The 72089-nt window shown below is 44.2% G+C and overlaps 2 protein-coding genes and 5 non-coding genes across 7 annotated transcripts in view; 6 read left to right on the top strand and 1 right to left on the bottom strand.

Moving 5' to 3' along the window:
- The first annotated feature begins 5646 nt into the window (after nucleotides 1–5646).
- On the top strand, nucleotides 5647–9135 carry LOC131258434 (ras-associated and pleckstrin homology domains-containing protein 1). Its single transcript, XM_058259755.1, has 3 exons — nucleotides 5647–6512; nucleotides 6588–6960; nucleotides 7034–9135. The coding sequence occupies exons 1-3, from the start codon at nucleotides 5662–5664 to the stop codon at nucleotides 9035–9037; spliced, it is 3228 nt and encodes a 1075-aa protein (XP_058115738.1). The 5' UTR covers nucleotides 5647–5661; the 3' UTR covers nucleotides 9038–9135.
- Nucleotides 9136–13097: 3962 nt separating this feature from the next.
- On the top strand, nucleotides 13098–13180 carry Trnal-cag (transfer RNA leucine (anticodon CAG)). Its single transcript has one exon. It is a non-coding gene; the product is annotated as a tRNA-Leu (tRNA).
- A 793-nt stretch (nucleotides 13181–13973) lies between these two features.
- On the top strand, nucleotides 13974–14056 carry Trnal-cag (transfer RNA leucine (anticodon CAG)). The gene has a single exon. It is a non-coding gene; the product is annotated as a tRNA-Leu (tRNA).
- Nucleotides 14057–14950: 894 nt separating this feature from the next.
- Trnal-cag (transfer RNA leucine (anticodon CAG)) lies at nucleotides 14951–15033 on the top strand. The gene has a single exon. It is a non-coding gene; the product is annotated as a tRNA-Leu (tRNA).
- A 708-nt stretch (nucleotides 15034–15741) lies between these two features.
- On the top strand, nucleotides 15742–15824 carry Trnal-cag (transfer RNA leucine (anticodon CAG)). Its single transcript has one exon. It is a non-coding gene; the product is annotated as a tRNA-Leu (tRNA).
- Nucleotides 15825–20720: 4896 nt separating this feature from the next.
- Trnal-cag (transfer RNA leucine (anticodon CAG)) lies at nucleotides 20721–20803 on the bottom strand. Its single transcript has one exon. It is a non-coding gene; the product is annotated as a tRNA-Leu (tRNA).
- A 47757-nt stretch (nucleotides 20804–68560) lies between these two features.
- The window catches only part of LOC131262746 (trithorax group protein osa), a 4047-nt gene continuing 518 nt past the window's right edge, over nucleotides 68561–72089 (top strand). Inside the window, exon 1 of the mRNA XM_058264816.1 lies at nucleotides 68561–72089. This exon is cut by the window's right edge and continues 518 nt beyond it. Within this exon, the coding sequence (XP_058120799.1) occupies nucleotides 68561–72089 (3529 nt within the window).

The raw sequence follows: 72089 nt of genomic DNA on the forward strand, positions 1-72089 counted from the left end.
CATCAACTCGGTGGCACTAAGAGAAGTGGTCAACAACGTTTGTTGAATAGAGTAACAACGTAGACCTCTCCACGTTCGCACCGACCGGATAGATCTTCCCGGGCGGTGTTAACGGGTGTGATGGCATCGTAAAAAGCGATTCGGTAGTTCGACCGACCCGAAAAGGAGCTCCCAAATGTTTCAAACCAACTACTAGCGATCGTTTACGATCTTTTCCAGCCAGCATAAACTGTGAAATGTTTCTGCTGGAGCCTACCGTTGCCTACGCTTTGATTTATGGGACTCCGACGATTTATTGGCTGCCCGATGGATGGCTAGACGAGAAGGGGACGCCTATTTTCTAAACACCAACGACGAGCCCAAACTCTAACGCTGCATATTGAATCAGTTGAGCTATTGAATTGTACTTCATCCACCCGTTCTAATCAGTATTCTTCCGTTTCGCTACCGGCGGAAGTTACCGTTTCCGTGGGTCTGGTCGCTGTGCATAGCTTACTGGCTTCTTTCCATTATTATTAAATGTCCCGTTCCCGTCCCCTCCTTCCTCCGTTTGCTCCGTCCTCCTGCGTATCGGTTCATTGCATCGCTTCCGAGCACAGGGCGATGACAGCGACGATGACATTAACGGATGTACGCACGAAAACGTTGGCCTGCCGCTTTCGGAGCACACGAACGCATCGTGTTCATCTCGCTACTAACGTCCCACCACCAGCTCCCCACCGGCCAGAGGTGTGTCAGTGCTCAGTGTACCACCTCCCACCCGCAGCGTATCGTTTGCTGGATTGTGTCGTGGGTGTCAGGAAGAAGACATTTAATTTTAATGCACATTTGACGGCGAACAGTCTCCACTCCACTGACGCTTTCTTTTGGTATCCTCTGCTCGTTCCGGTGCGCACTCAAATTGCAGATACTGCCTTTGGCACTGCTATAAACATTTGTTCCGGCGTGGAACGAGCCGAGCACTTGTACCACCATTGTGTTGTGCGTCGACGGGATGCCTTCGAATGTTCTGAAAGAGGATTGGGATTAGCGCTTTAATCATCCGGAGACGTACGACAACTCGAAGTTTCGTTCAGTGCCGAGAAGCAGACATTGGGTGGGAATAAGTTGCACACAATGGTTGGTAAGGGAAGCCTTGCTACCCCATGGATGCTCCAGCCTTAGCTAGGGTGAAGTTTGATACAAACTCTGATGTGTTTGAAGTTTTCTGGGTGGAATTGTCTTTATTTTCCTTCTTTGTTTGGTTTCGTTTCTTCCATTTTAGGGGGTGTTGTATTTTTTTATTATCATGGTTCTACCTCCAAGCCCTTTTCAAACGCGGGCGAGCGGGTATGTAAATGATTTTTTGAATGATGAATAGTAACCACTTTTTCGTGGGGAGCACACCAACAAAACACACACACACACACACACACACACAATGGCCGACAGAGTCGTCCCTATGCTGCCCGGGTTCTGTTGTTCAACGTTTCGTTTGGAATGGGAAAGTCTTTCTTGCACCGTTACGATTCGACTCGTCACGAAAAACGGAAGGCTCTCTAATGTTTTAATACTTGCTTTTTATCTCGTCGCGTACGTAACAATGGTGGCAACGGACGGAATAGCCCGTCTTATCATCTCTTGTGGAGTGTGAATAGGTTATCCTTTTGCCCCGGGTCCATTAATCCAGTGCGGTTTAAAATGTGTGCTTCCACACGTAATGCATTTTAAAGTGCAGCTGATTGTCCTTTAAGTACAATTCCTTCCTTTCCACTTTTGTTCGTAGTGTGCAACGTTGGCGTACGAAGAACGCGGGTGGAAGCGACGGTGGAAAGCGTCCATAGGCTAATGAACGCATTAGTAGGGATTGCTATGTTTTTGCTCTCGTAAATTTCTATGGTTTCTTTTCTCGGTGAAGTAAACACAACAAAGAACGCCAGACTGCTGCCGAAGTAGGTCAGCGCCAGATTTTTGAATCCTTTCGAATGACGGTTAGGTTCGGTGAGGAAACTATTGTTAAGTTCGACGTTAAGCTTTTGGTTTTGACTTTTTTTCCTGCAACTCCATTTATGCTCCTACATACTTACACGCAGCATTGCAGCAACAGCTGGGGGTGGCGAAGTGCTTCGTGAGGCAACTTTGTTGCCGTAATGCAGTCGATGCCGACGGGATAACATGAATAGAAAGCCGTAGAGTCGCTGTCCTCTCACTGTCTAATCTAATTGTGTACAATTAAGCTGCAGCGTAGACTTCGTCGTCGCCGTCAGCGTCGTCATTAGACGCAGTGTTTCTAGACGTTTCTGCTCACCCTCTTGCCCGCACACACCCCCTTCAAGAAGCCCATCCGTTAGGGGTGCCGCGGTGGGGTGAGGCGAGAGATTATGGAAATCACGGTACCGCTCGTGACACAAATCGTCCGATCGTTGCATAACACACCCGGCACGATTGGTATTCTGCGAAGTTCATCCACGCCATATACCATTCCCTCCGTGGACGCCATTTTGGGGGGTGGGAGCTTCCTCACCCTCCCGGGCGGAGCATATCGATCGTGTTACGACGATTACTCACTACGCTACAAACGCACGGGTGTCTGCTAATTTGCGCTACATTTTTGCACAATCACCTGTGCCGGTACGACCCACGAAAGGCCACATACCTCCAACCGGTTTCGTACCCTTGGTTCCGCTCCACACGCTCACATCATCTCGTCCCCCCTCTCCCACCCCGCTAGCGCCATTTGATCTTCCGTTCCGGATCCGTACACAGACTCCCTTCGCCATTCATGCGGTGTATGAATCATCGGAGTTTACGTTTGTGAATGATGTTTTCTTACGAATTGACGTCACGATCAGCACGCGGTCGGGTGGAATGTTTTCACATGTGCTGTCTACTACACAACATGCATTCCAAGGGCATCCTGGGTTTCGGGCTGTTTGTGCGTGTGTGAAAAACTAGCTCTGCGGTAAAACTAGTCGCCGAACGCCATTTGTGGTACGACGCGATGGCAGGAGGCGAGCCGCAACTGTCAACTGTCAAACAGAGTTAGGTTCGCGTGCAATATGCATGGTGCACCATGCGAAATGCTGTTTTCCCTTTGCAGCGCCTCCCTTATCGACGTACGGGAACTGGCCGAAACTTAACCTAGAACTTGTGCGGAGCTGTCAAAACTCTCGACCCGTCAAAAAGAGAACCACTCCGCGGGGTGGTTTTGTTGCAGCAAAACCCGAACCTCCCGAGCCTTGTCGTTCGGCAAACTTGTCGGGAACGTTTCAATCCCGGTAGAACGCATGCGCCAAAAATGGCAGCTACCTCCCGTGTCGTCACCGCACCCTGCTGGTTTCTTGCCCTGGAAAAATGCGAAGGGAACACACGTAAACGGTGACTGCTCGCTACCGAACAGCCGGGGAAAACAGTTGCCTTTGGAGGACGCCAACGCTTGCTGCGGTGTTTCCATTTCTGTGTTTTTCCTGCCCTCATCTAAACAACGTCCAAATTGTAGTGCGTCCAAACGACGACACGTTCCAAATGGGTGTACTACCCGACACCTCGGTGCTGCGATTAGTCACTCCACTGTGCTAAGGTCCAGGTTTCTTTCAACGCACCCTCACATTTCACGCCATTGGCCATGGTGGTGGCCGTGTTTGCCGACTTCACAACTCAATCCATGTGTCTGCCAGTTTGTTTGGGAGGTGAGTTGAGATAAAAATAAAATGTGTGTTCGTTTGGTGTGTTGGAGCTAATTGGCTAATTGATGCCGTAAAGCAAGCAAGCATCATGGATACACCACGAATACCTGCCGTTCTCGTTGGGATAATTACCGTGGTCTGCAGATTTTCTTTGGCATCCTCGACGGAAGTCTTCCGTCGTTCTGCTAATGTGTCTCCCGCGAAACCAGTGACTCGAAGGTGCAAAACGCGAAGTGTTTTTGTTTTCCCGTGAGTAATTCCGAGATGCCTGCATAGACTGTTCTGGGTGAATGTGGTCAGCAACTTTATCTGATCATGTTCCAGATTTTTTTTCCTTAACTCCCAGTTCCTCGGTAGTACCGTCCAGTTTCCGAAGAAGTTTATTTTTGTACCGAAGATCAATTGTTTTTCTTCTGCCATTCAAGCTCCAGATCCAGATGCCATCTTGCTTTTCCCTTCCTGCCCACTACTACTCGGGTTTCTTCGCGTCAATTGCGGTATGATGCAACTGGATCCCGTGAATTCCTGTAGTAAACCAATGCGTATGCGTCGCTACGCACGTTTGTGCATGTGTGTGAGCGTGTGTGTGTGTGGGTTTATTTATCGAATTATTTCTCAATGAAAATGGTCTGCGTTGGGTGTCTGGCGAACGTTTTACGGGACCGTGCTACCGCCGCCGACGAGCGTGAGTAATAACGGGATTTCTCGGAAGGAAAAGCCATATTTTCGCGACCGAAGTAGATCAAGCGCTCTGGGGTGTGTGTGCAGGGAAACGTGTTTTCCCACAAACAAACAAACGGCGCAGTGCAGCATTAGGAGCATCGACCGGGAGAAGAAGCGTCTACCGTGGGGGTAGAAAACAGCGAGCAGAGAGTGGTAAGGGTTGCACAATAAGAATTCATGGCAGCGCGAGTGGTCACGGCTAGCGCGGAGTCTTGGAAAATGACTTTTCCTCCCCGGTTTGTGCCATTGTGTGGTTTCGTTTGATTTCTTAGAACTTCTGATGGACTGTGCCGTCGTAAACCATACCGCTGTAAAACACTGGCCCAACAGTGGTGACTAATGCTCAGTGAAAGAATAGGCAAATGCTTTTCGATCCGATCTGCTGTGATTTTCTTTTGTCTCAGAATATTCACCCGGTTTCCATCGTCTGTGTGATCATAATAATAGTAGGCGGTGGATTTTGGATGGCATCCATCTGGCACATCGCTGTCAGAACGCTAGTCCGCTTAGTAACGAACAACGGTCCGCCGAGTTTAGTACACTCTCCCACTGGCGCTGTGAAGTCGTGCGTGACAGTTCAGAATTGGTGCGGAAGTTCGCAGCGATGAAAGGCCAAGTAATCTCCGGATTTAAGCTCGGTTTTACTTCTGCTATCAACCAAAACCATCGTCTGCTTTGGCAATTAAAACACGCGCGTTAGTTAGTTTGTTCTTGGGTGCCTTCTTTGCCCGAGTTGCACTTTGCCGAATCCAGATCGTGTTTATTGTTCAACGTTTTGCGAAGCCCAGTGAACGGAAACGGTTCCGCTGTTGTGCACATCGAAATCTTATCATAAAACCAGAGCCTACTTGCTACCGGGCCCAAGAAGAGAATATACGCTCAAAACGAAGTGGCGGTTCAAGTTTTCGAGTTTTAATTTCGGACAGCAGATGAATTTAACGTGTGCCTTTGGTTGAGTTTAAATTGTTAATAAGGGAAAAGCTTTTTTGAGCCAGTTGGATTTAATTAAGGCGGTCGCCATTCCTCGGTTCTCTACGGTCTAACCGCAAACGGCGGGTCTGCCCGTCATAAAACCCAACGAACCGGAACTGACTGATAGAACTGTTGTTTCTCTTTCCTTCTCGTTTTATCCGCACAGAGTTTTGATATAAGCGGCACACCGGGAGCAACGCACGTAAACCCGGCCACAGCGACAACGACAACCACCGGGGGGGCACGCCTTCGGCCGAAGAGTAACACATCGTCGGAGCGCACCGACTCGTACCGGTTCTCGATGGCGAACCTGGAGGAAACGCAAGAGGCCGAGCTGGACGCCATACTGGGCGAGCTGAGCATACTGGAGGAGCGGGGCGATCTGCGCCATGGGCGCAGCCACAGCCGTACGAACTCGACGATATCGGCCGCCACGAACACGACGCTCTCGTCGGAGAGTGGCTGCAGCAGCGTCACGAACGATACACTCTGCAGCGGCGGCAGCATCGCCAGCGGCATGGGTGGAGGGGTCGGTGGGGGCAGCATCAGTTTGCACCGGGAGCCCCGTACCGATAGTCCGGACAATGATTCCGCGTTCAGCGACACGGTGTCGCTGATGTCCAGCGAATCGTCAGCTTCGAGCAGCGTCAGCAGTTCGCATCTGAAGCATCTACAGGGGGCGGCGGCGGCAGCAGCAGGTGGCCAGGGAGTCGGTAACGTAGTATCCGGTGGAGGCCAGCAGAATCTCGACGGAGGCAAGCAGGCCAAAATCCATCTCGCCCTTCAGAAGCTCGAGCAGGCCTCGGTGCGACGGCTGTTCGTAAAGGCGTTCTCGGCGGACGGAGCCTCGAAGTCGCTGCTGGTGGACGAAACGATGAGCTGCGGGCACGTGACGCGCCTGCTGGCCGACAAAAACCACGTCCAGATGGAACCGACGTGGGCCATCGTCGAGCACCTGCCCGAGCATCAGATGGAGCGGCTGTTCGAGGATCACGAGATGCTGGTCGACAATCTGATGCTGTGGAATCGCGACTCAAAGAACCGGGTGCTGTTCCTGCAGCGACCGGACAAGGTGGCGCTCTTCAAGACGCCGGAAGCGTTCCTGCCCGGCACGCAGATGGCACCGGGCAGCGAACATGACGAACACACCAGGTAAGCACAGTCGTAAGCCACTCGGATATTGCTTATGTTTTCCTCTAATCAAATGTTAATTTTTTTCCTTCTTAGAGCGATGCTTTTGGAAGAATTTTTCACCAGCGGAAACCAGATCGCACTGGAAGGGCCGCTGTATATGAAGAATGATGCGAAAAAGGGTTGGAAGAAGTACCACTTTGTACTGCGCGCGTCCGGTCTTCACTACTACCCGAAGGAGAAAACACGGTCCGCAAAGGATCTGCTCTGCCTGGCACTGTTCGCTGGCCACGAGGTCTACCGCGGGTTGGGTTGGAAGAAGAAGCACAAAGCCCCGACGGATTACACGTTTGCGTTACGTTGCCCGAAGGTGCCGCCCGGCGTGAAGGGGATTCGTTCGGTGAAAATGCTTTGCGCGGAGGATGCGACTTCACTCGATAACTGGGTTACTGCCATACGGGTGATGAAGGTAAGGGAAGGCGGGGAGAAGACGGCTATGAGCGTGAAGAGATTATCTAATCTGACACTTCGTTTTTCCACAGTATGGTAAGAAACTTTTCGATAATCACCGTTCCTTGCTGGACGATTTGGCGCGGGAAGAATTGGATAAACTTAGCTCGGCCCGTAGCAGCTCGATCGGTAGCATCGTTTCGTCCGTGCCGTCGCAGTGCAGCACGAGTAGTAGCAACAGTAGCGGAAGCGGCAGCAATCATCTTTTAGTTCCTCAGCCTGGTGTCGGTAGTGTCGGCACCGGTAATGCCAATGGGGCCAGCAATGGCAACGGGCGGCTTTCGCGGGCATCCTCGTCGAGCTCGAGCGGCTGTCTGTCGGATGAGAACAACGGATTCGATTCGGAGTTCCCGACGGGAACGATCAAGCGGAAACCGTCGATGAAACCAAATCTTCCACTTACCTCGATGACGCGCCAGCTGAAGGAAGTTGGTGAGACGACATCGCGGCACAAGGAGTCACCGGTGGGCAGCATGAGTGGTTCGATCGGGGAAGGTGGAACCCTTACGAGGCGTCACAGCCGGCGGCGAAGTGAGGAAAGCACTGGCAGTGGCACGCTCAAGCGTCGTCCGGTACCGAATGCGAACCGTGGGTCGATTGAAAGCATGAGTTCGTCCGCATCAACACCCACACCGGTTGGCAGTGTGCTGAACACTCCGGTTAACTTTGAACCGCCAACGACGATCCTGAGTAGTGGAACACCTTTGGCCAACGGAGTGCAGCAGGGAGGATCACCGACGGTCGTGGTCGTCGAACCTATTCCATCCTGTATGACGGATTCTACGTTCTCTCTACCGCCGCCTCCGCCACCACCGGCGGATGACCCGGCAACGATGGGTGCAGACTTTACCGGGTCAACGCTTTCGCTCGATTCGCTTCCTCCGCCACCACCTCCGAACGAGCTCGACAACTCTTTCAGTGGATCTCAACTGTCACTGGCATCCGTGCAATTACCTCCGCCGCCACCACCGTCCGGGCAGGGAGCGGCCACCTGTTCCCAGGGCTCGACAGTGCCATCTTCTTCGGTTGGTGCACCGGTACCACCCACAAATGCTGCCCGTTGCGCACCGATGCCATCCGTGGCGCAGTCCATCATGATGCTAAATCATCATCAGCTACAGCAACACCCACACCCACATCATCCGCATCATCACCACAGCCACACGTTACCGAGCCCAACGCCGACCACCATCCTCAAGACGGAACCGATCTACTCGAAAACGTTGAAACCTTCCGCCCTGAAGGCACCACCATACAAAGCTCCTCCGCCGTACAACGGTGCCGATGCTGCGGATGGCCCGACGACACCCACACCGCTGCCGGCTAAGAGTGTCTCCTTCGCCGAATCTCCCGTCCTGTTGCGTCGGAAAGTTTGCTTCGAGGACGAAATACAGGAGGTGCCACCATCACCGAGGCGTGTTTGTGCGTCGTACAGCGTCGGACCACCGGCACCACCACCGCGTGCCGAAGCGACTCGCCTCTCGACCACCTACACCTCCCCGAAGCGTCTCAGCGAATCGAGTGCCAATCCACCGCGAGATTTCCTCAAAGATCTCCAGCGAGTGATGAACAAAAAGTGGCAGGTGGCACAAAAGTGTAAGCTCGAACCGGCGACAACTCCGCATGAGGTGCTTGGCTTCCGGGACATCCACGGTGCTGCCAACGATCTGTACTCGTCTGCCACACCGTACTACCGCGAGACGGCAAACGTTAGCAACTGGGTGCAGGAGCACTACGGAACGGGGCCGGCCGATGGGCTGTACGAGAACCTTGGCAGCAACATGGGCATGGAGCCGAACTATCCGATCGTGCCGAACATCGCCGTCCCGGCCGCGCAGCATTTGTTGCCGTCCACCGGGAGCGCCAAGAAGAGGCCACCTCCACCTCCACCGAAGCGCAGCGAAAAGACACAGCTTACCACCACTGGCGGCAGCAGTAGTGGCAGCTCGGTATCGGCTGCATCGCCGCCGCAACATCATCTCCATCACCAGCACCAGCACCAGCACCAGCTGCTCAATCATCACTACCTCCAGTAGCAGCGGCAACCGGAAACGGTTACACCGAACAACGGTGTGCCGGTGTCGGCATCACCATAGCCAAAGGACTGAAACCCGTGAGTAAGTTGTATGGCGTACCAGGTGAAACACGTCAGCGAGAGAGTCTTCTATACAAAAAAACGTAGATAGTAGCTTCGCAGAAGTGGCCTAGATAAACGGGATCCGGAGAAACATCGGAGAAACACAAGCACATAACTGGTCGCAAATGTTCACGTGTTTTTTTTGATTTCCTTACTCGACTAACTTGAGGCGAATAACTCTCCACGGGGATTTATTCAAAAACGAATAATCACTTACCCAATAAGGCTGCATAAGGAAAACGGAACGGAAAACGTATAAAAAAAAGTCTGCTTAGGAAAAGAAAAGATATCGTGTTTATAAGAGGAGCAGAAAACTTGATACTAAGGCTGCACTGTAGGAGAAAGCAAAAATCTAATCGAATTAAAATAGATTTAAAAACCATAAAATACAAACATGCGAAAAATCGAAATTGAGAGGAGGAGAAGAGAGCGATTTAAACCATCATTGTGATTAGTAGCAAAGCAAAAAACAAAATGGCGACGAAAAGTTTGCCTGTTTGGTGGAAAAATCGAAGGCGCAACATAAATCGAATTTCGGTTCGATTCAAATCGAGTTTGAGCGGAGCAGAAAGTCGTTTAATAATAATTTATTTAAACTTTCTAACCATCGCCCAAAGCGAACGATTGGGTGCAAAAGGGATCTACTGTAAGGATTCAGCGAGTAGGAGTTAAGGTAGACGATAAATAAAATATGTGTTTTGTTTGTTTGAAAAACGTTCCCAAGAAAAAAAACGAAAACGATGCTAGCGTGCAAATGGCAGAGAAAAATGGGTTGTTTGCCGAATGGCCAAGGGAAACGAATCCCACTTTGTACAGTTTTGAGAAGCATTATTTGCTTAATTTGTTATTGTAAGGAAGTAGCAATGCGCGGCGTCGGTGTAGCCGTATCAACCGCATCCAACCGACCAAGGTGGGCTCGTTCTTCGAGACCGTGGTGTGAGACTGAGAATCGAATGGAAAGTAATGATTACAAGCCAGCAAGCTAGCAAGCAAGCCTGCCTGAAAGCGCTCACACGAGCGAACTGAGACTCTAGCTGTCCATGTTTTTTTTTTCTTTTGGGATCGCAAAGGAAGAATCAAAGCAAATCTAAAATTTGCGCAATCCGATCCCGCTGGCCCTCGGGTGGAGTGTATATGCAGGGTCTGTTTCGCCCTGTTAGCTCTGCCTATGGGCCACCGTTAGGGGGATGTTCGTCTCATCAATCGCAACGATAATAACGACAACAAAAAGTCTCATACGACATATGGGACAGAGGACGAAGTGCCATGGGCTGATGCGTAGTTTTAGAGCCGCATATATACAATATAAATATAGATTACCATAGTGTCGTAAAATAAAACGGACCGAAATGTCATCTTACTATGTGCTTCTTCATCATTTAGCGTAGACAGTATGCCGCCGGTGTAAGTTATGTTTCGAAAGCATACTATATCAAGGATATTTTTTGCACTTACATGTTTCTCGTTCATTTTGTGAAGGAACGTACGATCCCAACGGAGGGCGTGCGGAAAGCGTAATAAAATTTGGTGGAAAATCGTACTCGAAATCCAGCTTTGGTTCGAAGATCGAAGTGGGTGGAAGGCAAAAACTGATCGCCTAATCGGAATCATTCGCCATTAATCACCGAACCTTTTGCTGGTATGCTTCGAGCTTATCAGTCATCCGGCTTTTCGTTAACAAAACTTCCGGTCATATAAAATGGGCGGTATATGTGTGTGTTGTTTATGTGTTGTCGTCGTAGAACCTTTTGGAAAGTGTTTGTTTTTCGAGGTTAATATTTACGGTGACCGGTGACTACTGCCAAGGTTGCACAGGCACACGGGGCAAAACACGGGGGTTTACTCGAGGTTCGGAATGCGAGCGGAAGTTTTAGAGAGAATAAAAGCCATGTGAAGGCAAAGGATTATCGGAAGCGCGATAACCCAACCAGAATGCGGTGCAATCGGAATGGAGCGGAACTATATCGCGCGGACGAAGAAATCGGTGGATTTTGCGGTCGGGTTCGATAAAAAAAGAAAAGTGGAAACGAATCGTGATGATTAATAAATAAACGCCACAGAGTAAAACGTACGGACTACGATTATTGATTATATACACCATTATTGAATGATACAATAATTTTACAAAAAAAGGGATATCGCAGTTTTACATCTGTAAATGTAGGGCGCAAAGAGGGTAGGGGCAATGGGCACCAGCTGTTCGGCATCGGAAGTCCGGGTTCTTCCAATCGAGATAAACAAAAGACACACGTGTGCATGGCTTCATATGGTAGGAGGAACGCCCGAAAAGAATGTGCATGGTTGGTTTTTGTGTTTTCGTTTTTGACGAAACGTTTTATACTGTCCACGTATTGGACGATAAAAAGAATTATACAAAGTAAATCAACTGACGCGGTGGTATATTAAAATGGGCAAGGCGAACGATTCGCAGTTCATAGGTAAGATAGTAGGAATACGCAAAAGGTGCTTTCAATTTAAAATAAAATTTAACTACAATACTAAAAGAAAACTATGAAGGACGACGGATTATGACCGATGCATACCTTAAAGTAGATTTCGTTTCGTTTGTACTTTCGCTTCAGCTACCATTCGGTGGACACCGTGGTATTGTCTATTGCTTATAGTTAAAGATAGGGCTTTTACTAACCAGACTAGTTTTTATTTGTTATCGTGAAATTGAAATGAAACTGATACAACCATTAGCTGTTTGGAAATCAATTTGGTATTGAGTGATCTTTAAAGTCTACTCTTTACAGTTTACCTAGAAATTTCAAAAAGTATAATGAGCTTCGCATGGCAATTGATAAAGAATTCATAAGGGTTCTTCTTCAGTTCAACACGTGAAACAGAAACCATTTAACCAAATGACCAATCAGTTAGCAATCTCACACTCATAAAGGTACGATCATTATAGCTTTTGTAAGTGTATTTCAACAGCTGCTTATGAAGCAAATAAACACGATCTACTCTAGTGGGCAGATGCAGAGATTGCGTTGAAAGTAAAATTAAACCATGAATTATCTCTACTCAGATTTAGCCTACAGGAACTCGCAGACATTTGAATAAACGGAGGGAAACACAATGTAACGAAGCCGTCTACACACAAATTAACTTTAGTTCATTCAAATTCGCCGCTAACATAGGAAAAAAAAAACCCAACCTAGCAGTACTGCTGGCAATATGGTAGATATGGTGGGGACAACTAATCAAATGTATTTAAAAAATCAACAGTGTATTGCTTATTCGATGCTTATATTACGACTGAAATGCGAACCTCAACGACGATGGAGATTTTAGTTGTGGATAATAGATTGTCGGCGTTCATTTTTTTTTTTTTAAACAATAGCCGACACACAATGTCCGACTAATGGTTTTGCTTCGTGTTCCTGCATCCCGGCATAGCTTTTATTCCCTCGCCTAACATATGCGATCTTGAATAAGTGTTTTACTTCGTATTTCGTTTGTATACGTTTAGAAAGAAAGTGAGCGATATTTTACGAATTTTTGCTGCTATAACAAATAAGAAAGGATAAGTGATATGATGGAGGGAGTTGAGAGCGACATGGAAGAGGCGAAAAAAAACGATGGAAATAAAACCAAACTTTGAAACATATAAAATAAGGATCTAGCCTTGCAATCCAGATGAAGGTGTGCACTATGTAAAGAATAAAGATGCTGCCATTTAAAAATTGAAACTGATTTATTTATGCTCTTTTTTACCGTTCATGTTTCTATATCACTCTGTTTGGGTCGTGGGAAATGAATAGGTCATAGTTGAAATACGCTATTTATAATATTTATGTAACACCCAAATGGGATTCTACTTCTCAGATTGTTTGATATGTCAGCAGTGCTTCGGATATGTCAAGTATTCTTAGTCATGATGATCGACGACGATCGACGGTGATCTTTGTAATATTGGCTTACGGTGTTAGTATCTATGAACAAAATTAGTACAAGTCAGGATGGCCGAGCGGTCTAAGGCGCTACGTTCAGGTCGTAGTCTTCTCTGAAGGCGTGGGTTCGAATCCCACTTCTGACATTGATTTTATTAAAATTCATTCATGATATGTGTTGCAAGATAAGTGTAATGTGTTGTGATGGGCGGCAAGATTTGCTACTGTGTGTGTAAATGATTTGAATGGGCTTAATTATAAAGAACGTTTGTGAAATTCTTCGAACAAAGCGACGTCAAATCTTGACACACTTTCAGATTAATTGTATAAAAATACAATAAAATTAACTTGTTGTTGTGTGTCCTATTTAGATACACAAATATCGTTACGCTCTAATTTTACCAAATGGGGTGTAATTGCTTTTCCATTTCTGCGAAAACTTTTCTTTCACTTAATTGTTGCATATCTGTGGTAACAATTTTTTTGTTAAAAAATTAGTATACAAAATATCAAACTTACAGATGTTTGTTTCTTAGAGTTCAACTATTTCCATTATTGCATATCATCTCTATGAAAAATTTACATCTGTTTAATCTTCAGAATTTAAAATCGTTACCGCAATTGCATTGTTTCTCGATGAATCTCTCAGATATTTATTCTTCAGAATTTAATTCCAAGATAAAAATCGTTAGTTGGTCTGTTCTACAAACATGGACAGCGGAGGACATCGAAATGGTAATTAACATTCAAGTGTTATTTTAAAACAATGCTCGTGTGCATCACAAAAATGTTATGGGGGGCGATACCTAATTTTCATGGGCAGGTAATCGGTAAACGAAGTTCTATTTTGATCATTAGATTTTCATTTGTTACCAGATTATCTGCGTCGAATACGCGATCCCGTGGTCCGATCGTGAACGAACAAGAAACAATAGACATGTCAGGATGGCCGAGCGGTCTAAGGCGCTACGTTCAGGTCGTAGTCTTCTCTGAAGGCGTGGGTTCGAATCCCACTTCTGACAATGATTTTATTTAAAAATCATTCATGTTAATTGTTGTGAGAAATGTTTATTAATGGTTGGGTGGTTGGCTGGCAGATTGCGTACATACATAGTAGTTTCGAAAGTGAGTGAAATTCTTCGAAAAAGGCAAACAAAGTGTAAGTGTGTCAGAATCAACATCAACTTTATGCTGCATGTTATTTTTATATGTTATTATACTTACAAATACCATTATTTTCTATGTTATAAAATAGGGTATAATAATAGATATTGTTTTCGTAATTGTTTTGCATCTCTGTGAAAACCATCGTTCTTTTGCTTAAACAATTGCTGTTCAAAATATCCTAATCACAGAAGGTTATATTTCAGAAAAAGATATTTCCGTAATTGCATTGCATTTCTATGAAACTTAGTTTTTTAGTTTAATTAATTACTATACTCAATATCCATAATACGGATGATTATTCTTAAGGAGTTTGATGCAAGATAAAAATCGTCTTTTAGTATATTTTATAAACATGGACAGTGAAGGACATCGAGATGATGATTTACATTCAACCATTTTTTAAAACAATTCGCTTAAGCATCACCTAAACGATATACGGTGTGATACAAAATTTCTGAGGACAGTATTCGCACAGAAAAAAAACTAATGTGAGTTTCTTTGCATGATGTTGGTAAATTATAGAAGATATAAAATGCGATCGGCGAAAAATTGTCATACACTGTGATCGTGTATTAGTTTGCGGAAATGTCCTGAAATCAAAGTATTTTGTCTAGGAGTATCTAGGTGATAAACGCGATTCTATTTTTGTCATACGCAGCCATACGTGATTTTCACGTTTTGCCAGTTTATCTGCGCCGAATATTCGGGATCCGCGGTCCGATCGCGAATGAACAGGAAACAATAGATATGTCAGGATGGCCGAGCGGTCTAAGGCGCTACGTTCAGGTCGTAGTCTTCTCTGAAGGCGTGGGTTCGAATCCCACTTCTGACAAACAATAGATAAGAGACATATTTACCCTGTCAGAAGATTATCAGTATCAATTGATAGGGTAAAGAAACCCCTTAACTTTTTTGTATTGCATTTCGATGAACTGCGCATATCATATCTGACCCGGCGAGCCCAACTGCAAATGTTTTTATGTGTTCTAGTTGTAAATAATAATTAAACAACTTACTTATTGTGGTTACTTACAAGCGTATAAAACCACTTACTTATTTTGGTTACTTACACAATCCGAGAGAACCGTACCTAACCGGTTCTCTATTTTTTTAACTAATTGGAAGCCACATGGTATTTGATTTCATTTCATAATTTTTAATGGAAGTACCCTATTTTAGTTGAAACACATATTTTATAGCCATTTAGTAAGTCCTTATTTAAATTGAAAACTAAGTTGTTTTCTAAGCTATGACAGCATTTTTACAATTTTCATTGGGCAAAAGTACTCAAAATATTTACAGATATACGTTAATTTCCACAATTTGTCTGTTTCGCTTCTATATGTTTTTTTCATGGTTATGTTAATTGTAAAGTAAATTTACCAAGATATTAACTGTGACAATACCTTGCATTGAGAAGCACTGTTGGGGGAATTGGTCGTCAATGCGTGCCCTAAAATCGCGAAAGATTGCAATTCCAGGATGATGTTTATGTTCGCAATGAAAACCTGTACGCGTTTAAACCCGGACCAATCAACAAGTCAGGATGGCCGAGCGGTCTAAGGCGCTACGTTCAGGTCGTAGTCTTCTCTGAAGGCGTGGGTTCGAATCCCACTTCTGACATCTACGCTTTTTTGTTTGCTTGGGTAGCTGTTGGGCGATCCCAAATGTGTTATACACCACACACTCTTTTATACTTACTAGCTAAGGCCCGGTAGAACCTACCGGTTGTACGTGAATTCTGAAATTCCTGCAATTTCCAAGAGTAATGTTTGTGGATTGTTTTCAGATCATATGTTTTTGTGCCAGTGTGGTTTCTTGGCATTATTATAATTGTTTGTTAAATAAGTCAAGCGGTTTGGCCAGGATTTGCTTACTTCAAACAGCCAGGTTACATGGGTTCATGTACATATAGTCAAAAATCTGTTTTACAATTGACGGCTATTAGTTTAAATAGTTTAAATGTCGTTAACCCTTTCTCGGTAGTTTCGAACCAACCGATCGTTGTTTTGATATGTGCATGGTTAAACTGTCGACGATACACAGCCTCTAACGTGAAAATGCTCGACATTAACCAATACTGTATAGAAAATACAGTTGTTGGATAGTCCTAAAATTCTGGACAAATCTTGTAAATCTCATCTTTACTTTATTTCATGCTCATCTTTTTTAAGTGGATGGACCACTAAATGGACTATTTTTTTATATGATCGTTCTCGAAGGCGACCTCTCTGACCCTTTGTTCCTATCCCGCATGTGCACCAATAAGGTAGGGCTAGGATGGGAGGGTGTCGGAAGGACAATAATTTCTTTTTACGGACGTTGTGGCACGCGACGATCATCTGAAGGGGGAAAGCGAATGTCGCCGAGAGGCTTCTAGACATCTTTTGGTTCAACAGACCAAAGTTATCCTGCTAACTAAATGGACTATTTTTCAACCGAAGTCATTGTTGAAGGTCCAAGACTTTAGTCATTCGATAGTTGACTTCGAATACTACTGTTCGATTACGTTAGTACGAAAAACTGTACTTTAAAAGTTAAAATTTCCTGTTTCATTCACATGCTTCAGTGTTTGTCTTCTATTACTTTAATTCAATATTGTGTATGACTGATCTATTGCTTTAGTTGACCAATGTTTTAACTATGTTTCCGTTCATAGAAATCGACTAATAAACACGCCGTGGAGGATGATCTAAGCAAACATTCTAAATTTTGTTCCGTTGGTTGAGGGTTCGTCTTCAAAATCTGAACTTGAATGAATGTCCTTGGTGCTGCCCAGGTGTTTTTGTTATTCAATGTTTTTGTTTGATCATGTTAGCCATATCCAATGGAATCATTGATGTTTTAAGTTCATTTTTTGACCACACCCAATCAACTGCTGTTCCATTTTTTTCCGGTGTCAAAATTATCGGAATATATTGCGCCTTCAAAGATTGTATAGAAGTGATTGACAGAAAAAAAAGGGTTGATTGTCCTTCAGAGTAATATGACAGCATGAAGGATAATCGCCTTTACTGGATTTTTCGTGAGTACATAAGAGTATCAGAACACCAAAGCTATGAGCTGTTTCGGTGATTTTATGTCGACCTCCAAAACAATACCATTTCTTAAATATTCTCAATTATTTTGCCAGGTTCCAGCAACCTTCCAGCAAAAAGAAATGAACTATTAAGCTATTTTGTGCAATAATTTTTGCGTCGACTTCTGTTACACCTGACGTTTTCACAGCACTGTCTATGGTTGTAACCAAGCTATCCATTGCTGCTTATGCTTTTTACTATGAATTGTCCAAGAACGCACAGCACACATGATTAATTACCAAATCTGTAACTATTTTGAATAGCAGAGCTAAGTTATATTCCATCATCTTGATCCCCCAAAATAATAAATCATTTCGAAAAGCTAATTTTACTTTGCGAAAGTTTTTGGATATGTGAAATACGCTGATTCGCTGGTTGGTGGTGATCAATGTCAATCAATGATCTGGAAGGGTTTTGCATCATTTCCGAGCTTCACTCGTAACGTACTTGAAGAACGGCACACTCCTGGTATGTTGCATAGCATTCAGAAATACTATTGCACACGCGTCTGTTTTCTGGGGTGTTAGCTACATCGTTTAGTTCCGGGTTCTCATAAACTAAAAGATAGAGAAATACGTTACTTGCACGAAGTAGCTTGTCTTGAAGATTTGAAAAGGCATTTGTAAAAGGCATTTGTAAAAATCCCAAGATCAGGTGTGAGGTTACATGAGGGCAAGTGGAGTCGAAAACTGTCTCACTATTGTCGATGATGCAGTGCTATTGGTGTGAATATGATCGATTTTAACCAATACCGTATGAAAAATGCAGATGGTCGAGAGTAAAAACAATACCCGAACATACTTGTAGCAAACATGTTGACTGTGTTTCATGTCAATAATTTTTCTATACCCAGATTAATACAGGGATACTTATGTATGCATTAAGAGGAACAGATCTACTTTCTTAATGGATTGCAGCAAAGTTTATTGCAAACATTTTCACTGCAACATAACTTTGTTAATGGTTTGTTAACCAACCTTTCCGGAGATGGTCAGAACTTTAGCCATGACCGAGTAAAATATGGTTGTTGACATGTGCTTCAGTTCTTCCATAGAAAACACGATCAGTTGTTTTTAGCTTAATTCTTGGAATACATTGTGCTTTTAAGTATGACCTTCGGATTCGGAAATGGAGTAGAGCATTTGCGCTGCTTCGGGCAGCTGACCTTGATCGACGCTTCCCCTTTACTATATCTGCTTATTTTGTCCGTTTTTATGAACTATTTGGCCAGTTCAAGTAACCTTCCAGTTAAAAAAAAGGAACGATTAAGCCTTCGCGTTCAACCTTTCCATTGATGCTTTTGATGCAGAACAATGAATAGGCCGTATTAGCTGATTGAAAGTTGGTAAGATTCTTGGTTTTTAAATGTTAGCGGTGAACGGTACATCATTGGTTTCAATTTTTGTCTTAAACTAAGCACAATGAAATCAAACTCGTTTTGTTTACATATTAATATTTTTTTGCAGCATTTTGCAACATGCTGCGGTGATAAAACAGAACGATTTTTAAAATGTCAAATTTTTGTGGTGTTTCGTACGTACATTATCAGTTACAATTTAAACAAAACTAAACTCAATGCAATAGAAAGCAGTTTGTTTGCATGTTAACCTTTTCAGAAACGTATGTAATATACTGCGGCGATAAAATAGAATAATTTTTAGGAACGTTGCCTACAAAATAACAAAGCAAAAATATCACACAGGGGAAACATAAGGAATAGAAAGAGTTCTTCACTGCTTTCATGAAGAAAAGCATATCATTTTCCATAGCCCTAATACTGCGCAAATGAATTGACATGAAAGATGAAAAGACATGCCCAAATATTTTCGGTTTTATAAAGTAATTTTCACACCCAGTTGGCGGTTTAACGTTACTTTTCGAATTGTTTCAAACGTCGTTTCAAGTTACCCCGCAGAAGATAGTTCGTGGTTGTGTTTTGGCCATTTTTTGTGTCAGAGGTTGTATAGAAACTTTTGTTTTGTTTTGTATGCGATTTTGTTTAATAGGTTTTCTATTTTGATTTTTTTTGATTATGCTGTCTCAAACAGGCCGAAGAATGTATTTAGCTTAACATAAATCTATGAATAGAGCACTGCACAGTAATCATCCCCGTGGCGCGTAAATTTATTTTGTTCAACTCCCAAATTCTTGAAAATTATCGTGAATCTTAATTTATTTTAGGAAAATGCACAACATACTCGAAACATTCTCATACCATCACATGATGTATACCATCACAAACGGTACTGAAACGTAATGTTCTGGTCGGTAAGCTACACTAAAGCTAGCTCTAGCTTAAGCTAGCTCTCTTAAACTGAAAACGATAGAAAGATGGTTTTGCACAATCCGAGTTGCCTTGAAGCGATCTTTCGTTTGAAATGTCGTTTGTAAAAATTGTCCTTTAACCCTTTGGAAAATTGGCAAAAATGTGGAGTATCTCGTAATTTTGCAACTTTTGAACCGATTGACAGATTTTTGCAAACAACATTTCAAATAAAAGCGATCTTCTTTACAAATAACTTTGTAGAAGAAACCATCTGTCTATAACTTTTAGTTTATGCGAAACCGCAACGAAAAGTTGGAGCCAAACGCGTTAAGCAGGTGTATAAGTGCCTGGGTGCGCATGGCCGGGTGTCCAAGCGGGTCTACCGGTGATACGCATGCGCATGCCAGGACGGCTACACTATGGGGCAACTGTTGGAAAACTGCAGAAAAGAAATTGAATGTGTATTTTATTTGTTTTGAATACTGCTCGGTGATCGTAGGGGATACAAATTTTAGACCCATTTCTTTGTTTTGTCTTGTAGTATAAAACAACATATTTATTTTCAAATGAATACAAACTTTTAGTTCAAACTTTTATCCCGACGTGCAGTTCCACTGTGTTTGCACCTTTGGCGGTTTCCACCGTTTCTGTTCATCCGCCCTTTCAGAGACCGAATGTCTCAAAGCAGAGCGAAACGATTCGCTGTGAGAGCGGAGGCAGTGCTCGTGCACCACTGCAGCGTTGTTTGCTTACAACCGATGAGTGTGATCAGCGTGGAGTTCGGGTTGCGCGCCTCTGACTGTGACTCTCGGCGTGCGCCGTTCGCTTGCTTTCGCTTCGCTCGTTTGGTGCACGTTTGCTCTCACAATGACGCGAAAAGCGTTACACTCCCCATCTCGGTTGTGCGGGCGCGATGCGCTATCTTGCATCCTACCTGCGATTAGCGATTATTTATATTAGATTACGTTTCTTCTCCTTTTTAGATAATTCTTGATTATGACCAATAAAAATGGGTTGTAGTGTTTATTTATGGATTATTGTGGTACATGTGGGACTGCAATGGAAAAAAAGGAAGTAAGTGCTAGTGTATACATATACGTGTAGCAGAATTGTAGCAACAATGAAATCGAGAAAAAAAAGATCAAATGTGATTACATATGAAAAAAGTTAATTTGTCAGAAGTGGGATTCGAACCCACGCCTTCAGAGAAGACTACGACCTGAACGTAGCGCCTTAGACCGCTCGGCCATCCTGACTGTTGCGAGAGGAGGGGGAAATAGCCGCACGCACCAAGCTGAGCGTACTTTTGCTTTCATCTAAGAGCACTAGAATATAAACTGGCGTAGATGTGGCCGTTTAAAACACATGTGATGGATCATTGCACGTTACTGCAACAAATATGGTCTTTAGGGTGGTTCTAGGGCAGTTCTAACGAAAATCTGTTTGACAATGTAAAAATTGAATTTCTTCGTAGAAAACTTTGTCCCACATAAATGAAGCTATTGTTGCGTATGCTGCTTACGTGATTTAATTCCTCAAATAGCAGGATACTATTTTACGCTATATTTTGAAGTGGGCACTCTATCTTGTGCTGTTATGTTTTTCAATATATATTTTTATTTTAGTTTTTCTCAAATTTACTAAATTTAATTAGTGAATCTTTTAAAATATATGCAAAACAACATACAAAAAAATGATCACACTTCTTCTTATTCTTCTTAAATTCATTTTGTTTAATTGTGATAATTCATACAGATATCGGTTTTGCGAGATTTAGCGATCGTACGGTTTTTCATTTGCTGTTCAAATGAGTTTTGCCAGAGAGGCAGTTTGGTTGGTTACATTTGAAAGTTGTACGCCAACGGCATATGATCACACTTTATTTACCTGAATTGGAACAAAAACATTGACCAACAGTCAAAAACCTGCTAGCTGCGATGAAATACTTTAACATGCCGGTCACTGTAAGATCTACTAAAAATATTGGGAAAGGTGAAATCAAATAAAATCCCAAACACTCAGCTGCAAATTAACAACACTGAATTAACAACATACGGGCTGCTTTGACTCCGGCTATTGTTTTGGCGGTTGTTTGTGCTGTTGATGCTGCTGGAGTGTAAAAACGAAGTAAATCGAGAACAATACATAGAAACTTAAACATGTGCTTCTTCATGTTCGCTAGGAGATTATTTGGAAACAGAAATACAAATTAGTAGTCTAAGTCTACACGCACTCCACATGATACCGATGGTTTGGAATTCGAATCAGATTTGATTTGTTTGGGACTTGATTCGATTCGATTCTGACTTGATCCTAAACTATTTGAATCGATTCACAATGATTAGCCGAATTAGTCACATAACGAGTCGATCTAGAGACAATGTAATTGATTTCAGTTTACTCAAATCGAACGCTGGGTAGAATGGATTATTGGACATAGATTGAGTTTTTTGCGCGATTTCCAAGTAAGGCTCTAGAAAAATTCCTGGAACCTATGTTTACAAAGAAATACAGTATAATGTCGATTATCCGAGTTGTTCTACCCAACCAAACCCATTTAGCCCACGGAGGGACAATGATTCAGACCAGGACCTGTTTTACATTTTTACCGGATTCTGAATAAAACTAGGGTAAAGTACGAGCCAATTTTGGCCCACTTAGGGTCACCACAAAATTAATCGTTGCATTAATTGTACCTATCATATTACGATAAACTGGGTATGATAATGTAGAGTAGCTATCTAAGTATGCATTAAAATTCACATTTTTTATTCACTGAAAAATTATGCTTATTTTATGTGTTTTATAGTTCTAATAATCTTCCTGGAAGTTTTCCTGGAAAACCCATTTTCGAATTTTCCCGACTCGTGATTCTCTCCGCGAGAGAGAGATTTTGCCGATTTCTCAGTTCTCTTTTCTCTCTCAAATTGGCGCATAGTGGTGGGTAGTTCCGAGGGAGCTGAAATGAAACAGCTCCCCCTGGGAGCGGATAGCGATAACGATCTTGATGGTCCTGGCCATTCACAGAAACGATTTAGCTTTTAGAGCAATGCAACCATTGATTGTCTAATTGTTACTATAACAAATGATATGAAAAATCGGCAAGTTTGATAAGCACGCATGATATGACGGATTGGGATTCGGGTTCGAAGATCCGGATCTTATAATGGATTCAGTTTTCCCACCACTAGACCTCTGTCCAACACACTCCGGTGAAAAATCATATGATATTTGATGTCAAACTTCCCGGTTGATGTAGAAAGATATGCCAGAAGCCTGAGGTGTACATAGGTGTAGAAATTAAAAAAATAAGTCTAATTTCAAAATACAGTTGGTCCCCGCAGTACGCGAATGTTTGGGACCGAACGCAATAGCGTATATCGAATTTTCGCGTATTGCGGATTTCCTCTGCCATATCGTTTATACCTCATATTGAAGAGTTGACACTGAGAGGGAACAGCTTATTTAACATATCTTTTATCCAAATAACTAATAAGTGTTCCATTTTTTATATTGCATAGTTATATCTCTGTTAAAAAATGCATATTAAAAACTTCATTCTACCAAAACAAAGTAAAATTGACTAATCAGAACTCGAGCAACGCTATAAGCTGTCAGTTTTAAAAAATCGCGTATTGCGAATTCGCGTATATCGAGTATCGCGTACTGCGGGGACCAACGGTATTAGTTAATTATAAATATTTAAATTAATTCAATATTATCCAAAACTAATGAAATGTGAGTGAATTTAGTACAACAAGCATAGTTTTTCGATTTACATGCTCAAATGTTGGAGTACAGTTTGGAAGTTATTCCATAATAGTCATAATTAAATTACTGAGCAATTAAGCTACCTCTTGTTGTTCCATATGCATACATATTTTTAATTGTATTCGTTTTCTTAAAATTGTATGAGTGTTCTCGCTGTACTCGTTAAAATGGTGAATTTCTAAAGTTAAGATTTGTTGATGTGGCTTGGAGTAAACAAATTTGTATATCCCTCTTTTATATTTGCGTTATTGTACAAGCACCATTGTTAGATGTATTTAATAAATAATCAAAATTTTGGATTCTTTCTTATTCAATTATCAGATACTTTTATCTTTAGTGATTTGGGATACTGGTTTTTAGTCTTGAAATTTAACTGCCCAAAAATGTGGAAGAAAAATAAAAGATAGATCAAACGGATTGTTCCAGGTGTTCTAGATGTTCGTTACACTAAGTTCAACTACCCTCCTTGTGATTTCTTATTCCGTTTGATTTATCCGTACGCGACAAGATGCGTTAACGGGTCAGTTGGGATAGTTTTAATTATTCGCAGTTCATACAATCGCCATCAATAAAACCGTCTTGCCAGTTGCTTTGAACTGGTACGCGTTTTTCATTATCCTGTCCCTCGGGGTCAGCTTGCGAACGGACACCGAGAGGCAGAGGTCAAGAAAACTGTTGGCCCCTTACCCACGAGGCGGGGTGATAAATCAGTTCCACTGCTGCTACTGCCACTACCGGTTTGCCGACCGCTTTCCTCGATCATCCAAAGTGTCCGATCTGAACACGGTTTTCTTAAAATCAGATCCCACCGTCCGGTCGGTAGAAACTATAATCAAACAAGTTTTATCGCTTGTAAGACATGAGCATAACGCAACCGGAAAATGGATACAAACTAACCGTCTGCTTGACCGCCGGTCAGCCTTTTCGTCCCGTGTGCGACCTTTCTGGCCTTCCGGGACCAAATTCACTCACTCGGTTTAAAAGATTACGAGAGGGTTCAAGTGAGTTGTCGCTCGGCTGAATGGTAATAATAATTAGGAAAGCACCGATTTAATTCGGACAACATTAGGGCCACGGGAACTTGACCTGCCCCGGTTGACCTGGTCATCTTTCGGGTACGATGACCACTGTGCAACGAATTACATTTGCATAAGATTGCTGCATTTCGGTTGCGATCGGAACAGACCTTTTCCCTTCTCCTCCACCCGGTTGCCAACGGTATTGGGATGACTGCCTTACGGGCACGAAAGGTTCCTTTATTTTTGCTCGGTTCAAAAATTGGTCAGTCACACACAAAAAAATAATAATCAAATAAAAAGGTCACCGTCGAGCCCTTCCAACCCCGAGTTCAACTTCGACGAGGGATACCAACTGACCAACCTAAGGAGGCCCCGGGAAAGTGTTGGCCGACCTTTTAAACCTTCTAACGGATGACCCTCTCGGTCCGTTCCGGATCATACCGAATGTCTTCGCTTTCCCTTCGCTGCTCCTTTTTTTCTTCGGGAGATGGAAGAGGCCAAGTGTCATAACCCTTCCAGCATGTGCCGGTTGACCAATGGTCAGTTTTCCGGCGAATGGGAGCCGGCCAAAAATTGTCTCCCAAGTTCCCCCGGCGGCATGGAGAGTAGCGGGAAAAATCCGTATGTAACTACATCATAATAAAAATAACTCGACCGCTAGGGGCGTTTCTAGGACTCTTTCTGCTCGTTTATCCGCACTTTTCTTGAGGAATTCATCAACCATGGACCGGGTGAGGCGGACGGGGGCACTTTTGATTAAATTAAATTGGTACTGGCCAGCTCCGGCCAAGGGTAGGGGTCAAGTAGGGTCTGGCACGCACGAGGTCGGCCCCTTCGATTTGGGAAACGAGTTCCGATTTACATGTGAGCATCGGGTAATGAACATGTATAGTCACTTGCTGGATGGCGTTTGGGAGTGAGGGGCGACTTCTTGAAGAACTGGACGCGACCAATCGTTGTCCGGCAATCAAAACGAGATGAAGGTAAGTTTGCCGGAATACAAAATGGCGAAAATATGCGATCGCAAATGGACAAACGTGCTCGATCATGATCGTAGTATTGATGAAGTTTTTAAAACCATGCTAAATTAATTTGATATTGATATTTCCGGTTCATTTTTTTTAAACATCCACAATAAACAATTTGAGCATTCACATCCAATCCAATACGAACAGTTAAATACAAATAAATTGCCCAAAACCCATTGATGCGAGTAGAAAGAGTTTTATTCCTCGTATGTTTAAACTCAAATCATTTGAATCTGATAACTACATTGCGTGAATCTAGTTCATAAAACGGTTATTTTATATATGAAAAAGGTTGAATGATCGTACAAATCCGTCTTTCTGTCATTGCAAGAAACAAAGATAAGAAGTAAAAGACTATCGGTTGAACAAAATAGTTTTACAAAATATGAATGAAATAGCTCACAATAAGTGGTAGTTGATAATTCATTACTCATTATGAACAGCTATGCTTGATCTAGGATTGAAAAACGAATGCAGTACAATACAGCATACTTTATCTAGCTGCGAATCAAATACAATGTTACCATAAATGATGAACATTATCAGCCAATGACCAATGCATGTTACGCAACCGTAACACCGAATTTAAACCTTTAATTCTACTGAGATTAAAAAACAATCGGTGTTATTTTGTTTCCCGATCCTTACCAACCGTTAAAACCAATTCCAGTTTCACGGTGGGACGTTGTAAGCGAAAGCGGGCCAACAAACGGCGCCAAAATTTTTCAAATGTGTGTTAAGTGATGGTGAAGAAAAAATTAAGCAGATAAATGAGTGGAAACTTCATAGCAAACTAGCTCACACACTATAAAAGGAAAAGAAAACGACACACGGTGATGATGATGAATATTCCATCGAAAATTGGCAAACAGGATATAAATCAAAGGGGAAATAAACGGATACGTCGAGCTGAGCGGTGCCAGGTGGAACATCTGACAGAACGGAATAGATACGTGCGGTAAGGGACAAAAAGAAGCCGGATACTTGAAGCGAAACATAACTGTTACATTAACGGCCAAAAGGACACCAAACGGCCAAAGGATCTAAGATAAAGGGGTGACACAGAGAAAAGTAGAGAGAAGAAGAGCAAAATATGACAAAAAAACAGTTTACCTAAGCCTTTTGTTAGAGCAAATGTTCGAACAATTGGACGTTTCAAGACATACTATCATTGACCGTCTTAGAATAAATGTAAATTAAATCTATTTTTCGGTTCAGAGGTCATCGGAGTCCAGCAAACCCGTAAGCAATGTCAACAGTTTTATTTTAAAAATTTTGAGATACCATTCCTCTTAAAAGTAAAACTTCTGTGTTAGTACTAATTAAAATATAATGGCGACAAGAAACAAAAAATATTCTTTTTCGGCTTTTGTCACGTAAGCCAATCATCAAGTACCTTCTTGGTTTTTGATGGGTTTGCTTTTAGTATAAAATATTATGCATTTATTTAAACAGTTTTTGACATTTCTCAATATTTAAAGGCCTTTGTCATGCTCTTACCGTCGTTTTCTATGTTTTTATCTTCAACGTTGCTGTTCAGAGATAATGTTTTTCCTTTTTTTCACTTTTTCAACGTTTTTCCTTGTCAGCCAGTCACCGACAAGTCGTTTTAAAATATTAGTGCCGGTAATTTTTCCCTCGGTTGCTTCAGCTTGGGCCCTGGAAAGATTCCACCAGCATTTGTTTTCGCGCATTCTGGCCTTGTCCTCGCGTCCCGGGGACGACCGGCCCGTGAGAAGTGCCGGGGAAGCTCAAAGGGGTGATGAGTTCTTATTTCTTCTCGCACGATTCCCTCCTTTCTGTCGATGTAGCTTCACACAGCTTCGGGAAGGTGTCCAACATTTTTTTCTTACTTCCCTCCCATTGACTGCCCTTGACTATTCCCGTCGCTTTCATTTTCCGTTCCGTGATTTGCTTTTCGAAAGCTTTCTCACTCGCACTTTCTTCTGATGCTTTGGCTTCCGAACAGATTTTTTGTTTTGCTCCTTATGTACTTCCCCGATCGCCCAAGGATCTCCGTCTTCTGGCAACCAATAGTGGTAATGATAATAATAGCAGCAATAAGGGAGCCTTCTAACGAGCCGGCTTCGTCCTGCTGGTGGTTCGCGAAACGTCTTCAGATTGGAATCGGTTAAAACTCATATTTAACGTTTTTTTTGGGTACTTCTTCTTTCGTCGTCTACTAACTGTGGCTCATCATCTCCGTTTGCGTCAACCCCTTTTCAAGCGGTGTCGAGCGGATGGTTGGTCTGCTCTGGAGTTGGTTAGTCGGACGATCCGTTTGTCCTTTCCCGCGGTGTACAATCGTGTGCCAATGTTTTATGTACTTACCGTCATCCGTCTAGGTGTTATTTTTTTCTTGTCATTTATAGTGTCTCCTTTAAGGCTCCACCAGTACCATCATTATGTTGTGTTGGATGCTTTGGCTATGAATGGCGAGTTGATGAGATTTTATTTGCTTCTTTTCGTGTGCGATAGTAGCATCCTTTCTTTTGCGCGTGGTTGCCTTATATAATCAAAAACACAACGAGAAGTTCAATGTCCTATTTCAAATTCAATCGTTTAAATTCATTGACCTGTTTCAATAAGGAGCTGCACAAACAAGTCTAATTATTACACACAAAAAGAAACATATCTTTTGCTGTTCAAGTATTATGTTTGATTGCTTTACCCTTTTTAAGCTTTATTTTAATTTGTGATCGAACAACACATTTAAATGAACAAAATGGTCTATTTGAAGTCATATTGATTGGTCTATTTTATATTATTTTTATAATAATTCAAGGCGAATTTACAATGGTAGCTATACTTTTTTGATTACTATGGACTCACAATACCAATTCAAACGAATATCAACTGCCAAATGTCTGCAGAGGGAAACACCTCCATAAGAAATCGAAGAACAAACTTCACATAATTGGAAGACTACTTTAAACGACTTGGTTTTTCGTTCGTTGACGCGTGAACCAAACATATAAAATCATATTAATCTGGAAAATTGGTAATCAAATATTACAGCAATACCCAAGTAGAATAACTTAGTAGCAAGAATAAAGAGCAATCATAAACTAGCAATCGTTATTGATTGAATCTAATTTTAAATCAGCAAAATGTGTGAAAAAATATACCTTTCCTGGACCGACACCTTGGTAGGAAGTGCTGAAAATATTACTTTAAAGATTTTCCATGCTCGAACTGAAAGGGTTCCGTACGAAAATGATGGCATAACCCTTTTGCTTTCCAACCACATCCTTTCGCCAAGGATGCTGTCTTCGGGAGCTGACCGTTGATGGTGAAGTAAAAGTGTAAAGTTTTACTTGACTTTTTCCCGGCTCACCGGTATCCGGAACGAAGCATGAAATGTTGGAAAAAGGATTTTTTGACACTTGTTCCCACTCACCCTAGAAGGGATAGCCTAGTAGAGGAACTTAAGAAAAAAAGAATGCAAATAGTACCTGTAATCAACTTAGATTGAGTGTGAACTTCATTTTTTTATCAAGAAACTGAAAATCAACTTAAGTAGTAGTTAATTTACTAAAATTTTCAATGAATCATACAGCATTCTTGGAGGCCATAAGGGATGTGGCTGCATGGAATGAAATTCGGTGTACGTAATATTTGAGATAAGAGGACCTTTCGACAGCAGGATTTCTGCTCGGAACTACCGAGGGAACGATGAACATATAGCTCAGACCGTGTCTCACACTATCGTATCCGCGCTGTCCAGCAAATTACCCTCCATACATCCACCAACCCTTGCCGTACCGGAAAACTCCAGGGAGCGGACTGGGGAAATTAATCAAAGTGCCTTAGTTATTGCACCATGTCACATACGACCCACGGTTTTGGGTTCTCGTTAGGATGCTCGAGAAAACATAAACACATCCCATCGCGTTTTCCCGCCCTTTCCCGTCCACCCGTTCAGCGTCCACCCATCGTCCGGGCAATCGAAAATAAGCATTTTGATGAAGATCTTTAAAAGAACGGGAATTTGTAATGAACCGTTTTCGTTCCGCCCGCTTTCGGTGCGTGTTTGCGCCGCAGGAGGGATGGGTGAACATCAAACATCGGGTTTCCATCGGGAAATTCGGTGGGTGAGTGAGAGGGCAGGAACGGGGAGGAATTCGAAACAAGGATGTGTGTGGGTATGTATAAGCTGGACCTTACCGTACGGTCGTCACCCTCGCAATGCTGGCCGCCCGGTGGTTTTCGATTGCCGCTGATTCGACGCTAGTTGGCGTAATCGGTGTCCATGGCAGCGAACCAACGGGTGAACGCATCGGTACGTGGTCTCCTCTTCTTGGACGCGGCCACAGAAAAGGACGTTCCAGTTGGTCGTTGAAAATGGCAGCGCTCGTCGAGAGAATGGGTTTTTGGGTTGGCGTTGGTTTTCCGAAACAAAGGTTGGACGCGTCGCAAACGACTTTGGAGCAAACTGAAGGAAGGGTTAGGTTTCGTGGAATTCGGGCGGCAAAAACGGGGAAAGGTTAGGAAATCGTTTCGAAATTGCGTCTTGGTTTGCGAATGGCGAGCGCTGGATGACGGTGGCCGGGGGAAATTTATGGAACGTGTTCTGCGAACGAACATGACTTTGGAATTGAAGCAGATTTAATTTCTAAACAATAAACGTAAGTGAGTGTAGGAATGTATTGAGACTTTTTATGATTTTACATTTCTTTGGTTTTGGGTTATTTTTTATAGTGTTGCTTTTATTTTTTTTTTGTTCGATTTAAATGATTTTAAAAATCCTTCTTCTTTTAGACTAACATCTTCGTCTTGATCATTTTATTAGCATCATTTGTGGCTTTAACGACAATATAAGTTTTTTATGCTAGTCCCTACTATGTTTGAAAACTATGGACTAGTTTTTGGCGTGATAGGAAGAATTGTAATCTTCAGAAACATTTTCTATTTAATTTATTATTAGTAGAATTATTGATAATTACACTTATACGAAAAGACTATTTTATATTTTTCAGTCAAACATTATGTCAAGTAAGCTTTTTTTTTAGATAGAATACGATCTTAGGTTTCTTTACACTTGCAATCATAGTTAAAAGAAGCAACATGAAAAAACACCCATTAAAACTTCTGTAATTTTTTCTTATACACAGAAGGCTAAAACAAACAACCTGATTTATCAATCTTTTCCAAAGTCGATTCAATTTTACCATTCAAAAGTATCACCATATGGCAATCGTAACTGAAAGTTCCGTTAATTCTAACCCGTTGCGTTGCCAACAAATTATACATGCAACGTGATTTGAATCCACAATCGACGGGCCAGACTGGGCCAAGAAAACGGTGGCCTTCGTTGTCCTTTGGCTGGCGTCCATTTTCGCCCCATCCCGTCGGCAGCCGTACGCGTTGTTATGTCCGCGTGTGTCCGCATGCTGCCCTGGCGAAACAATTGGAAGACGAATCAGAGCGTAAGCGGAATTTTGTTGCCGTTGGGAAATCGCCCATACCAACGTGGCGCTGGGTAGCGAGGGATGAAAAGCGTTTCGCAACGGCCCCGAGTGCGAGATGGTTAGAATCGTTCGGTGATCAAGGTAAAGGGTTGAGTGAAGGATTTTGACTCTGGCATAGGGCCGGGGATAGATAGCGTTACTGTGGATGTGGAAAATTTGAACTGATAGAAATGTTTCCGGAATAGAAAATAATTATTGTTAATAAAATACAATTTGAGAAGATTGACATATAACATGGAAAGATCAAATGATTAACAATAAATTAAATTGTACGTACTGCAAAGGTAGTTTTTCTAACACCACAGAATAAGAAAAACTGTAATTTTTGTTTCAATTCAATATCGTGCTTTATGTTTATCCTTTAGTAATACTACATCTTGTCTTGTTTTGGTCTAATTTAAAAGGTCATAGCTCAAATATAAACAAACATAAAATGGGATCACCAAAAACTTATGAGAATGTCGTAGTTAAGGTTGCAGTATTCTATATTGGTTTCGTTACTTTTCAATTCATTACGTCATACTTTTCCATCTCACAGCATTTCTCGACAAGACTTCTACTGAGTCCCCTTCCGCTTCCAACCCCCGAAGAGTTCGATAAAAACTGGACACAAGGCTGAAAGAAAATTTTACCAGGGGTGAATGTACATTTTTTACTGCTTTCGATCCGTGCATTATTTCTCTTCCATTCGAGATGCGAGCGCCGCAAGGGATGTGCCTGGCGGGGAAAAAGAAAAACGAACGCACACAGGGAAAGGGTTACTGGCCGGCACGGAGCAGTAAAAGACGATAGGGAAAATGAGAAAAAGTACACACGCAATGGATCGTACGCACACCATTAAGCCAGCCTCTACGCGGTGGAGCGCGATAGCCAGAATCAGTACGTCATGGCCACGTCGTTAGGGGTCGGAGCGGCGGGGAGTGCCAAAGAAAAACGGGGTAAAAAATTAGCGACAGCCAGCGGGCGAAAGAAAATTTTCTTCGAAAGTGTAAAGGATGGAGAAAACGAATGAGGGTGGGGGGGAAGAATTTTCCGAAGAAAGAAGAGAAATTTAAGGAAAAAACAGCCTGATGCGCCAGCCAAAACCAAGTGCTTTCTTTTTTCTGCTAATGTTTCCAATTCTTTCTTACACTAACGACTTTCTTTGTTACACTTTTATTTTGGATTTCGTTTTCTTGTCGCTGGTCACCATACCCCTTGCGAGTCTATTTGGTTCGCCGTACACTTCCCACTCCCAAGCAGTTTGGAAGTTTTTCGCGGCATTTCCCGGCCGTTCTAAATGTGTCCTCGTCTTTGGGTTTTTTTTTTTTGCTATGGTCTTTGCCCGGTTCTCTCCATCATTCCGTTTCTCCGGACACTGGTGGTTCCTGGGGGGGCGCTGCATAAAGGGTGAATTTTTAATTTGATTCTTTTTAACTTTCCTAATGACGATAAATTTAATGACGCTGTTATATAATTTATCTGAAAATGATGCACGAAGCGCGCGCGCGATGAAGGGATTGCCGTTTTCGGTGATGTCCAAGAGGTCGCGAGTGGTTTCTTTTTTGCCTCGACTTCGGTCCGCCCCGGCCTGGTCGGCCTGGCGTCTAGATGTCTTGAAGGATTTGTCCATTTTTGAACGGTTTCATTACTTGATTGCACTTCCAGCAGTGAAAGCTATGGAAGTAATAAGAGCGAACGGTTAATGGCGTTGTTCATTTGCGTCGGTATGGTGGCGTTGGTACGGTAATGGTAGGAGTTGAAGGAGCGATAGTAGATAGAAATTCAAGAAGTACATAAGGTAACATGAAAAAAAATCTTGATTGGTTGTTACAATTTTCGAATAGATACAGAGCAAATTTCGTCCACGCAATGCATTTTTTTTTTTTAAAAATATTCAGTAGTCAAGTTTTGAATTGATATGGCATTATTATTCCAAACTGAAACCTATTTCATGAAATATAAGTTTTACATTGTCGCCAATTGAAGCCCTAATTCCATAACAGCAAACATTTGGGGAAATTGTAGATATGTATGACAACTGTGTATTCCTTATTTGTGTTGAATACTGCTTTGTACTGCTGCACTCTGTATTTTGGACCTTAGTTGATTCTTTATAAAATATCCTGAACTAGTTTTATTTTGCAAATTCGGCCGTTATTCAAATCTCGCCCCCGAAAATTGTGTCATTAGATTTTTATAAAATGTTAACAATTATATTTTTTTTTGTGTAAACCTCTTAAGATAGTGAAAATTGACTCTGATATTACGCAACTATACCGGAGATGTCAAATAAGTTAATGTAAATGAAGAAGAAGAAAAACCATCATTATAATATACCTCGAAAACCGTTTATTTGGATGTGTTGTACTACAGTCAAATATTAAATCAAAACATAATGTGATGTAAAACAAACAATTTTACAGCTAGTTTAAAATTCCTGTTGTGAAAAAGCTGTTTTGAAGAAAAGAGTATGTGGACAGTATGTTCAATCACAAAGCAGATAAATTATTTGGAAGGAAAACTGAAGCTAAAATAGCCTGTCAAGGTTATTTGGCTTTCCAGTTAATGTCTTTTCAGCGGAGTTCGTCCACAGAACAGCTAGTCCTTCGGTTTCGATGAACTGTGGGTGATGATAACGATGACGAGAATGGTGATAAAAACGACGATGGCGATGGTGGTCAACATTCACGACGTAAAACTTGCAGCAAATTGTCATAAGAAAATGACAAAAACAAAACCCTCTCTTATAGGGTTATTCTGCTTTCTCCTCTCAAACTGGACGAAGTTTGATGCCTGTAGGCTTTTGCTGGGCACTATTCTGGCCCGGCACACTAACACACAAGCATGTGTGTGTGTGTTTTTTTTTGCATCTGGCCGGACGTTGGGCAAATCATCCCGGCCAGCACGAAACCGAGGTGGGGTGGGTGCGTGAGTGGGTGGTTTTAACATATAAACACATTTATATATCAAATTGTTATCATGAGCACATCTGCCCAGAGCGGAAGAGTCCGTCGGTCCGGAATCGAATCGGTACGCACGGCGAAATGCAAACACACACACAAACCCACGCATACATACAGCCCAACGGTTTACACATGCAGATGCGTGTGGCCACGCATTCACCCGGACGTCCGAGAGCGGGAAATGGACGATGCTGTACGTCTTCCTGGTGGTATGGTTTTTCCGGAACCAAAGTGGAGGTGGTGGCACGGACAATGCAAAGGGTATGCCGGGGGACGGGGAAGAGGTCGTTTGAATAAGGACGAAATTGTACAAGATCTTCGTCCGGGCGATGTGCGGCCTCGGTCGGTTGAGAAACAGGAATTTCTCTTCTCTGCCGCCGGCGAAAACAAGCGAATTCTGTGGGGATTTTCAGTCGAGGGTAAGGGTAGTCATATGTGAATGTGTGTATATGCGCGTGTGTGTGTGTCTGTGTGTATGGTGGAAATATGTGGGTGGGTGAATTGAGATTTTCCAACCTCCACACACATTCCTCACGCTGGTCAGGATGGGCTTTCCCGGCTCCCAGTGGTAAAACTTTCCCTTTCGCTCCTGGCAGCCATTCGCTGGCACTACTTTTTGGAGTTTTCAAAACCGGTTCGTAGCACCACTTCGGTTGGAGACGTGCAGGGAGGTGTGCGTTGGCGTTGGTTATCTATCGATCGGTCAGCTTCAAACGCAGTGAACGTACGTACCTACGCACGAGGGAAGGATTCCGGGAAGCTGGAAAGGGAAAGTGAAAGTGGGCTTTTCCGCACGGGACGGCGGAATGTGGGAAACGCCGAGCGGTGGATGGCGTTGCAAAATGTTTTACTATAATATATGTAAAACTCGGTCCGACGGTTGCTCGCGGGGCCCGGAGGGAGAAATAATTTTCAAATTTCGAATACCCAAGACATCATCTGCATGCATTTCGGCGCGCTGCTGGTGCTTTTCCACAAGGCTTCTGGGTGGGCTAGCGGAAAATGGGTTCACATTTAGCCATTTGTAGTGGTGAGTCCGGCAGTTCGAGGGGAGCCGTTGTAGTTTTAACATCCAGCATCGTTTATTGTAACCATTGGTAATCGGAACTCGTCCGGTTGTGTGCCGAAACGTCAACATGGAATGGATAGGGCCGGCCGGATTGGAAGGGGTGTTTTTCCCAGCGAGAGAAATGAACAGCTGCAAGAAATCACTCGAGTGACGTTAGGACATTCACGTGTGGTACTCGGCAGGACATGTTATAAATGGTTGCTGTCTTTGTCTTTGGCACTCTTTAAATGTAGTGTGGTGTGGAGTCTTCAAGCAAAAAGGGGTGCAGTAGTTGTTTAAAATAAGTATTTTGATAGGTCTCGATAGTAAAAATCTATATTATTTGATTTGTAATTTTTGTAACTCCTGTTTAAATAAGTAATATCCCATTTCTAAATGAGTAAACTGTTCTACACGACTTTATGTATTATTTGGTAGCTGTAGTTGCTGATATGCACCTTTAAATCTTTAAAGAAATCTTTAAAGAAAAAAGAAACTATCTTAATCTTTATTAATGCTGTACTATTTCATAAATTTTCATGGTTTTTATATCTTTCAAGCATGTTGAAATATTTAATTCATCCAAACTGCTTTTTTTAATATCTAAATTAATAATAAATCTATTATTTTCAAATCAGTTTGAAGAAGCTGTAGTTTCCTAGTAGAAAATATATCTGATATATTTTGGATATTATATTAAAATGGTTATAAGAGAATGTTAATACTTGGTTAAAGGCTACCAAAAGGAAACGACCTATTTCAATAACCTTTATCGTGCATTCAATCTGCCTGCATTGTGGTTATATTCTTTCTCCTTACGATCTTTTACTTTATTTTTCAAAGTTTATGAAAACAATATCTATAAACTAAGTGCTAACAGAATTTCCGAAAGAAAGAAAAAACAAAATTGACTGTAGAAAGCTAATGGTAAACGATGGAAAAGTTGCATCTTCCATTCGTCGGGACGAAATAGTCGTAATTAAATCTTATATCTCAATTAAGAACGTATTGTTCCATAACAACAATCTGTTGTCGCTAAAACCATCAGTACAGTTTAATAAGGAATGGTTAAGCCAAATATAAAATTCAAATCCGAAGGAAGCCGAGAAATTCAGCCACCAATACCTTTACACAATCTTATTACAAAATTTTCATCAATTTTATATTTGTATTTTATTCGAATTGTGTTACACTACTACAACTAGAGATTGATAAATTTTACGTACATAAATCCTCTTATGATTTTGAAGCATAAACAAATCTTCTCAAAAACTGGACTTCGTTCTAAGAAGCGAAAGATCAGTGGATCTTAATTAAGAACAAAAACCATCGTCCGCCGGTCCAAACACCGTTTCGCTCGAGTTTGGCTCGAGCATATAATTTAATATTAACCCATAAATTAAACTTAATAAAGTCACAGGATTGGTTCGCGCGGGGCGAGCGTGCCTTTGGTTAGAATTGGCGGTTAGGCAAAGGGTGAAACACGGCAAGAGCTGCATGGGAATTTGGCAAACCTCGCGCTCGAACACACACTGGGCTCGAAGTTTGACATGAACGCATGACCGAAGCGGGTGGGCTTATCTGTTGTTATCGTTGTGAGAAAACTTCCGCTTGTTCCGGCCGAAAAAGGGGTTACTTTGGATTCTGCCACTGTATGTTTCTTACACGGATGGGCCACGTTGGGCAGGGAGGTGTTGTCATATTCGAAGTTGTAGCCACGCTTCGTTAGTTAATTACAGCGTCCATCGGCCGTCGGGATAGGAAGCCACACTGCCTCCTGGCGTGCATGCGTGAGTGTGGTGGCGTTTAATCAGGGGATTAAATATTGACACTGATTGCGTTGGCAGCACTTCACATGTTGGTGTAGTCGAAGTTTACAAGATATACTGGTGAAATTTGACCAAATAGCATGACGAAGGATCTTGAAACCGTTTTTGATTGCTCTTGTGTAATGTTGATGAAATTTTCAGCACGAAACTTTTGTTGGATTTCTGACAATTTTGTCAAATCTATTTTATTTGTATGTTGTATTTGTATATTTACATCTATAATTTATACTGTATGTTCATTACAAGTTTCTGTTTGCGGCAATTTGCTTTCCATTTAGCCTGCCAGTGCCTAAAGTAAACAGTATCCCAAGACAATCCTTGTGAATTTAATGTTCGAGACTTTTTCCTTTCAATTGTACTACAAATGACTTTCACCTCTTTAGTGAAGTTCACCTGAAAAACAAATGTTTGTTCAAACAAGAAAATCGAACTTTCCAGATTGGTGCTCCGGCCATTAGCTACGAAGCTAGTTGAAAAACAAAAGATAAATAAAAGATGGGCATGAGATTTTTGTCGAATAAAAAATCCTTCACGAAATGCCGAAATCAATCGCACGACACGAGAATTCCATTTAAATTTCAACCCTTTTCTTGATCAATTTTATTGTCATCTCCGATTTGCTTTCCTTGTGCCCTGCTCGGGTTTATACATCTAGTCTAGTTTATTTTTACCGTCTCAAGTGTTGCCATCTCGCCTATATCCTTTTATATGCGCGAGGCTCATTTTGACACTCAACGAACGGGAGTGGAAAAAAACTTAAGGAATTAATAAGAAAATGCATGGTGGAGGCCGAAAGGAAATCAAGTGACGGAAAGCGCGGCTCGAGCTCCGCTTTCCTTTCGACTTGGGTTCGAATCGGCATCTCAGCTTCCTTACTTTCTTTTTCAATTTTCATTAAACGCACTTGGAGCCGGAAACGGATGAGAAACGAGTCACCAATCTTACGGCTGGAGTCTGGGGGAAGTTATTTGAAAAGATTTGTTTTTTGGTTGTTGTTGTTGTCTTCTGGCCAGCACCTTGCTGGGCATCTCGTTGTTTTTTAACCCGATTTCCCGGGCCGCGGTGCACTGGTTCTTGTACATAATTATTTTCTCTTCGTTTTAATTGCCGAAATGCTAACCGAACGATAAATAGAAGGGGTGTGAACGATAAGCAACGGGTTAGAAAGAGATGATTGCTTTCAGAAACGAAAAAGTAAAGCATGAAAGTTTGTAAGCTAAGCTAAAGTGGACAGAAATTCAGTTTGACTTAAAGTGTTGCTATACATGGCAATTCTTTCTCGAATTTTCGAAGGATTGGAGCTAAATAAAAAACATTTTAAAAAACTGAACTAGAAAAGAATAAATCGAAAAGATTGATTAAATTCAATAAAAGTTTTAGTAGTCTTGGAGACATAACATAACCAAAAGTTACAAAATATTACGACATACAAATGTTTCATCTGTTTATAACATTAAATGATTTTGAGCTATGGATTTTTCGTAATTTTCTCAAAAATGCATCTTGTTAATTATGTCTTCTTTTAAACCATTCAGAACAATATTTTTACATAACTTCAGATTAGTTTTGATCATATTAATGGTGTAATAACAAAATCAATGTTACAGCCAAATAAAACTTATCTCGAAGTTGAAAGTTGAAATCGAACAAAGTGACATAAGAAGAATAAATGAGATTGTATAAAAAGGGTTGCCAGCCACGAGGAAAGTATTTGGAAGACATTTTTTCAAACAAAACTTTATAAAAGAGCTTAGGCTAGGAGCAACATGAAACGGGGGAAAATAAAAAATCAATAATTAATTATGTATCAGTTATCTCGAAAAAGGGAGGGAGGCTGAGTGTATTGTTGGTGTTTAGGACTTTCTTTTTTCTCTTCATTACCATGATTTGCTTTCTTTTACTTTCGGAGATGTTTCTGTTTTTTTCCCCCAACACCTAACTTTTTTGCGTCCCATGTTTCGTTCGTTTTCTAATTATTTATCATTAGAAGGGCGAAAGTAAATAGCGGCTTCGAAGCGCATGGGCTTTACTGTCGATGAAACAGGCCGAGACGGAAGTGACCAGGGGCAAGAAACAAGAGGCAAAAGGGTTGCAAATGCCATGTCGCGAGACGAAAAAAGAAAGAAGCGCTAGAATTTTCTATTCACGTCGTGGAAAAAATTAGCATTAATCGATAGGAAGAAGGTGTATTTTGGAGGGAAGCTGCGGGGCGGGCAATGAAAGAGCATAGCAGCATATTGGTATTTCAATTTCGAAAAAAACTGCCCACATTCTACGCCCTGCCATGGTGATGGCTCTGTTATGTGGCAATCGACAAGGCAATGGTAGATAACACGAAAATAAAAATATAAAGGAAAAAGTAAAGGGAAAGAGTGCAAGATAGAGCGAGAGACGATGTGAAAAAACGGCTATCGGTTTGTTACACAATAAAAAGTTTTTTTAAATAGCCGGAAGGCTCTCGGGGAAACAAACAATAAATGAGAAGTTCGCAAAAATTTACAGCAAAAGTGTCACCGATGCATGGTGGGAAGGAGTTTTCTTCGGCCGGCATGGCTCAATTAAATTAATTAAAAATGTTCGGTCGAATGGCCGTTGGCGATTTTGGACTTGGTTGCTAGGCAAAGGGGTTTACTTCATTCTTCGAACAGCATTCTTGTGTATTTAAAATGAGCAGAAACGGGTTTAATGACGCTAGCAACAAGATTGATTGGTTTGATGTCGACAAAGTTTGATCGCGTCACAAATAAAGGAAAGAATATAAAAAGGTACATTCGTGAAGATCCTTATAAGATCACTTTATAACTCAAATCGCATTTTGTATTTTCATATTTAGTGTCTATCGGACTCGCGATGCTTACGACGCTTCAATCCGTTTGGAGGTGTACGAGTTATGTTGATCAAGTTATAAAAGTATACACGACTTGAAAAACTGGCGATAAAACTGGCCATATAATAAATCAGGTGCCTCGGTTTTTGTCCGATAAAAAGCAGGTATTGAAAACTTTTGGTAAAAATCATAAAACCCCATCAGCTGAATGTGAAAGGTGAAGCGCAACGTTCCCACGTGTGAAGCTATAACTTTCACTTTCATAAACAAAGTTCATCTCAACGTGTCCATGGCGATCCCGTTTGGAGTCATATTTGCGTAAGAATATGAAAGTTGCGCGCCCGAGCGATGCGGAGCGAACGCGAACGGTTTCGAAACCGTTCCACCACCCACGGGGAGAGGGGGATGGGAAAGCCCACGAAAATTATCCTTCGTGGCCGGAGAAGATTACGGGTTTTCCACACAGCGACCAGAAACAACAAAAACAACAGCACTGGCAGCCCCGCACCGTGCGGACGTGCATGTATGATGCTTAATCGGCGAAATGCGCCCCAAACGCCCACCGAAAGTTGCGAAGTTTGTTGGACCGAGAGGACGGGCCGGAGTGTCCAGCGACGGCATGGAACGGGGAACGGCTCCGATGGTGTGTGCGGTGGGATAGCGAGGTAGGGGAGGAAAATTCAAATCTAATATCAAACATAATGCCTTCATCTCTTCCATCTTTATGTCCGTGCGCCCTTTTCCTTCCGTGTCCGCTACGCCCCGGAGAAAGTCCTTCCGAGCGGGTAAATGCCTCCTCGTGAACCCTTTACCGTTAGCCATGCTCGCTGTGGGAAGCAAGCGCTGCGGTGGTGGCCAGAAGCGAGGGGAGGAAAAATTCCAACGATAGTGATGCCTGGCCGTGTCTGTTCTGGTGTCGGTGGCCGACGTGGTATCGACGATTGCTGGGAAAATGTTGTTCCTTTGAATGTTTCTGCCGAGCTCGTGTAGTAATGCGAGCCGCTGAGGATACGGAGGGTCAGCCGTGAGCTGCACAGTGCTTGTCTGTTGTAACGCACCAAACTATAAACATTAGGGAAACACAAAAAAACGCCTTTCATTTATTTTTCCTATAAAAACGTTTAGGATATTTTATTCGTATCGTTTTAATGATACATAAAACATTATAATTCGTTTTAGAATAGTTGTAATTCGTCTATATTGTACTGAACTGTTCTATATAAACCTTAACTTTTGTACTTAATCAAGATAAATATTGTTCATTGTGATTATAAAAATCATTTCTCTAAATTTTACTAAACCTTACAGCCTAATTCCATTACATTCCAATAGAACAGTCTATTCCATTTTCTGCCCTTTTGTTTAATAGGCTTTATAGTTTCCAATTTGTGTTGAAAGCTATAAAGTTTTGTACGGAACAAACAATTCAATCAGGTTAATAATATTTTCGAGATATTATCTTATCGTCTTATTACATCATTTAACTAAGAATCTGCTCGTTTTGAAATGAAACAAATTGTTGTTCGTTATTGGTTTTTGGTATGTTAAATGTCATACTTGATTCATGCATACTTCGTCTTATTTATTGAAGTTAAATATTTATTTAATGGTTTTTAGTTTGTATAATTAAATATTCTGAATTGCGTGTGAATTTAAAAATACCATTCAATTCAATCCAAAACTTCAAAAAGTTCAATCTTTCACTTTGTTACTCGATTCTAGCTTTTTCAGTGTAAAATGTAAATGCTTTGTAACTAGTTGTTTTGCAAGGAATGTTTGATATAAACTCGATGGTGTGAAAAGTCGCTTCACCCTCAATCGGCCCTTGATAGTTCTGTTTTCTGCCACGAACTGTAGCTTCCCGCTGTGCATGCAGGTAATACGATACTTGTCGGAGTGTGGAAAACTCATTCGCTGGTTAAAACGATACAAACGATACCATACTTCGATGTTTCTCATTCAATCTCCAAGTCCTCGGTTCCATACCCGTAGCTCCATTACTCCTGATGCCTACCTCCCCCGGTCGGCCATCTACGGCCGCTCCCCCAAAGTATCCGCCACCGAACGACATGTGTGTATCTGCTTTTTTACATTTTCACCTAAGAAAGACGCCGAAGCTGCCGTTTGGTGCCGCTATCACTGTCGCCATCCGCCGAAAGCAACCGGATCAGTTGCGTCGCATCCTTTCGCGATGGAGCGAGATACGGAGAAATGGCGTGTGTGAGAGGGAGAGAGAGGGAGCGAGAAAGAGTGCAAGGGTGAGTCCTCGTCCTGGACACGGATGCCACGGAATACGAGGACGTACGTGAGCCTCGCCAGTACAATGGGCCCAAGTGTGTATGTGCTCGGTTTGCACGTGCTAGGGAAAGAGGGATCGGTGCTCGGCCGGGGCCCGGCATTTGGCGATAAAGTTCGTTCTTTTGCGGGACCTGCGCCACACAGAAATAGCCAGCGGCCGCGCGCTCCGCGTGGGACGCCCTGGCGTTAGGCGTTGGTGGAAAGTTGTTTAACGCCGAATTTTCCGTTGTAATGCCGCACTTTCTTTGGACGCCAGCCGGAGCGCAAGGGGTATCGTGCTGGGCTGGTGGCATGATAGGGTGGGCTGAGCACCGAGAGGGGCTGAGCCACGAGGCAAAGGGGGTGCACGGGGTATTGCATTAACTTTCTTCTTCCACCGCTGCGATGTGTGTGCGATGTATCAGGTTCGTTTTGTTCGCTAAACGACTTCGCCACGGGTCTTTGAGTTTTCTAACGAGAATGGAAAACCCCGGGGCGGGCGGGGGTCCGCGATCGGGTTGGGCCCGGTTGCGGGCAGTGGACGGAGAGTGAATTTAATTAATGTAAATAATTCCGGAATAACAGGCAGCCTCGGTGTGTGGGTGTGCTGATTACTGCGATGGTCATGCATGAGTCTTGGACAGGATGGGCAAGAAAAGCAGCGTCCAATGTGTGTGTGTATGTATGCTTGCTGGAGGAAAATAATGTGAACTGTATTTGTCCGCACAACATGCCATTGGAATGTATGTAAATTGAAACATTTCATAAGATTCTCGAGTTGAAATATTTAACATAATGGCAGTCATGTAGGACAATATCGTCGGAAGTGTGTAACTGATGAACTTCGTTTATTAGATCACTGCTGCCCAACCATGCAAGCTAAAACTTTGTGGAAAAAGAAAAATGTAATAAAGAAAAACGCATGTAAAGGATGGGATTTAGCATACTTTCCTTTTGTCATTTTCAATTCTTCTTAGGTATTGAAGACATCTTTTATGATGTCTTTTTGTAAAATCCTGACAATATGTTGACTAGCAATACTTGCTTTGATGAAATGTGGGTATCTGTAGGGCGTATGGTCATTGATAGAATCACATGAATGCCAAAAGGGTGCCCGTGTAACTCAACTCCTTCAGTCATCTTTCACCAGCATCTGACAGGGATGCGTATGTTTCGCATTAGAATCCTTCCCCTCGCTTTACATTCGCAAGATGAAAGCGATAAAAGAATGCTTCTCGGCTAGGGTTGTTCTGACGACGCGAGTGGCTCCGGTAGGCAACAGGATACGGTTGCGTGAGAACTAATATCCGCTAACCGTGTCCCCCCTTCCAGAGTTCTTGCCTTCATCCGTTTCGACTATCGTGCAAATCTATTTTGTGTACGATTTTACGTAATGTTGTAAGTGACGAAAAAAATCCATTCGATTACCATGGCTCAAATTGCAATGTCCGGTTGTTTGCGTTTGACATGTGGATCTGGTTTTTTTTTCGTTGAAAAATCTGTGGAAATCAAACGGGAAACTGAATGGAATTGAAGTGGGTCCTATCGGTCCGGTTGCTTTCATGTTGGATATCGCACCCAGGAGTCAATTTCACACACATTTTTAAGGAATATTTTACAGACGAGAGGGTTCTTGAAAAGATGTCGACGGAATAAACGTGTTTATATTACCGGTAATGAAAATAAAACGCATTTAAATATTGTATTTAACAGGCTTACTCAACCAGTTTCTTTTACTTTTTCTTTTTTTACTACTTTTAAGTTCACTGCCTTTTTCAAATCAAATGTTTTTTAATCAACACCAGGCGTCTCCATCAGCACACGTTGATTTACTTGAATGCGATGGTTTTTGAAAAATCACCTTAATACAATCAGTCGAAAATACTTTAAAGGTTGTATTTTGCTGCATATCATCATGCAAAACTTCTTCTGTATCTTTTTGTAACTTTTCATCTCTTCTGAATTATTTTTATGTGCAATAACTAAGAAACTTCAGCTAATATTGGTGTGACGAAAATCATCTATTAAATTTGATTTGATTGTCTGACTGTAAACCTGTCTGACTGTGATTGACTGATTGTAAACCAAACTATTTCGTTAATAGTTAATAACACATTCCGTGTTAAAAATACTCTCGTAACGCTTAAGTAAGCTGAATAATTTCAGAAAGTGCTTCATGTTCTCCCATTTATTGTCATTTGCTCCAAGAACGGCTTAGCCACGTGTGTATGGCAACACTTCTAAGAAAGATAAAAAATAAAAACGCAACAATCAAAAGGATAGACGAGCTGTAAAAAAACAAAGTGCCCGTTGGCGTATAGTGTCCCATCCGACCCGTTGAAAAGCGACGACCGAAGCAAATGAATTTATTCTTCGGACACTAACAAGTGGTAAAATTGATTTCGGTCAACGGTGTAATCAAATAAACACTGGAGAACCTAACCTTTTTTACACCTCACTGCCGACCCCGGTTCGGTTTTGTCCCGTTGTCCGGTTTTTTTTTCCAGGGAGATTTTCTCACCCACGGCCTAAAGACGGTTCCAGCGCTCGGACCTGCTAACCCGCATCGGAACGGGGCCCTCATCGGCCGGCCGTCTTTAGGATTTCGTTTTTCTCAGCATTCACACATACACACAGTAATGCACACAAACGTATCCACATATACGTAGGTACATACCCTGAGCAACATCTCATTGTGAATGCTAAACCTGGCCGTTTCTTCATTTTTTGGATTGGAAAAAATCTTGCACCCACAGCACTTTTTTTGTTCATCACCACAGATTACACTTTTAGCGTATCTTACCACAACTGGTTGCGAATTTATCTGTAGCTGTTCGGGGCGTGGATGTATTAGCACGACAGATTGACGATGGCAAGTGTACCCGGCTAGCGGTGTTTGAACACAAATCCATTGCACGGATTCAACGTCCACCTAGCACGCAGTTTTGGGCTTCAAATTTGATTTACTCCCTAATGAACCGAACCGATAATAAGTGTGGACGAGAGTGGAAAACTGGCCGTAAACGTGACCCATCGGAATGAGAACGGGAGAGGAACGAACTATTCCCGCAAAAGGGTGTGGGGGCTTTCTTCCGGTTGTGATTTGAAACGAATTTTCTTCCCACAATTTCACAGCACTTTTTTTGGCCGGGGCTCCTTCAGCGACCAAATGTGTTTGAGTTTGATTGCATTACTGAGAGGCACGAATCCCACGAATTGTTTGTTCGTTGGTCGGTCATTCTAAGGGACTTGTGAAACAGAAATTGAGTGAAATTGATTTTACCTTGAGTTTGACTTGAATTTAGTTTTGGGTTATTCCTCTCAAAACACTATTTTTTACCTTTAAAGAATATTCATTAAATATTGTTCTACTCTTAGAACCAGCTCAACGTTTGCAGCATCGTCCAAATTGTTATGAAAATGAATCTATAATTTTTATTCATGAATTTATCATAACGACCAAGGAAGACTAAAAAAGAAGATGTTCTCTCCTTAAAAAACTTTGCTTTACATGACAAGAAATCAGGTTGGGATCTTTTCGTTTTGAAACCGGGCCTGAGCGAACCTTCCATCATGGAAAAACAACAAAGTGGCTTGGACCAACTTCCATGCAAATCCTGGCATGAGATGGAGAAAGTGAAAATTAATAACACACCCTAGGATTGCTTTCCTTTTCCGCCCGGAATCATCACGCTCCCCATCCCATCGTCTCGCTCGGAGGGTCTGTCAACAGGAATGGGGATGTAAATTAGCTTAAAAATTATCCAACCATCATCCTCGACCGCCGCATAACAAAGTCATTGAGTCACACACCTTACCGGTCTTAGGTTTTTCACTTCGGGTATGTTTTTTTTCTAATTCTTACTTTCCACCGGCAAGTGTTTTCCCTGCCCTCCAGTTTCTTCTCCCTCGGACACGTGGGTCATCCACCGGGGACCATGGGTTATCCATTTTCCGTTTTGTTTTTGAATGATGACCTTTTTCGCCAGCACCATACCGATACCGATGGAAGTCAGCAGTTTTGTTAATTGAAAATAAAGTGTATGCAAAGAGGATGGGAAAGTAGGCAACATTGCACATTTATGAGGGGCAGGAGGAGGAGGCGAAGGAGTAGGAAACTGTTCTTTCGCGTTGCCCACCCACACCGTATTGTTTCATGTGCTGCGTCTTTGCATAATTCATTGGCGGGTCCGGTCAGTCTTGAATTCACTTAACTTCACCGGTTACTTAGTACGTCGTTCGTTTTCGTTTGCTTGCCTTTCCGGGCCGTGCAACAAGGTGGATATGCTTAGGAGTAATTTACACTAACATAAAACAATATGTTTCTAAGGAGAGGAAAAAACAAACATAAACTTATAAGTGGTGTTTCTGCGTAACAGAAACAAACTAGAAATAGAAAAAATCGAAATAATTTTAATGAAACAAAATGTAAAACATTTGTTTTTCTGCATACTTGATGAAACGATTGAAAGCATTTTTTTAAGAAGTGTAAACGTACCTTAAGAAATTCGAGCTTCGAGAAAGATACTCAAATTTAAAAATTCACCATATTTCCTGGGGAACGAAGTTATTTTTTATTTCGCCAACTCCCAACCGGAACAGTTTGCTTACGCTGCAGTAATTAATGACAAATATTCAGCTGAAAAGATTATGAACTGCTCATTAAAACAAGGTTAAGCTAAGGGCCGAGGCACACTGTTCGAAAGGAAGGCATGCAAGTAGAAAAAAGCGCAAACCCGGATCCTTTTTTTGTAAACACACAAAAAACAGAATGATGAAGATGCGAGAGCGGCACTTTCGGAAAGCGAACCTTAAAAGTAGGTGAAAGGTTTCTGTTTGCCACAGCTAATAAGCGCAGAGCAAATGTTTGACCAAGCCGTCGTGAAAATGATAATAAATTTTTGATATGGTATTTCCGTGAGGTGACCGGTGCGTATATCAACTGTACGCTTAATAAAAGTACACCAAGTGGGCAAGCTACGTTGTTTCTATCTAATGGAAGTGAAAATGAGTCGATTCATGGGGAATAATAATAATAGCACAATCATTTAAAATTGAGCAACAAGAACTGTAATGTTACATTACGGAGTCTTCTGAGGGAAAAACTTTTGATCAATTCATACAAAACGGAATATTCCTTTACTCGTAGTAAACAGTTAATTTACAACCAACAATTAAATCAACGGAACTGAATCAAAATGTACATATTGAAAGCAAATTTAATCAATTATTTATTAAATTAGAAAACCAAAAAACTACTTAAGTGAATATGCAAAGCGTTTAAAATGAAAAAAAAAAAATGAAATAGATACGACAGTTTTTGGATCAGCTCCATAAATTATAATGATCCTTTTTCAAAATTTGAATCAACAGCTCACGCTCAAAATCCTTAGTAAATCTCCTTTGCCTTAAATCAGTACTCTTTCCTAGATATCCTAGGTATTAATTATGTACTGTCAAATATATAATAACATTATATACCTTTTTTACGATATCAGATTTTGCAAAACTATTTTATGAATTTGATTCATAATAACTATTTTTTTATAATTTACTTATAGCGCATATGTGGCCTTTACAATAAATTTTGCATGCAGCGCTATATTTGTCATGTGTTCAAACTGCCAATTAATTTGTCATGAAGTGCAATTACACAAAATACCATATTGTTAAAATTTTACCAAGCATACAAATGAAGTTTCACAACGGATTGGAAGTTTAAAAACTACTTTCAAAACTCGTTTTTTTATTGGCATTCATTGTTAGAACAGCTGCCGCCACCTTCCAACTGTATCGAGTCGAACGAACGCAACGAACGATGTTCATGCCTGAGGGGAAGTAGGACCGAATTTATTGCTGCAATAATTAAGTAACACTTCCTGTGGATTTTTTCACCCCATTCTACCGAAATTGTCCACGAATTTAAGTGTAGCAGCACCAATTACTTTCCGTTGTGGAAGCAAGTAACGTTCTCGCTTTCCGATGTAGAACAATTAATAAATAATTAACGGGTTTAATACAATCCATGCTAGTCGTGTGTTCCGTCGCTGGACCGTGACTTCATAGCGAAAACTGTACCAGTGTTTGGACCAGTCTGTGCCGGCAGGGTATGTCCATCCGGAGTCGTAGCAGCAACGGTCTAATCATCCAGAGGCTAGGACGTGCGCTCCATCGTGAACTCCCCACCTCCCTATTTCTCCCGATTCCGTTGCGAATAAATGGAGAAATAATCGTAAAGTTTTATAGAATAGTATTTCACCGTTCGCGTCCGGTTCGCTCCCATCGCCATGGCAAATTGAAAGTCCTCCCAAGGACGTCTCGGGGAAAATCGGTAAGAGTGTCTTTTCAAAAACAGCTGGTGCCGCCCGCAGTGGTGCCTCGTCGTGCCTAATGGTGCAAAATGCCGGCAGACGATAATGCCCCGAGGAGCCCTGGCAGCCCCCCTGGATGAAACAGGAGATTAATTAAGCTCGTGCTTGTTGAGGCCCCGAACCGACTCCGGATCGCATCGTAGAAACGTCCAGCTTCCGCCTTTAACCGACCTTGCATCCGTTTCCACTTCACGACCGAACGGGAGCAGGCAGGCCCAACTTCAACAGGAAGGATAATATTCATTGCTCATCGAGCTGGGTGACGGTGTGCGAAGGACAAAAGTTCTCCAAAAGTGACCTTACGCAGGATGGAAGTCACCGGCACGACCGGAGCCACTCCTGGGAAATATTGCTCAGATAGCACGTTGGCAGTTTTATGGTGGAAATTTATATTTAAAATATTTCAAAACCGGAACACTTTCCATGGAGGGATATTTTAAGGCACGCTAGTAAATTAAAGAAACCAGTGACAGATTTGTGAGCAAACCATGGCTACGATGTTTCTCTACGAAGCGGTAAAGCGACAGAAATATATGGCTGCAATTCATCGAGTAATCATAAATTCGTGTTTCACTTAATGTGGATAATTTGTTATGCTCGCTGTGTGACAAAACAAAAAAATATTTGAAAATAATACCACACATCCACCTCGGCTCACGTGACAGGAACATGAATCGGCAAACCATTAGTGAACAGTTTTCCTTCATCCCGGTATGGCACTTGACGGGGAAAACCTTCACCGTTCCATTTTTCCGGCACAATCATTAATCAATGCAGCAACCGGAGCTGGCCGCCGGTCAGCGAGCCGGGTGACGAATGAACGAGTGCGTGTCCGGGCCGGATGAAGGATGAAAATGTTTGAAGTGAAATGGCAAGTAAATGAAACTGCCGCCGAAACGGTAGCGTGATTTAAAGTACGATCAAAGTGACCATAAATAGATATAAATTGAGTTTCGTTTGAGAAAACCCCTGGCAAGCGGGTGATGATGAATTATGGTTAGTTGTGGACGATAAGTTTTCCATCGCCCACGCTCTAACTTTCTGTGTCACTTGGTGAAGAGTTTTCGTTCGAACAATCGGCCTCCTTCAATAAGCTATTTTCTCGGTTTCCCTCGAGGAGAGAAACGAGGCCCAATCCTTCATTTTTTGAAAATCCCGCTCACCATGGACACTTCCCGTCACTATGGCCAAGGAATGATGCCGATGGAGGTGATTCGAAGGGGGACCTTAATGTCGTTCGCCCTGAAAAACGGTGCCGGTGCGGAGCATTTTTATGTATAGTCGGTGAGAGAACCACCCCGCCCCCACCCTCCCTCCCCGGTTTCCAGTCTGAATTTATTTTCTTCCCCCTCCCCTCCCATGAAACCATCAGCGGCATCTAGAGAACGGTAGCGATCCGGAGCTGCAAGCGAGAAGGATGCGCGAACTGGTCAAGAATGGTTGTGAATGAGAGCAGATGCCTTTACCCTACCATCCCTCCGTGCCCGTTCCGTCCCCTCTAGTGCCGCGCACAAACACATGCAATCGGGTTGGAAAATTCCACCACGTCGGAGGACCACGGCTGACCACGGCTGAGCTGGCGATTCGAAAGTGGAACCAGGAAGCAAAAGGAAAACTTTCACTTCTTCGAACGCAGCCAGGACAAGGAGCGTTCCCGGGGTTTTGGGATGCTGGCTCACCCTTTGAACACCGCAACCTTCACCGTGAACCCTTCATCCCTCGGCTATTGCACGCGAATGGTTTCTCGAAGAATAGCACACTGTGGAGGACGTAGTGGTGGAGAAGAGGTAACGCGCTTGGAACGCGCCCCTGCGAGTCATGGAAATGGTCAGTGAAAAATCGAAGGGGAGACACCCGAAACGCTGCCAACGACGGCTCCGCAGCATACGTAAGTTGTTCAGTTGATTTTAGAATTTCAGACGACGACGAGCATGACGACGACGACGACGACGACGGTGCTGGCTAATGGAATGAGTTGTTAAAATATATATACGCACCAAATACGCACCACCCTTTGCTCGCTTCACCCGGGGTTTTACCGTCACGGCTATCCCCCCCCACCCGCCGGAGCAGGACACGTTCCTACCGCCGTAAAGGCGGTTTATATATTTTTAAGAGAAACGTTCGTGAGAAGTCAACGGAGTGACCGGAAAAAGAGGTTCGACCGACGCAAGGAGCGACAGAGAGGTGAATAAAAGTAGGAAAATAAAAACACAAAAGCGAACAGGACACGGGAATCGAACGGAGGGATCCACGGGTGGGGTTTTTTTTTACGGGGCTGCGCTGGTCGAAAAGGCGGGTGTCTTTTTTATGCGTAAAAAAGCGAGCGAGCGAGTGGCGATTTTTCGTTAAAGGCTTTAACGGTGGCGCTGGGCGCTGGTGAAGACAACTTTCCACGCGGGCGGCAAGATGCGGGGATGGCTAGAGCGAGCAAGAGAGCACACTCTGACCGCGGTGGTAGTGAAAGTGTTTTGTTTGTATAAAATAAGGGATGCTGGGCGCGTTTCTAGTGCCGCTGCTGCTGCTGCTGCTGCCGTGAATGAAATGAAGACTGTCCGAGAAAAGGGGAAAAGTTGGTGGAAAAAAAAATGGGACCACCACCGTTGGGATGGAAAAATAAAATACAGCAGCAACGCGCGGCTCGGAGTCTGAGGAGTATTTTTCCGACGGCGTCAGAACGGCAGGCGAGTGCGTAGGAGTTATCAGTGGGCAATGGGGTGTGAGTGTGTTTGAATTTTCGTGCGTGTGCGAAAATGAAAGAAAACATAAATAGACAGATAGGGAAGGAAAAGGGGAACGGTGTGTGAGGGTTACTCTGTGTAAAGAACGTGAAAATGTACAACAAAAAGAAAGGAGGTAAAATCTTTCCTCGTCCCACCACGGACAGAGCAGCATAAAGGGGGTTGCAAATGGGGAAAAAAAGTCTGTAAAGTGCGTGTGTGCGCTAACGGGATGAGGCCAGTTTTACGGCAAACGGAGGAATGGCGAAAAGAGGGTAGTAGGTGGGGAGTGAGTAGAAAAAAGTAATACGCACACAGGCGAAGGAAAAAAGTGTGTGCAAATTGAAGATGGGCCGAAAAAAGGGGTTGAGATTCGATAAAGCAAAGGATGACCAACAGCACCGGATGGTTGTGGGGGCGCAGTGGTGAGGGGGGCGTGGTAATGGGGGTGCTGTGGAAATTCTTGAATTTGGAAGGGGGGATGGGTAGGTAAAGGTTTTAAGCAACAAGAGAAAAAATGCTGTCAAGAATAATGTACGGCGTCGTAAAAGCAGAGATTCTCAAGTTTTGATCTGCCACACTTACGGAATGTTGAACAATTTACGCGTGTATAACATATAACGATGCCAACATGATCAACTATTGAATATTTACTGAAATATTTGGAACAAATGATACTATGCTAGTTACAGTTTGAAAATTGAAATGTTCTTTTAAACTAATTTGTTTTTATATTGTCAATTTTATAAAAAAAGACTAGGTATTTGGAAGGAGTTGCGCCCCTTATTATTATAAAAATTGAATATGGTTTACTAAAGGAGGAAGACTGTCGAAGGACTTCGTCACAATATCTCAAATGTGAATAGCCTAAAACCAGTTATTGGAAACACATTTTTAGCTAATGTCACGGAAATAATTCAGAGTCAGAATGTTTGTGATGATGGCAATTGTATAAAGTATGGGGAAATATGCTCAGCATATATACAAATTAATAAATAATCGATCAGTTTGTAATTCTTGAGTAAACATAGTTGTTAATTCTCACAGTCGGAATGTTCAAGCATAATCTCGATCACGATAAGCTATTATTTTAATCTTGGTTTGTCATAAAAGTGAAAAACATTGCAAAGTGCAGAGAGGAATCACAATATGCTTTTCCAAATGCTTTTAAATTTTCTCATCAAATAATTAACCATTTCTAAACCATTATTTGTTTTTCATATACCTCTTTTCTGCAAGCGTACATTGAGAACCTCTGGATTGGCAGAGTGGCTACGGTATGGGCTAATGCGTGCGTGTAGGTGCGTGTCATTGTGTGCTAGTGGACAGTCCGGGAAGGCGAATGACAGCAACAGCAGTGGCAGTAAAAAGAAGCACCACTCCCCGACGGTGGCGACGACGGCTTTGAAGCGTAAACAGAACGCGATAAGGGAAGTGAAGAGAAAACTCATTTGATGGACACACCGGGGGATAGCAGCGCGCCGGAGGAACCCGGGGCAGGAGGAATGGTGTGCGGGTGGCGTATAAAGAAGGGGGTGAAAGCGGAAACGTGCCCGCTCGCCCTGTACCGGTTGTATATAAAGTACACAAGGCATAAAATAAAATTTAGAAATCTTCTTGTAGCCTGATGGACTTAAGGCGGTCATCCAGATAGGCTCGTAAGAGTACCAGAAAAATAAAAATAAAAAAAGGAACTGGCGGAAGAGGAGCAAAAACCAACGGGAAAAACGAACCCCGTCAAAAGCAAAAGGGGAAAATTCTACATCCTTCCCCCAGCGATGCGGTATGCGTTGAAGGTGATGGAAAGCCGTGAGATGGTCGGAGGGTGGTTGGTGGGTGGCTTGAAATTGGGGATTTAAATTAGGTCCTTGCTACGCAACTTCGCCATCACGCACACCCATGCATGGTAAGGTTTATGGTGCTTTTTTTGTTCTGTTTTATTTGTTTGTTCCTTCTCTTGGCCGAAGCTGGCAACGAGTACGCTTGACCACTGGGCAGCGAATCGATTGGGGAGGTTTTTAAGCGCCATTTTTAAGGAGCATTGGAGTAAGTGTAAGTGTGGAGGCAGATTTTTCTGGAAAATTTTCGTATGAAAGAGAGTGTTCGCACGCACATAACGGGTTATTCTTTGAGCAAACTCCGACGTTTATGAACCAATGAAACAAGAAAAGTTACAATGTTTACTCAGTTTAAGAAATCTGTTGTGGCCGACTATTTTACAAGAAGAAGTTTTGCTTTAATTTTAATTTTGAAGTTTTTTAATTATTTCAATTCAAAGAATATTACAATAGAAAACATTTTTAAAAAGCCGAAACAATTGATTTAAAAATTAAACAATAGTGGACGATTTTGCTAAACCTTTAAAGCTTGTTGATTGTGCCTTTGCGATCCGGAAACAAATGTTTACTCCAATCAGCTGTCGGGCAAAAAACGCCCGCCACCCAAGGAACCCACAAACAAAAGCGAAAGCCATCCGGAAAACCTTGACTATCTCAACACTACTATTACGACTTCGCTGCAGAATCTCATTTTCACCCCATCGCTTCCACGTTTACTGACAACCCCAAACATCCCGAACGAAACCTTCTGCTCCCCGCGGGATTCTTCCACTGATTCCGTCCCTCTTATCCCTTCACCGAGTGACCAACGGTCAAAAGCAAAGGCAGCATCCGCGAACGGCCGGGCACGGCGGAAAATCGAGTTCGTCACTATGCGCACGCAAAAATTTCCATTTTCCAAACATTCCGTGGCATGCGGTGGAAAGCCTTGAGAAAGTGAAAACACGACCGTGAGCAAGTGAGACGACCGTTGAAGTCGTGGAAAAAGTGAGACGCTTTTCTCCGCTTGTGGAGAATGGCACGGGACAACAACTGAAGCCGGTGTAAAATGCACGTGCGAGAGAGATGAAGTGTCCCGAGTTTTCCTTCGGTGGGAAATAGCGTTCGTGTGGGTTCGCGAGCTTCGTACGATCGTTCGCGGAGCGATCCGGACCGTGGCCGACCGGCAAAAGTGTTTAGTCGGCGCTGGCCTTTCGGAGTGGCTGACGTCAGACGAAGAAACACACACACACACACGCTCGGTAGAATGTATGTCGGATCGAAAGGGGTAATGTAGACTTAGGAAAATCGGTTTGAAGTAACGTACCAGAATCATCTCCACGTGCGGGGGAGATTTAGAGGATTTGTTTGGCTGGGTTTTCGGAAAGGGTTGGTAAAATTAAAGAATGAGAGAAAAACATAGGAAAAGTCGGAGTACGAAAAAGAGGAAGCACATTGAAAATTTAGAATCTTGATCAGCTCTCAGAAGGAGAGTACGTCTGGCCAATGTGTGCGTGTGTATGAGCGTGTGTGACTGGTCAGCATCCTTATGGCCATGTATCTGTCTCACTCCCACCCTCTCTCAAATATCCATTTCCGTCTGCGTCGTCGTTTTTGGGTGAAATTTAGTAGCGAGATGAAAGTGAAAACGAAACAAGAAAGGGTCATCGCTGCCGACGACGCTCTTGGCCATCGCTGGACTCTTAATGGCCATTTCCACCCACCACCCACCCGCTCGTCAGCCGCTACATCGTCGTCCTTGCGAAACGAGAACGAGGATTTTATAACCAGCTTCCAGCGGAAAGGCAGCCGTTTCTTATTGCCCGAACGTGAGGCAACCGTGAGCGCGCGGACCGAAGTGGACTTTGAGATATCGACCGAAATTGAATGCTTCGGTGTATGTATTTTACATACATAACGAACCCCTTTTTCTCCCGGCCGGTCCAGGTCCGCCAGGACTGGTTTCGTTGGCCAGTTTTCGAGGAACGCTTTTCGAGCCGACCTTCGGTGGTCGACTTTTCCTTTTGCTCCGAAACACCTCACCACCAGTTTGACCGGATTGCGTCGTTGTTGGCGACTCGCGAAACTCGTGCCCAGTTGGGTCGTCTTTTGGCTGCTTTTTCTGCACACCGCGCAAGGATCGGATGTGCGCGATACTTGAAACGCTCGGACGCTGGATGTAAAATTATGTAGAATATACATAAAAGAAAATGTTTTTCGGCCAGCGTACATCATCACCGGTGCGTACCGTCCAGCGAGGGTCACGCACGAACGCATGCACGCATGAATTGGAAGATGAGGAAATGCTGGAAGGTGGGGAATAGGGGGTTTCTTTTTGCTTCCATCCGCAGAGAGATACTCGGAACTTGCACCGAAGGAAGTGCCATCACAGCACAGTGGCTCCGTGAGCAGACTTTTAAAAACAATAATTTTTGATATTTATCCAATAAAAGACCTTGAATAAATGGGGAAGTAAAGTGTAACTATTATAAAATGTATAATTTAATTTGAAATTAAAGCACTATTTTGATTACAAGTACACTAAAAAATTATAGTGCTACATTTGAAAAAATCAAATTTGGACAGACAAAAAATCGTCAATCTTCAGAAACTTTTCCAAAAATAATATAAACTCACTTCAAACTGAATTAGTTTTGCAGTTTTGTGAGGGCATTTTAAGTTTTGTAAACGCCATGAAAAGAATACAAAAGAAGTTACAGATGATACACATTTTATATCCTGGAGTGGTGAATGATTCTTTATAATTACAGTTTTTTCTTTAAATGTGGGCTTTAGAACAGCTAATATTTTATGTTAGTTGTCAAACGTTAAAGTTATTGCACTTCAGTTTGAAGTACTGTATCGATGATTTGCAATTAATTGACTTTTATTCCATAATTCTCATCAAGTATGAAAAACGTTGCTATAACAATAATTTATTGTAATGAGAATGTAAAAAATCTACATGATGAATATTAGGACTCAAAAACAGTTGTGGTTTCTCCAATTAAGCATGAAAGGTTGACATATTTTACTCTTAAAGTTGAATGAATTGAAGTTAGGCAGGTTCAGCTGTATCCATACTTCTTCTTCTTCTTCTTCTTCTTGGCGTAACGACCTCTTGGTCATGCCTGCCCGTTAAGGGCTTACGAGACTTGTTTCCCTGTTGTACGTGGATAGTCAGTCCTCTCGTACAGGGGAGGGTCCGGTCTCGGTTGGGATTCGAACCCACGCCGTCGAGGTGGTGAGCTCCGGCGCTCATGGGCCGATTTTTCTAACCGGCGTTACCGCTCGGCTGTCGCGGACCCCCGTATCCATACACATATTTTTTATTGCTTTAATTTATTTATAAAAAAATAGGTCTTAAACATTTTTTTTCCTCAAAATAAAAAAGAAACGTTGAACATTTTTTGGTAGACCGGCCTGCCCCTTCAGCTGGGCCACTGTGCGATGGAACCTAGAGCGGAAAACGGGCGGTATGGTAAGCAAAGTAGCGGTAAGTGAGAGGGTTTTGTGGTAGAATTTTCAATTCGTTTTCTTATTGCTGTTGGTCACTTCGAGAGCGTCCGGCATTCGCTAGACGCTTTGAACAACGCACGTGCCCCATCGTGCTTTGTTTTCCTCCGTGTGCGCGTGTGTATGGGAGTGTGTGTGAGTGTGTGTTTCTGGGAGTTATCTCACTTCATGAGAAACCCCTCCAACCACCACTTGTTCGAACGAGCGAGTAGGATATTTGATATTTAAAGCGCGTTCGAACCGATGGAGGCTCCTGGTGGCTCGTACGAAGCGGACGATGGTCAGCTTTTCGATTTTTCTTATTTTCTCCCCGTTGCCGTACGATGGTGCCTTTCTCTTGTTTATTTTTAACTTTTATTTTAACTTTGCGTTGGTCTTTCTGGGTAAATTTTTTTTTTCGGTATGCGATGTTGTTGTAGCTTTTTCTCGTTCTCTCTTTTTTTGCACCGTTGCCCATCCTATGTACTATGGTGAATGTTTATGCGTACCGAGCCGTATCTCACGGCGACTAACGAGATCGACGCAGCCGAGTTGGCCCTTTTACATGAGCCTCGAGTGAGTGCGTGCCGCGTGTGTGTCGGGGTAGAGAAAAAGTGTCCGTGTGCCCGTGCTGCGATAAGAGATGCGCCGTGGCCGGACTATTTTCCATCATTAAATTGAGCCCCCAACCACCGGTAACCCTTCTGCGTTCCAGCCGTTCGGCCGCGCTTGGTTCTTTACAGTTAGTTAAACACAGGACCGACCATCTTGGGCACGAATTTGTATTCAGCCCTTTCGCAAACTTCGTATGCTCGGGCTCGGACATGTGTATGGGGCTGGCGATACGATGGGATGGGGGATTGGGAAGCATCGTGTGGGCCAGTTGGGACGAGTGAGATTGAAGCGAAGCGCAGGAAAATACAGAGACGGTCGGGTGCCGGGAATGGGACGAGGAAATAAATGAGAAGCCAACGTTGATTCGTTTTCACATTAATTTATAATACGTTTATTTTCATTACCTCAGCATACAAATGAGAAATTCGAACGAAGGCTCCCGGGGGTGGTAAGAGGCCGACCATGGAAGGGACGAGCAGGGACGGTTCGTCTTCGGAAAGTTTAAAGCGGTTGTCTTTAATTTTCTTTCCGGTAGCGAATAATAGTTTGCAGCTCAATGGCGAGTATGAAGTTTGAAACTGCCGTATAATAATAAAGCGACATAATTTTAAATGTATTTTATTGTTATAAATATATTTCGACTTAAAGTAGAAGAAAGCGTAAAAAGAAATTAGTTGGTTTGGTAATTTTGAATTCGTATCACAAACTTATTATAATAAAGTGTTTGTTAGATAATACATTAAAAGACATAAAACATGGTTAATTATTTAAAATTAATTTCACACAACAATTGTTGGAACATTCATTCGTTTGTTGAACTATAGTCGTTGTTATTCTTTTCGAGAACGCATGTTTATTTTTATTTTAATAATGTTACAGAAACATCGATTTGTATGTAACTTGGGCTTAGCTATGTAAACCTAAGCTGGACTCCATTCACTTTGATTGCACACTGATCCCCCCGGAATCGACGGCCCTAATGGATTTATGTGCTAAGCGTTGTGTCCGGATTTGTCCGTTGAGCTTTTCCATTCAACGAACTTGATGTGTTTTCCATCCTTCCGCAAGTGGCGGCCGCTTTCCGGGAAAAACGAGCCAACCCGATAGGTGTCACGAAATCCGCCGATAAAGGGATGATGTGGCCAAATGTGGTTGCTTACGAAAATTATTGTGGCCATTATTTTTACTGACCGATAGTTTACTGCCAAGTGATTTTCTTTTAAGTTTCATATGAGGCAGAGCACACGATAAAGGTTGTTAAAAAAAGGTATATTAAATCTTGCTCCCAAAACGGAATAAGTGTAATACTAAATTGTGTGTGGACACAGTGAATATCAAAAAGCTGCCCGGACCGGGATTAGTCTCATTCGGGTCTTCTTATCGCTACCGCTCGGACATTCAGTCCTCCCCTCCCCTTTCCTGCGCACCCGCCAGTCGGTACATAAATCTCATATCCATTTAGGCGTTGGAGTCGTAGGAATAAATTGAAAAAGATTCGTCTTCCCAGGGTCCAATTTACATGCCGCTCCGAGGTGCCGCGTGGCAAACCGGCGCAACTGTGTATGAATAAAAATATGACGGTCATCTTTGACAAAAAAAAATCCGATCATTCATACAATCCGCGGAGGGGCAGATTGGCGAAACGGGAAAAAGTTTTTCGCACACATGCAACGCTCGCGGGAAAAGGGAGTCTTTCGAGGGATTGCCGAGACTCGGGTTGCCCGGTGAAATAAGCTTCGTTTAGACGGTGGGCAGTCTTTGGGGTGGCCGGAGTGGCGGCGTGGGGGAAATAAAATATAGGATTCATAAAATCCTGTTCGATTCCACAAAACGAATCACCTGCTGCCCCGGGTGGATAAAGAATCCCGGGCCGATCGTCGATAGGAACCGGACCACGGATTGTCCCTCTCGCCAGGGGAAAGCCAGGCGGAAAGATAAGTAGTCCGTGCAGGCACTCCATCGTCAAAACCAAGTATCAACGGTCTTCGTGTGGATGGGGCCGTGTGTTTGTGTACCTGGGCCGACGTGATGGTCACTAAGCGCCGAGTAGACAAAATTCCATTCGCTCCCACCGAAGGATGCTGCTGGAAAAGTGTAAAAGCACACATGCACAAACACACACACATACACTCGTGCTCATGGTGGTTATTTGGGATCCCAAATCCCCCATCCTTTGGATCGGGCAGCGAGAAGCATGGAGTCAACGTAGAGGAGAATATTTGATAATGTCCAAGAATTGTGCCCCTTTCCGAAGCTTCCGTAAACTGGAGCGGGGATGTGGTGGAATGGATGGACGGACACGTCGGGAGGGACGAGATGGCCACGGAGATGATATACGACTAGGGGTGGGCTCGTTTTCGTGCGCATATATCTACATACACACGCGCGCTGCAGGACGTGGTTATTTCCATTTCCTTGCGCGGAAATGAAGAAAACTGGACCCGGAACGAACTCGCACGAGGGGAAAGGTAACGAGGGGGGGATGAAGGGATCGTAGCTGGAAGGATGCTGACCACCCGCACCGGCTTGGTCAGACCTTCCGTGTGTGCGTGTGTATAGTTGTAGCGTGTGCAGGAAAACCCCGGCGTCCATATATTCTATAATATATGCAAAACTTTTGCTTTCTCATGCAGGGCCGTGGGTGGTTGGTGGGAGGGAAGGGTCCTTTTCACTTTCTCGTTTCGAGGTGGCTGCCTGTTCCGACGCAGAAGAAGAAGAAGTGTACTTGCCGGACATTTGTGGACGTCCTTTCGGAGGACGCCGGACGTAAAATGCTTTTGAGGGATCGTTATTGTCGATGTTGTTATTTCTAGTCTTGTTGCTATTGGTACTATTTATGAAGGGTGTATCGGGTGGGAGGGTGAGGTTTGGTAAATATTGCTCCTTTCTTTCACAGATCTTCCTCTCCCCTCCTTCTGGCCTCCCCCAACAGGCTTTTGAGTGAATTTTCACCATCCAAGCGTCCAAGCGGACGCACCTCGGAACCCGCTGGCTTGCTTTCCTTTCCGATGATGCAGCCGTTTCTAGGACGTTCGTTTCCTCGCCGTCGCCTGTTTTCCACCCTGCTACCGGGAAGAGAGTGTGGCTTTGTTTGACCGGGAAAATTCAAAGAAGATGGACGGCAAAGATGGAAGGGTCGAGTAGCGTGCGCGAAAAGTGGTCGAGAGTGAAAAGTTTACTTGCTGGTGTTGGCCAGCTTTTCACTGTCCAGTGAACGGGTGGTAGGCGAACGGAGGGAGGAAACCTCCGGGCCAGCGAAAGGGAAAATGAATGTGCGTGTGCTGCCCAGCGCGATACAAGTTTTACATTCACGAAAGTAAAGAACAGTGTGTTCCAATTTCAACGTACTTTGAAATAGAAATCGGTTCGTTTATTTTATTTAATAACTAATTTCACATTAAAATCCATCATTAAGTATTCATCTAAAAAATTCATCAAATTGTCAAAACAGTACGTTCTAATTTCAACGAACAGTTATGCTTTGAAAAAAAAATAAGTTTGTTTATTTTTCTCAATAATTAATCAACTATTTTTACATTAAAATTCATCGCTCAGGATTCATGAAAAATATCAAATTATTTCACTGGTCGAAATATTTTTCTTTTAAGAGTGTACATTAAAGTTGAGAAATTTAACCAGTTTAACAAGCCGAATCCTTTTATTCCCTGGAAATTTAGGTTTATGTAGTCTTTAATTTAATTTCCATGAACAGTATAATTTAATTTAATTTCCATCAACAGTATAATAAAATGCATTATTTCTGTATTCAACCCATAACAAACGCACATAGCTGATATTTCTTCATCGCCAAGCAAACCTGTTGTTTATTTTTAAAGGTCACTGTAGTACCACGGTATCTCGGAAAAACGAGGGAGGGTGAGTTTTTTGAGATAATGCCACTGGCAAAAGAAAGGACGTGCGTGGGTGTCCGGTCGGCTTGGAGGGAGGGGAACAGCTGGATGGCCGATTTAAATATGCGTATGTGATGTACGTTCCCCGCAACCCTTCTGCCATCCCGGCCCCGATGCCCCGCTCGAACGAAGGAGGGTTGAAAACGGTCTATTCAGCCACCTTCCGTTTGCTGTAAACTTCTCCTTATGTGAGATGAAAATGCGTAAGTTGGCGAAATCGTCCCCACCCCCTCCCCGGAACGGTCGACCCTTCATCTTCGCCACATATGTGAACACATTTAATACGTGCATGTGTATGCGCACGAGGGCGCAACTTTGAAGCGTTTGTCCGGCGCTGTCCGGCCGGCAGTCGTTATGGTAATACATAAACACTTTCTTCGCACATAAAAGTGCGCCTTCGGTGCGTCTGTGTGCCGTTATGGCGCTTAGGACCCGGGGAGGGGGTTGGCCAGGGCGAGAATATAATATTGATTTTATTCTATTTATCTACATAAATTATACATTCGTTGGCGTAAAACGAGAGAAAGTTTCTACCGAGAACTGAATAAAAAACTGATTTTGTTTGAGCCTGTTTTAGGCCGCAAGCAGAGCCTGGAAAGGGATTTAGCTTGAAAGTTTTACGTTTTGAAAGAGGCTGGGCTGTGCGTTGTTGTATTTCAATGTCATCATATTAAATTCATTTCCTTTGTTTCCTTAAACAGAGCTGGATATTGAGAAGAAAAACATTTCATAAATTATTTTTGAAATCTTGTGTTTTTCATTGGCAAATGGGCTAACATGCATGAACGTGAGAAAAGTGATTTCGTCTTGAGGTTGTTGAAGAGTACGGCAGAAAAGTTGAGGTTTTATCTCGCTCGACTCCGGCACTGTACGCCTGACGTGGTAGATGAAATTCAAATGACATTTTTATGACTTAAAGCAAGGTCGGCCCGGTCTGCTGCATCGGAACCGAAGAAAAAGCTACCCGTCTACAACCTGGAAGCAAATGTCGACCGTCTTGCACTGCACTGCAAGGCGCCGGGATTGAATCAATCAACGATCAAAGTTGTGTCACTTCGGAGGTCGGACTCGTCTGACCCTAACCTCGGCTAACATTTTCATCAACTTCCGAGGGTTCCGGATCCCTTCCACCGAGGGGCCAGACGGTTTTATATCGTAACGGAAAACTATCCTTTTTCCATCTGTGAAACCCATCCTTTTTTTTTTGGTCTTCCTCCACCCGAGGATGGTAGGTTTGCTCCGCCGGTTCGGTCGAGTGGCCCAATGCCCGGGTGCCTTTTTCCACCGGGGCTTGCTTGTCAGGAGGAGGGGAGGTTGTTGTCGGGTAGCGAGAAGAAAAATAAATGAGCCAATACATGCAGCCAGCGCGACTATCTGCCCGTTTTGGGCTGCGAACGGCGGAGGGGGAAAAAGAAGCTCGGTTCGTCATCGTGCCGTGCCGTATTTTTATGGAAATACGCTTGCTGCTAATTACTGCGACCTCCGGTGAGGGCAAGAATGGCAAGACATGTATCTCACATTCATCAACTAAAGATTCAAATCAGAACGATCATTTGCGAAGGGATCTTTTACATCTCATTGACGAGCGAGTTTTGTCGACTCATTTTGTCGTTCCCTTCACATTGACTAGAATGATAAGAAAATATTGGTTCCGATTTGAATGATGCTTCAAAAGCGGGAGAATACAATCGGAACCAAAGCGTACCATATGCGCTGCAAAGACTGAGTCACTTTTCGAAAGAAAAAAATAATAATAAATGTGCCAAAAAGCGTAGACATTCAAAGGAAGCAAAGCGACGACGCCAAAAGTGGGCAGCAAAAGAAATGAAACGAAATGAAAAAGAAACACAGGCATAAAAACTAGACTTAGGAAAATACTCAAATAGGATGAAAATTGGTTACGCTGCACCGAGCATAAACAGCAGGACATGGCAGCAGGCAATGCTGTGTGGGATAAAACTAAACTTTAAGCACCGCGGAGACAAGGGTACAGGAAGATGGCGAAGAAGCAGAAGAAAAAGGAAAAAACCCATTTCCAACATAAGCCGAAACATGGCAAGCGCATCGGGTAGCGGGGCGCAACAAAGGGAATGTAAAGAACGGGAACAAGCGAACAGAGTCCTTGGCAAAGCGTAGGAGGAGACCCCGATCGTGATGCACATGCACATTTCTGCACGCAGGTAGACAAAAACTCATCCACAAAAATCCCTAAACGAAACGAATTCCAATGGCGAAAGGAAAACGGGAGGCGAAAAGAACGCTGAGACCACGGTAACCTAAGTACAAAAGGACGAACTGCAGTATCCTGCTTGTCCTCGTTGTGTGCGGCCACACATACACACACACACACACAAATACACAAACACTTTTCCGTCACGTACTGCTGGCACGCTGGCCGAGAGAAGAACGTGAATTGTGGGCACTTTTTTACGACTGCTAGTTCGTTTCTTACTTTTTTTGGTGCCCTTTGTCGTTGCCTTCTGGTATCTGGTGGGCGGAGAGGGCAGTGATTGATAGAGTTACCATTTTATAGTTCCCATTTCGAGTCCGAAAAGTGCAGGTATAAATCTTTTAGCTATTTTCGTGCCCGTGCAGGCGTTGTATTTTTCGCACCCTCCGACCGAGGACGTATGATTTTGGCGTCACTTAGGATTTTATGCTTGAACAACTTTCACTTCGTTCCGTCGATCCCGTCCAGAGAAGGGACACAACCTTTGGCTTGGAAATGCATAATCCGTGCCAGGTGAATCAATCAACGAGTTGAATATGATTCGAGAAAGGCACAATTTTCAAGGCAACAATGGGAAATTATTTCGAAACAAGGATTAATTTTAGAGGAAAGGGAATCACATTTTTAATCAAGAGTAATTCATGGAAAAAAGTTGGTTCAGAAAAGTCAATAAGAAAAGGAATAAGTCCACGACATTATGTAAAAGTACAACCCACTCGGTTTCACGTAGGCAAGTGGTAATTTCTTTAATTTTCATAAAGCTTCATTTTTAAGAGTATAAATCCATTACTCAAACATGTTGATGGCCGAAAATAAATAAAATTAAAATTTTCAAACGCAGACTTCCGATTCTATTTTTGATATTTTATTTGCCAATTTCGATCGAACATTCTTCAAAATGCTTCCTTACCGTAAACATCGCAGTTTCCATATTCTGTATGTTTCTGTTAAAATATGCCTTAATTTATGTACAGTATTAAAATTAACATCTTTCGACCACGCCAAGCGATTTCATATTCCTTGGAATCGAATCGCCAGCATCGCCCGGTTACCGGTACCGAGAACTAATTTATCACTCGGTTTTATCATTCAACCAAGCATGCCTAACATACCACCGGCTTGTCCTTGCGCTAATTAGAGCGTGCGTTTGATGAGGCTGGTGGGAGAAATTTATTGAACGATGGTGAAACTATTTCTCCCATGGTTGGGTTCCGCATCGTATGAATGTACCTCGGTTCGCTTTTCCTGCTTCTGAGCCGGTCGGCGGTTCCAAACATTGCTCGAATATTTGCTTGTTCGCCCTGCGCGCTTGACGCGGATTCCATGATAATGTATTCACCCATAACGCCGCCAGTTTGTCGATGCGCTTCATGTGAAGAAATCGTCTCAGAAAACTAGCCCTAGATCGAGCAGGGTTGGCGCTAGCAAATAGTTTCCGGTCGGTGGCGTCGGTGGCGGCCAACGAGGAGCAACCTTAGGAACCGGAATTCAGCATTTCGCTTGGTTTTTGGTGCGATGCCGCGTGAGATACCGAATTTCGACTTTACTTCGGCGGTTGAATTGTGCCCAAGGATTGGGTGACGGATGGCATTCCTAGTGAATCGTACCGAGCGCAACAGGCTGTCGCACTGTTTGATGCTGCAAATGTGTCCTCCACAGTTTGTCCCACTGGTCGGGGTTCTCACGGAAAAAACTAAAAGGTTGTAGCTTCCTATTTTCGCAGACCCTCGCTCGCTCGCTCGCACTCCGCTCGATCCCGCCTTGGGCTCGGATTGGGCAGAAAACAGGCCGCGTTCGTGTATGCTTCATTTAACCGGCGTATCGATGCTGGGATGTTTGTGGAATGTCACAAGAGCAACAGATGATTTAGTGATGCTCCACGAACAATCGCACGGTTTTTAGCTCAATGCGATAGAGTTAGCCTAGCATATGACCTAACTATGTAGATCGTTTGCATATTATTCAAATTAGAAACAGGCCACAGAATGTGCTTGCGCAAATGACGAAACATTAATTTACGAAAACCACAACGCTTGAATTGAAACAACATTATGTAAATAGTTGTATACCTCGCCAGTTTATTAAACGTGTAGAAATATATGGTAAGGGAATGCTTCCAATGCATTTTATCCTTAAAATTATGCTAATTAAATAAAACGCCGAGGAGTTACAGGGGTGTAATAGATTGATAATTAAACCAAATGATCTTGATGCAAGAATCACAAAAATATCCCAAAGAATGCTTATAGCTTTGCAAATCAACGATAAGCCTTTGTAAAATAAAATCGAAGTTAATTGCGTGTTTTAATTAAGAAAATCGAAAATGTTGCTATTCGAGCAAAAGGATAATTTTTGCACCCCCTCGACCGAAGCGAGCCAGTTCGTTTAGAAACCGAACCAATACTTTTCGATTTTAGAAACTCTGCTATATCCTGCTCTATCCTGCTTTGCCCGTTGTACGCCAGGAGACACGACGAGATCTTCATCGCTGCTTGTTGGCGGCAACGGCAGCATAAGCATAGTGACTCGGAAGCGTGGTAAATTGGGCGCTGGAAGCCACCACCAGGAGGAGTAAGCAGGACGACCGGTTACCCGAGTCCGTGGTGGAAATCAGAGAAGGCTTCATCCACCACTCCATTCCGTTGCACAGATTCAATGCACGCATACCAACACACCAAGGTGCTGGAAGGGGAAGATGGGGCGACGATCGTAGCAAGCGCGATCATGCTGTCAGTTGCTGTCAGTTGCGAATAAGGGTGGAAAAACGGGACGCCTAGCCAAGTGCAAGTTTTTCCATCGCGCTGTTGCGTTCGGAAAGGATTTCTAGACTCGATTCACAGAAATTCAAACCAAAGAAATTTATACGATTTATCCATAATTTTGCAACGCCGCAGGACAATGTAGGACAAACGGAGGCCAAAATAATAAATTTAAAACAAAATCCAATTCAATAAGATTTAGATTTCCAACACACATTCTGTATGGTTGTATTATCCTTGCCATGGCGGGTAGAGGATACGTTCGAATTCAAAGCAAACGGACTTTTCTTCACCAGCTCACGGGCCCCGAACCAACCATCCTTGCTCGCCTCTGATGATCCTGTTGATGCTGGTGGTAGTGTCGATTGCCCTCCGCATCTTCCTTCCCCCACCCTTCCCGTACATAGCACACGTACCAGTACGTGTTGGCCAGTGTGTGCCTATGTAAAAGACGCTGGCCACTGGTTTGCTTGCTGGCAGTTTCCTTTAACCGGGCCCGACTGTAAAACTACCCCTTTTTGGCGGAGCCGGGTGCCTGTGAGTGTTCTTGATTTGTGTGTATGTTTTTCAACGTCTTTTTTTTCTCCATCCCTTCCTTCGACCGGGCCAGAGGGAGATGAGATTGCACGTTCACGGCCGAAGCGAGGCAGAAAGCGAGTGAAAAGATGCTGTGCGGCAGATAAGAAAGAGACCGCCCGAAGCCGGAGACAAGACGTGCCAGAGTGAGCCGACCGGAGTGTCTTTTCCGAGGATTCGACAGAACGAGAAAGGAACTTGGTGCGGTGTTTCGTGCGGGTCGCCGCACGATGCGATGGTATGCGTAGCGAATGACGACGACGATGGAGGAGATGCTGTAGAGAAGATTAAACATATTTTTCGTAAAGTGCCCAGTGAGGAATCCTTAAGCACCGGGCGGGGAGAGGGGTTGGTGGCGACGGTACCACTCGGACCACTACATGCTTACGAATGCCACTAGGAAGAGCGGATGGGAGGGAGCGGTAGGGGACAGAAGTCCGTCGTCCGTCCGGTCCAGTTATTCGCCTGGGGAAGAGGTGGAAACCCCTGGTGGTGGTGGTGGTGGTGGTGTGTGGGATTCGCTGCACGACGGTTTGCGAGGCTCGCGCACTGCTGGGCTCTATTTGTTTGGGACGGAATAGTTCGGTTTCATTTGACAACGCGTCCTCAACCGAAGCGAACGCGTGCCGTCTTCCGTCGCCAGTTGTTCGTCGGGTTCGTGGTGCGAGACTCCGGACCAGCAAGGAGGGTCCATTCGCTTTTCTTCCGCCAAGAGACTCGCGAATCCGCGGGGTCAACAGTGGAATGCCAGTGGAGCCATTTAAATAGTGAATTTTGAGTTTTTACGCAAGGTTTTCGGTAATCGCGGAGTTTTACAAAACACACACTGTGAGTTTCGGTGCACCACAAAACAGACCAACCCAATTTCCGTCAAATCCGGATCGTCGCGTCGCGCAGTCACGTGTGCGCGTTTAGTGAAAGCGTGTAATCGCGCGCGCAATCGTTGGGAACGCGCGGAGAAAGTACAAACCTCCCAGCCGCCGTGAGGTACACGTGCTCGTCGCGAACGTTCGGTGCGGAAAAGTGATGCATCTAAACAGTGCCAACCATCGACATTGACCAACAGGGTGCCAATTGTAGGCAAACCTTAGTACGCAAGTAAGGCGCACTTAGGAGACACACGATACAAGTCAAAGAAATAATTTGATGCCCTCAAACTTGTCATATCAGACCCCATTGTTGTGCTGGTTTTGTGCTACGGTGGCTACGTGCACCGAACAAAAAAAAAACCCACCAATTAATGCACGCGAATGAGGAGCGAACAGCTCGAGAGTAACCGATACGGCCAAAAGACAACCGAAAGCGCGCGGAGTGGAACACAACAAAAACGGTGATAATTAAAATTTATTGAAAATCTATGTTAATTTGCCGATTGTCACCCCGCGCGAGTGGCTGGGGGTAGTGGTAGTGGTGGTGGTGTTGACGGTGAGCCGCGGGAAAAACTTACTAACCAAACCGAACCGAACGCATAGATGCCCGTGGACGGAGCCGGAAAGCCCCCGATAGGCAGCATAGAAACACGGCTTAGTGCTGCCGTGTGGAAAGGAAAAGCGAAATAGATGGTTAGACACCCGGAGGGTGGTTAAAACAAAGCAATCCTCAACCTACTCCTCCTCCTCGTACTTCTAGCGCACGACGAACGGAGATCGCACGATCGCGGGAGTGTTCGAAGCGTGTGGTGCTTGTTGTGTGGATGTGCAGTGACGTTGTCCATCCGCCAGAGGTACGATCGCAGCCCGAGGTGCATTCCTTGAGAACGATCTGCTGACCTGGCAAGCTTTTTCTAGTGGCCGTGTTAATTAGGCGCGATTTATGTGAAGCAAACCAGACACAAAAAAATAACCCAGAACTCCTTCCCTACCAGTGGGCGATGCTAAAAACAGAATTGGAAATTAGGTAACGTTTACCGTGCGTTTTGGAACTTCAGGAGTGCGCGGGTATAGAATTAGCCCATCCTGTGTGTGAGTGTTAGGGAGTGAGTGATCGTAAAGAAGCCTTTTTGACTACCTCCAAGGATCGTGAAGCCAGCGGGTAACTCCTACACCCAGCGAGGGTAGTTGGAACGTATGCGTGAGGTACGACAAATCTGCACCAACAAGCGCAATAAAAAAGGAACCAAACTGAGGGTTCGAGTATACTCAGGCGTCATAAAGAACAGAACCGTCCCACGGCGTACAAGTGCGTCTGTCCTGGGAGTAATAAAACAGGGAGTTCGTTCGTCTGCACGAGTGGTGTCCAGCTCAATGCCACTGTTTGCGACAGAGGCAGCCGTGTTCATATCACCATCCGTAGTGCCATCGAGTGATGGCCAGTAATGGGGGGACTCTACACGGGGTTCCCCAGAGTGTCGTGCAGCAGCAGCAGCAGCAACAGCAGCAGCACCATCATCAGCAGCATATCTGCACGCAGTGTGGCTTATACTTTGAGAGTGCATCGTCGCTGCAGGTGCATCATATGCACTACCATCAGCATGACAGCATGAACCGCTGGGGCACACAGCAGGCGGTGGTCAGTACAACAATAGCAACGACAGCAGTTGCAACGACGACGACGGCAGCGACCATCACCACCAACGGCGAGCTGCCCGGTGGCGGCCCCTCGATACCGTCGTCCACGACGCCGACTTCGTCCGACACGGAAAACAACAACAACCAGCCTGGTTCGCACACACCGACGCATACGCCTGGCATTAAACCGGTGATATCGCCTCACCAACAGCAGCAGCAACAGCAGCAACATCATACGACAATCGCAGCCGCGGCCGATTCGAGCGATAATCAGCCGCCAACTCCACAGCCGAATCTGGCTGAACCGGGAACTCCCCAGAGCTACAGTGCGGGAGGAACCTCGCCATATCATTCTCAACAACAACAACAGCAGCAACAGCAGCAGCAGCAACAACAGCAGCAGCAGCAACAACAGCTAGGACTGCCCCCAGGGGGGCCAGGAAGTGAGATGCACTACCCAAGCTATATCCATCCCGGGTACGATCCGGGAAGTTACTACGCGGGAGGCCCCGGATCAGGGCTGGACTACGGCAGCAGCGTTCTCGGAGCGCCTCTGCAGCCGGCGGACTACAAATCGACCTCCTCGGTCGTGTCGTCGGCTCGGTACCACCCGTACGGTGGTGGCGGTTCTGGTGGCAGCAGCAATGGCGGAACGGGCAACCCTGACGGATCCTCGCCGGCGTTGGTCAGCAGCAACGGGGGCGGAGGATCGGCCGGACTCAGCCCGCACGTGGTAAGTTCTTCCAACAATGGCGTTACGACGGTCACAGGCAGTGGTTCGACGACTACGAGTGGGGCTTCCGCGACGACTGTGGCGGCCAGTACCACCTCAGCCGCCTCGCACTCACCGCAGAATGGCGGCTCGTCGGGTGGAAACATCCCACCGACTCCGTCTCCCTCGCCGATCCAGTGTGAGAAGTGCGGTTTGGTGTGTGAATCCGACGAGGTGCTGCACGAGCACGAGAACACGGTGCATGGGAGCGGTCAGCCGTCGGTTCAGCCTCCGGCAGGCATACAGGAACAGCGCGTCGACCAGGTGGATCTTCAGGCGGGCGGCAATTGCTACCCATACGGTGGAAACGGGGGCGCTGGAACTCCGCAGTACCCCAAGGAGGAACCACCAGCGTCGGACATTCTAGATCTCGACTCGCAGAAGATGGTTTATACGCCGACGGCTGATGGAGGCGCTAGTCTACTGCCTCCGATGAACTCGCTCCATCCGCTCCAGTCGATGCAGCGACACCATCCGATGATGGCCTGGCCACACCACGATCCGCACAACTTCATGGGACCGCCACCTCTGCCGCCGCATCCACACGGTGGCCCCGAGATGAAGCACTCAGCCGCCGCAGCAGCAGCCGCCGCAGCCGCCTACTACCACCATCCGATCAAGTCGGAGTACTCGGCGACTCCATCGATCAAGTCGGAGTACCTCGGCGGTGGTGGTGTCGGTGGCGGGCTTGGCCAGTACGGTAGCACCGGTGGGCCAGCGTTGGGCGTGAAGAACGAGTACAGCCTCGCGCCGACCCTGCCGCCACCAGCCGTCGCTCCTCAGCCCACGAACGCCCAATCGATGAAGCAGTACGCGGACGAAATGCACGACAACCAGCTGGCCACGAGCCCTTCGGACTTCCCGAGTACGACGACACCCCAGGAGAGTGGCTCCCAGTATCGCACCTTCGAGCCGGCTACCTCCTCGCTGCCCGGACCACCCGGACCCACCAAAGGCACCGCGTGGAAGTCGAACGAGGCCCGCCGTCCGAAGACGTACAACTGCACCGCGTGCAACAAGTGGTTCACGAGCTCCGGCCATCTGAAGCGCCACTACAACACCACGCTGCACAAGAATGCGGTCAAGTCGAGCGGCCAGCCGGACCCGGCCACCCTGCCGATCAGTGTTCACCATCACCCGGGTCGCGACCCGAACTACGCCAACAAGGGTCGCCGCGGTGGAGCCAACGGTGGCTCGGCTGGCGCCAACTCGCAGCTGCAGCAGCCTATACAGCAACCGGTACCACCGCCCGATCCCCCCAGGAGCCCCGAGTACGGGGCGCAGCAGCAGCAGCAGCAGTACGGCATGGGCGCGTCGGCGGGGTTTCCCGGGGCCGGAGCGTCGGCTCAGGTGGTCAGCTCGAACCAGTCGCCGGGGTTTCATCACCCGTACGGCGCCGCGAACGGCACCAGCAACAGCTCCAGCAGCAGCAGCTCCAGCAGCAACAGCAGCAGCAACCACAACACAGCCAGCTCAACTTCTTCAGCGGTTCCCCCAAACGGGGTAGCAGGTCCCTCCGTCCAAGTCTCCCCACCGAGGGGCCTGCAGATCTACTCGAACAACAACAGCAGCAACAGCAGCAGCAGCAGTCACAACATGGCGCTGGAGCAAACGGAGCAACCCACCCATCCTACCATTACCATCACCCTGCCGCCCATCATCACCTCCACGGTGGACACCCAGGGCACCATCTACACCCCCAGCACCCTCACCATCCCCACGGACCACCCCACCCGCACGCACCTCACCACGGACACTCAGCCGCCGCAGCAGCAGCCGCCGCCGCCGCAGCCGCAGCCGCCGCCGCACACCATCAGTTCAATGGAGCCCTACCACCACCACCACCACCCCACCACAATGCACACCATCTCCAATCCTTTAACTATCAGCACCAGCATTCCATCCTTCCAAACCATCCTGCCGGAGGCGCCGAGCTATCACCTTATTATTGGTAATGCGCCACACCAATACCAGCAGGCCCAGCATCAACAGCAGCAGCAGCAGCAGCAGCAGCTGCACCAAACGTCGATGGTGATGCTGAGCATGCCCGATGGGGGAGACATGCTGTCCATGGCCACCAGCAACGGACAGCAACAGCAGTGGGCGATGGACAACGGACTGCTGATTGAGTCGCCGGTGACGACGACGGCGGGAGGTCGCGGGCTCGGATCGCTGGGGTTTCCACGGTGCTCGGGGGGCGCCGAGATATATCAGGGCGATACGGCGCCCCCCTTTTCACCGAACGTACCGGACCAATACCAGCGTCCTAGTAGCAGCCAGGGTGTCATCATGACGATCCTCGACGATCACCATCAGCAGCAGCAGCAGCACCAGATGACCTCTTCCACCACGCCGAACGAGTATCACGACTACGGCAATCCGCAGGGCTATCCGGGGCAGTTGTTGCACCGAGTGGCCACACCACAGCTGGCCGCCATCGCACCCTCGATCTCGCCGGCCCCCTGCTCGCCCAGCGTCACCTCGACGGAGGTGGGCACGGCCCAGCCGCAGCATCCGAACGGGCCGCTACACGGGCTCATACCGCGGCCCAAGC

The sequence above is a fragment of the Anopheles coustani genome, chromosome 3 (assembly GCF_943734705.1).
Source record: "Anopheles coustani chromosome 3, idAnoCousDA_361_x.2, whole genome shotgun sequence".
NCBI lineage: Eukaryota > Metazoa > Arthropoda > Insecta > Diptera > Culicidae > Anopheles > Anopheles coustani.

Bases quoted from the DNA above. Each gene is read 5' to 3' on its own strand.
- LOC131258434 (XM_058259755.1), top strand. From the start codon at position 5,662: ATGGCGAACCTGGAGGAAACGCAAGAGGCCGAGCTGGACGCCATACTG. The intron at 6,513-6,587 runs GTAAGCACAGTC...TTTCCTTCTTAG, and splicing joins GAACATGACGAACACACCAG to AGCGATGCTTTTGGAAGAAT. The intron at 6,961-7,033 runs GTAAGGGAAGGC...GTTTTTCCACAG, and splicing joins CTGCCATACGGGTGATGAAG to TATGGTAAGAAACTTTTCGA.